Source organism: Eucalyptus grandis, chromosome 9 (assembly GCF_016545825.1).
Source record: "Eucalyptus grandis isolate ANBG69807.140 chromosome 9, ASM1654582v1, whole genome shotgun sequence".
NCBI lineage: Eukaryota > Viridiplantae > Streptophyta > Magnoliopsida > Myrtales > Myrtaceae > Eucalyptus > Eucalyptus grandis.
Genome location: NC_052620.1, coordinates 18,075,013 through 18,129,896, shown reverse-complemented (window position 1 = coordinate 18,129,896; position 54,884 = coordinate 18,075,013). Strand labels below are relative to the sequence as shown.

The 54,884-nt window shown below is 37.5% G+C and overlaps 3 protein-coding genes across 7 annotated transcripts; 1 reads left to right on the top strand and 2 right to left on the bottom strand.

Moving 5' to 3' along the window:
* Positions 1-8,304: 8,304 nt before the first annotated feature.
* On the top strand, positions 8,305-17,406 carry LOC104418472 (U-box domain-containing protein 4). Of its 5 annotated transcripts, XR_005546451.1 has the most exons (8): positions 8,305-8,436; positions 10,548-10,700; positions 12,154-12,434; positions 13,700-13,816; positions 14,031-16,073; positions 16,202-16,292; positions 16,911-17,075; positions 17,252-17,406. XR_005546451.1 is itself a non-coding variant. In XM_039301622.1 (7 exons), the coding sequence occupies exons 3-6, from the start codon at positions 12,159-12,161 to the stop codon at positions 16,259-16,261; spliced, it is 2,496 nt and encodes an 831-aa protein (XP_039157556.1). In that variant the 5' UTR covers positions 8,305-8,436; positions 10,548-10,700; positions 12,154-12,158; the 3' UTR covers positions 16,262-16,292; positions 16,911-17,399. The 5 variants fall into 5 exon arrangements, 4 of the variants coding, with proteins under 4 accessions (XP_039157556.1, XP_018718554.2, XP_010028138.2 ...); XM_039301622.1 differs by having other exon boundaries at positions 16,911-17,399; XM_018863009.2 differs by lacking the exons at positions 16,911-17,075; positions 17,252-17,406 and having other exon boundaries at positions 14,043-16,073; positions 16,202-16,536.
* A 3,492-nt stretch (positions 17,407-20,898) lies between these two features.
* LOC104418471 (peamaclein) lies at positions 20,899-21,946 on the bottom strand. The gene is made up of 2 exons (XM_010029834.3): positions 21,457-21,946; positions 20,899-21,219 (listed from the first exon to the last, which is right to left on the bottom strand). Exons 1-2 carry the CDS (start codon positions 21,551-21,553, stop codon positions 21,035-21,037), a joined length of 282 nt encoding a protein of 93 aa, XP_010028136.1. The 5' UTR covers positions 21,554-21,946; the 3' UTR covers positions 20,899-21,034.
* A 30,564-nt stretch (positions 21,947-52,510) lies between these two features.
* On the bottom strand, positions 52,511-54,509 carry LOC104418469 (lysine-rich arabinogalactan protein 18). The gene is made up of 2 exons (XM_010029833.3): positions 53,910-54,509; positions 52,511-52,789 (listed from the first exon to the last, which is right to left on the bottom strand). The coding sequence occupies exons 1-2, from the start codon at positions 54,465-54,467 to the stop codon at positions 52,706-52,708; spliced, it is 642 nt and encodes a 213-aa protein (XP_010028135.1). The 5' UTR covers positions 54,468-54,509; the 3' UTR covers positions 52,511-52,705.
* Between the last annotated feature and the right edge of the window lie 375 nt (positions 54,510-54,884).

The following is a 54,884-nucleotide window of genomic DNA, read 5'->3' as shown; positions in this document are numbered from 1 at the left end:
CAGAATCTCGATCCGAGCCAAAATGGTTGTGCAATTTGAATTTACTTTAATGTTGCATAGTATCCTATTCATGCACGTTGTTTTGTGCAGGGGAAAAAGCAAGATTTCATCAAATCAAAGATCGGATTTTCATCCTTGATCAATCAATTTGTGTGTTTGTTCCCTTTCAAAAGGGGCAATCCAAGGACATCCATTGCTGAGACAATCCCTTCATGGGACAATTCCTTGGATGAATGCTGAAAACCATGTTTTGAGTGCAATAAATTGTTTGTTTTGAAGTCACAAACACTTTTCATGTTTAAAGTTGCTGGACTCTTTTGAAAAGAGAATTTTCATATTGATTTAGCTCACTAATTTCATGTGGAGATTTGTCAAGATAGACAATTTAATGGAGTGACATCAATGGTTAAGAATGTTGAATGAGATGTGTCAGGATGATGAAAGGCAAGCTTTATCCTATACACAGTCCCATATTCATACACTTGTGAGATGAGTGTAGGAATGTTCATATTCATAAGGTAAAGAGTTCTCTCGCAAAAGGTACGGCAACCGAAATGATGAGAGGCAATTCATATCTCTATCCCAAACACTACAGGTGATCCGTTGCTTAACCCTTTTGAGCCCATACACTTATGGATATTCTTTTCAAATCACCCCTGTCAAGAATCACCCCACATCGGGGCGACTAAGAGATCAAATGGCATCATGAGGTGAGGAAAATGAATTGAAATCTTCTTGCTCTCACTTGCATCAATCTTCAAGTCATGCTATTACATTGAACTCATGTGTTAATTTAAGTGCCTTAGGATGATGAAGAGCATTTCTTTCTCTATCCCATACACTTATATCCTTTGCATAGCCCATTTGAGCCTGCAATTTTATTTCTTTAAACCCAGTTGGTGATCATCCCCCATACTGGGGCAAGGCAAAAGACAGATGAAGACTCTTGAAAAGTTCGAGTGTCATTCAAAGTGTAGTTTGCTTGACGCATGCATTATGTGCAAGAATTGAATTCAAAATAGAACTAAGGGGCATAAAAAAAGCAGTGTGCCTGGTGAAGAAAAGTGAATGAAAACTAGGGGGCGTGAAAAAGTGGTGTGCCTGGTAAAAGCAAGGCCAATGCCCATAGATGAAAAATGAGTCAAGATAAGTGACTGTCAATTACAAGAATTGAATCCCAATGGAGCAATAGTCAAAGAACTCAAATGCTGAGTTTTTACAATCAATGGGGCATTTCATGAAGACGATCCCCAATGGTGAAAAAGATAGCTGGTGGCAATGCCAAGATGATCATCAATTCACACCCTTTACACACATTTTGAGCCTGATGATCCTTTCATTTCTCAACCCATGAACCTAACCTATGTTACATCCCTTACAAAGTCTCTTCAGATTAGAGCACTTGAGTTAACATAGAGGTTCACATGTTTTAAGCATCGCTCGAGGAAGTGCGAGCAAGATTATTTCTTTTTCATTTTGCAGGGTTCTTGACTTGTAAACCTGGAGATGATTACAAGACAGTTCATTCAATAGCTTTGACTCAAAGAGTCATTTTGTTAAGCCGTTGACCAAGCCACATTACGATCCCTATTAAAGACCTCTCAGATTGGTAAGATCGTACCGCTTGCGAGAATACTTGGACCCATGTCGATATGATAAAATTGAGTGATTCTCATAACCATTCTAAATGAGAGTGAGTGAAAGTCCTTTCTAACGGAAAGTCTCTCATTTAGTATTCTTAAGAAATCCATGTCATGAGTAAAGATTGTCTTAAATGATAATTCTCTCCAGTGGAAATTTGGGTGATGCAAAGGTCATTATGCATAAACCCTGATTGAATTGATGAAAACCTCACTGAATTTTGAAATGTGCTTTCTAGAGTAGCTTAGATTGTCTATCTCTTTGATGAATGCATATCAGTTTTTGCTCTAAGTCATGTCTGACAGGTAATTCAAGTTCCTTTCAGAATGTTTCATGATATTAGAAGATGAGAAACCTCCATCAGGAGGTGAAAGACCTCCATAGGATATCTAAATATCCCCAAGAATTAGAGATATCACCAGGTAAGTATATCTCTACTTTATTCTAAAATACTTGTCATTGTGCAGGTATTATCTCTTAAGTGCATCGACACTTGACTTGGTCAAGCTGTCTAGTTTTATCGACCTGGCGTGCTTTTGTAGCCCAGAGTCCCTTTTAAGTCGACACTCGACTGAGTTGTCCCCCAAAGATTTTCCTCTAGAGTCAATCTGATTAAGGCGACCGAAGAACGGTTCGGGTCCTGGTCAGTTGATCTCTATTGCAAGGTTGGGCGACCGAAGAATGGTTCGGGTCCTAGCCAAGCAAAACCTCAGTCTAGGTGACCGTAGCATAGAACGGGTCCTAGACAACATCTATTTCCCTATTCGGCGGCATCAGTAGAATGGTACGGGTCCTGAAAGGTAAACCCCGTTTAGGTGACCGTAGAATAGAACGGGTCCTAAACAACATCTATTTCCTATTCGGGCGACCGTAGAATGGTACGGGTCCTGGAAGGTAAACCCCCGTTTAGGTGACCGTAGAATAGAACGGGTCCTAGACAAAAACCTATTTCCCTATTCGGGCGACCGTAGAATGGTACGGGTCCTGGAAGGTAAATCCCCGTTTAGGCGACCGTAGAATGGTACGGGTCCTAGACACAACCAAACACTTGTCATACTAGGCGACCGTAGAATGGTACGGGTCCTGGAAAAAAAGGAGTTCCTTACAAAACATTTATGCCGTCTTGGGCGACCGTAGAATGGTACGGGTCCCGGGAAAGCATTTCTTTACCAAACATTTCTCTTTGATCGGGCGACCGTAGAATGGTACGGGTCATGGGAAAGCGAGTTCCTTACAAAACATTTCGCCGTATTGGGCGACCGTAGAATGGTACGGGTCCTAAGAAAGCAGCTTCTTTCGCCATACCGGGCGACCGTAGAATGGTACGGGTCCCGGGAAAGCAAAGTATCTTCACAAAGTCATGTTACTATTCTAGGCGACCGTAGAATGGTACGGGTCCCTGGACAAGTAACACCCACTACCTCGAATTACTCTATCCTCCTCGAAGGTAAGTTATTTCGAGGTAGGTTCATCTATCATTTGCATTAGCATTTCCATGCATCATATAAGTTACATTAAAAATGGAATTCATGTTCCAACAAAAATATCATTCATTACATGTGCATGATCAAAATTTAGATTTCAATTTATCTTTGAAGGCAACCTCTACGAGCTCACCTTCAAAGAGGGGCAGTGTTGACACCTAAATTTTGGTGACCTTTTAATTATTAGTTGCATTAAAAAATTAGGGATTAATTTTAACCCCCAAAAAATATTAGTTAATTAATTAATTGCATAGCATATAGTTTTAGGTGCATTTTATTTTAATTTGCATTTTTTAGTTATTGGAGCATTGGTGGATGGGTTCGAATTAATGTTTCTGAGCTTAAATTGACAAGTCGGACTAAGCCCGTGAAATGAGCAAATTAGCCCAAGCCCATTGTTTTTTTTAAATCAATTATCTTGTGAAAAATTGAAATTTGATGCAATATTCTGATGATTTTTTGAAGATTGAGAAAACCGCATTGCAATCTCATCTTTATCAATAGGCAATAAAATCATTAGAGATATTCATGAGATTAGGAAAATAAGAAGATTTTGGGTGATCGGGAGGTTATAGATTATCTTCGTGTATATTGAAAAAACGAGATAAAATATTCTACGAAGATTACATATTTTCACCTATAAAAAGCAATCGGGTATGTGGAGATAGGGGGAGGCTTCGTTTGGAAAAAATTCAGAAAAAGAAGAGCAGAAAAAGAGAAAAGTCAGAACGTGAGAAAGAGAGAGGAGAAAAGTAAAAAAAGCAGAGGTGATTTGACTCCTACTGTTCATCATCTTCCCCACTTTAGCTGCCCCAATCGCCAGTTTCTCTTCACTCGCGCTGCGCTCACACCGCCGGTCTCCACCAGCCGCGACCCGCCTCCTCACGACGACCCGAAGCCCCACCGGAGACCACACCGCTGGTCTGCTGCCTCGCCAGACGCCGCGCCAATCCCTGCCGCCGCGACCTGCCTTCGCCCGACGCCCTCTCTGACCAACGCTACCGCGTCTCAACCACCGCGAAGCCTCTGCTGCTCCCGACGACCCGCTGCTTCTGCCTCGCCAACGCCTGTTGCAGCCACGCCTACTCGTCGCAGACGCCACCGCCGCACAACCCAAGCGCCTCTGCTCGTAGCTCTGCAGACGCCACCGCCACACGACCCAGCGCCCTTGCTCCTGCGCCGCTCACAACCTCCAGATCCCACGCCTCTGCTCCGCCCGTGACCTGCAATAGCTGAGCCCTTGCTTGCCGTCTCCGAGCACCACCGCTGGCTGTGACCCGACGCTAGAAATCGCCGCACCACCGTAACATCTCCGGCTGATCCCAAGCATCCCAACAGCACCACGAATTGCTGAGCCAAGCCCCAAAGATTACTACTCTCTGTTTTTGCAGGTTTACCGGTGCCTTTGTCTACGTCCAGCAACAAAACCGTGGCCTCTCACGTGTTTTGAAAAGAGGGATAAAGTTGCCGCAGGTGGAAAAAGATCACAATTTGGTCAAATAAGTGCAAGCGGTAAATTTGTCTTCTGTTGAGTTTTGTCTCGTATATACAACTGGTGGGTTTTACGGTTTCACTTCATGCAAGAAGGAGATTAATTTTAGGCCAAGAGCTCATGAAGAAATTTGACGTGTGGAGATATTCTTTAGTGGAAGAATAGAGAATAGACTTCGGGTCCCCTGACCGCTAGTACACCGCTGGCCAATCTTGGTCGTGGGTCGTGAAGCCGCGTTCATCATCGTCGAGCCACGCCGAGCCACCGTCACGAGCCTCCGTTGGTTAACCCTAGGAGTCCAAAATCCCAATTAGGTAGATTTCTTATTTATTTATTTAGTTATTTATTATTTATCTTGTTTATTTATTTGAAATAATCATCAATGTATATGATTGAGATTCCAACATGAAAAAGTCTCTCAAGCTAGGGATTGACAGTCCGATTTTCACGCCCGAAATCCGACTCGCAATCCCTTACAAAAATCGACAATCCAATCTCAAGCCCGAGATTCGATTCACGATTTAATTTTAAAATTGGTCAACCCGATCTCATGCGCGAGATATGGTTCGCCAATTTTTGGATATCAATCTTATCTTATTTGATTTGCTATCGTCAAGTTGGTTGAGTCAAATCTTATTTTCGTAAAATAAAAAAATAAAAAAATCTTAATTAGGATTAGGTTTGTTGTTATCTTGCATATTTAAGATTGCAATCTTATCATGAATTTTTAAATAAAAAATCAAAAAAAGAAAGTGCATTCATTTAGGTTGTTAGTTTTTTATTTGAATTGCATATTAATTATGTATTAGTTTTAATTTCGAAATTAATATAAAAACACAAAAAAACAAAAATCATCATGCATACGTCATGTAGAATTAAGGCATCCTTGGCACGTCATGACATATTAGGATAAAATTGCATATTAAGTTTAGATTGATTTTTGCATCTTAGGTTAGAGCTTGCTAGGTTAAGACAGTATCTTAGTTTAAATTAGGATTTAATATGACTTAATCCCTAGTTTAAATTAGATAGAATCTTAATCTAGCTAGATCATTTCAAATTTCATAAAATTTGTCTTAGGATAAATTAGTTGCAATTTCTAGGATAGATTGCATTTTTAAAAATAAAAAATGTCATTTGCATGTCATATAGAATTAGGTTCATGAAATGCATGTCATTTTAGTGATTATTGTTAGGTTCATTTCTAATTAGAAATTGTCCGTCATTAGATTAGGTCATTTAATAAATGTCGCGTGACATATAGCTCGTATATTAAATTGCAATGTCGCATGTCATTTTAGATGAAATAATTTTGTACGTCATTGCATTGCATTGCACGTCATTAGAATTAAGTCATTTTGGTTAATTTAGATTGCATATTTAACAATTGCATGTTCATTAAGAGATCATAAAATTTTTATTCATATGGTTTAGGACATGTTGCCATGCCATATCATTTCATATTAGATTAAAAGCATTGCATTGCATATGGATTATAATCTCATTTAATAAGTGAAAACAAAAATTGAGTAATTGCTTGTTAATTAGAAACCATATCTAGGGTTGTTGATATGGATTTTAATTTAACATTGCAGATGTTTTCGTTGCTTTGAGGTAAGTCCTGCAATTTATTTTATGCTTTTCTTGAGTGTTAAATTGGTGGTTTACGCACCCGCATGAACACCTCACATGTTAGGGAATTAGTTTTAAATCAATCCAAACTCCTTGCTAAACATTTTTTAAAATAAAAAGAATGGTACCGAAAGGGCATTAGAGAAATCTAATGTAATCAAGTCCCCGTACCCTTAGTCTCTGGTTCGTAGGAGTAAAGTAATTCTCCCATTATTTTACTTAGGTGTCTAATCGACCTACCATAAAGGCGATTAGTGGCGACTCCTAAATAAAATCAATTTGCATGTTAAGAACTTGAACCTAAGTCGCGAGGTGGGTATGGGCTTGGGAGAGCCCGAGTTAAGTTTAGGCTAACAGTCCATTAGCCAAATCCTAGGTGGTCCAAACCCCGAAAAATTGGTCGCGACATGGTGTTATAAGATTCTCATTAAATTGAAAAATGTTAATTTGATACCTAGTTGGAAGCTTTAAATCTTAAATTTTCTCAATTTCGTACATACTGAAATATGAGATTGATTCGACCAAAAAAAGAAAAAAAGAAATATAAGATTGGGCTACTCTTAAGAACTCTAGGATATTTACTGATTTAAGTATGATAGCCAAGCCAATCATATTCTTTCATACATTTTCACTTGCAGATTGATATTATGAAGAGTTATGGTTCAATAGAAGAACGTAATATTAAATCAAGTGAATAAATCTTTACTAATTAAGACTCTATTTATTTCAGGAAAAATGAATGATTTTAAAAAAACTTATCTAAAAATACTCACTCATATCACTTATAAAATAAATGAATAAAAAATAATATATTTAGATATTATATTTTTGACAATGAAAATATTTTTCATTAGCTAATTATTTACAAACGATTATTTTTAATATAATATTTTTCAAATTATCTATTTTTCATGAAATAAACATAGCCTAAAAACTAATAATATAACCTTTTCATTTTCCCAACATCTCTACTTCGCTAGAAGGATCTCTACCCACCATGTTCGGCATCCCCAAACGATACCAAATAATTAAATAAATGGTATGAACGCTGACAATTTAAGTTTGGGTTGCGGTTCAAAAGAAAAAAAAGAAAAAGAAATACGTCAAGATAATTCTAGAGAAAATAAAAGTTAGGTTAAAGAAAGAAGGGCAAGCAAAATGGAATACAAGGAACGAGAAAAAGGAAAATAAGAAAATTCAAAACCTAACCCACGATTGGGGACAATTGTCAACACGGTGCAACATGAAGACTCTTTCTTTTCTTTTTTCGAATAAAGCAAAGCAGGCGAATAAGAGCAAAATAAAATAAAATAACATAGAATAAGATAGAATAAACATCCAAATATATATATATATATATATATATATATATATTATTTTATTTAAAGCATGGAGTTGACTATTCTGGCAGCTGCAGGTAAAATGTGAACGGGACGACGCAAGCAAAAGGAAGACTTCAGTGCGATTGTTCTTTTGAATTCGCACCCATAGCTAAATTTGGTAAACCCGACCATTTTGGCGGCTACTTAATTAACGACCGCCCTAATATTAAATTTTCAACGTTATACCAAAGAATAGCATCAAAGATTAACATATCTTAACTAATGCTCCAATATGTATGGACGAAAATGCCCCACTTTTAAGACAAAGAAAAGAAACCATCCAAAAAGAAAAAAAAAAGTAAACTAAAAAGGATGCATCCCTTCCCATGCAAGCCCATGAAATATAATCCAAATTAAAAAAAAAATTCGAGAAACAATAAGAGACAAGGATAATATGTACATGATCACAAAATAGTTATCAAGTAAATTAAATGTGAAATAATTGGACTCTTCATAATCGGAGAAGAGTCATAAAATAAGAAAATTTAACTTTTAAATTAGTTATATTAAAAAATCTGCATGAAATTTAATTAACTAAATCAAATGTTACTAATAAATACTGTTAAATATGATTCGCATATTCAAATAATTCTCATTAGACATGAGCTCACCCACCTTGCCATAATAAAAATTTTGTCAAGATAAAATAAATAAATAAAGAATATGTCGGAAACTTTGGACTGGGAAAAGGGGGAACTGGGGAAGAGAAATATAGAGAGAGAGAGAGAGGTCAAAGAAGAGGTCGAATCCGCCATTTTCGAGCTCGGTCCATCGCGCGGTCTCCTCCTCTCCGCATCCCTTTCAGGTCCGTGCTTCCATCGATTTCTTGGTCCGCGACGAGTTTCGGCGTCCTTCTTCTTCGTCGAATTTTCCTGTTGATTTATTTTTTTTCCGAATTCGATTGGCTATGGCGGTGGTGGTGGTGAAGGAGGAGGTGGGTGCGCTTTTAGGGCTCTGTTTGAGGTCGCTCTCTTCGTTCGCGCTTGCTCCTTTTCGAGCTGCGCGGGGCTCGAATTGTATTTCCTTGGGAGCGATTCGGTCTCTTTCTGTGGAGAATTTGGCTCTTGTGGTGGTAGGCTGTGCTGGGAGGGTGGGGGGATTGGATTGGTCTGGTCCTTACTACGCGTGTGGAGTCGGGTTGCGCGGGGTTTCGGGTTCTCGAAAGAACGTCGAGAAACGATGCGCTGTCTTTTTAAAGCGGTTCGAATTCTTGCGGCAGATGGGTTAATCTCTGTTTGGAAGGAAATCTTGGGACTCTAGGCTGAGCTGAGGTAGTGATGTAGGCATTCGAGAGTTTATGCGGTCTAGCCATGTTTCGGTGTTGTTCTTAGCATGTGGGCTGGTCTTTGCTGGTGATGGGGGCAGTAGTAGTTAACCCCATATGATCTTAGAGATGTTGGGAAGACTTGCTATATTGGGTGGTGGATGAAATCAAAGGTTCTGTGATGTAGATATTTTAGTGCACGAGTTGTGAACAGGGTTCAGGACACTTTGAATTTACTCTGTGTGGGAGAGCTGTGAATTATCTACTTTCAACTCTCATAGATTGTCTTGGATAATATTTCTTGTGATTTTTTGTTTTGCTAAGTACTCTTTCTTTTGAAATTGTTGACTCTTTCTAAATTAGATGTTTAGAGAGAGTTGGCTATGTAGGTTGCATCATTTGTTGTTCACATGATGTATGGTGCGCAAATCCACTGCAATATTCGCCTTGCTCAAAATATGTATGTTTTGTTCTAGTACCTCAGGTTGCTTAAATTTTCTCTTCTGGTAAAACCGTATGTAGTTTGAAGAAGATATAAACAATATGCAAGTACTGCTATACATTTGTCAGCGCTGCCCTGGGGCTGAGGAAGGGATGTTGGACACTTCTGTGTGGATTTGATATTTTGAAGTTAAGCCATGTGGAAATTTTCCTTGAAATTAGACATAAATGAAAAGTTTAGGAGTGGGCTCTTTTGATCTTTTTTGATTTGGATTGGATGCGTCAAATAGACAAGTGGATCAGAGTCTCCAATGTACCAAAATTGTCAGTACATGATTGTATCATGACTTGAATACAATTTAGGGGTTAATTCATCTGAATGAGCGGAACCACTTGCACTATGTGTCAAAATCAGTTCTATTAAGATGAATATGCAGCAGTGGATTAATGGCAAACAACAATAGGTATGATTACTAATGAGCTTACTCGAGATAAAGTGGCTTTTGCACCATGCAAGAATATGACAAGACTAACCTATCTGAGGTGTTTTAGGTATGTGAAACATCAACATTCAATAATTTCTATAAGATAATGCAAGCTGATAACCTATAATGAATAGCATAAAGAACTCGGGTGTCAGATTTCAGTTTGGTGCATTGATGGTGCAAAATAGCAAGAAATTGCTAGTAGTTGGAATATTAAGAACTTTGGGTCAATTTATTCTTGTGAAGGAGAAATCTAGATGTTTCTTCTTCTACCAAGTTGATAGAGTGCTAAATTCTTATTAAGGCTTGTAGATTAATGGAATTTTTTTGAAACACACAGGTTGATTAGAAAATTGTCAGTCTGGAGCTAGAATGCAGCACTTAGAATATCTCATGAGTCCTTGACTGGGTAAAATTGTTAGCTTCGTAGCTTTTATCTGAGTGATAAATGGTTAATTTGATCCTCGGTCTAAATCTTATGTGCAGTACATTTTATCTGCCCCTGCCAACCTAACAAATAATCTCTAGTGTAATTGAAAGCTGATTTGCATCAGAGGTTGAAGGCTGGTTGGCCTAGTTAGGAACATGGATGAGTTTTTTGGTACTTAATTGTAAAACAAAAACTTATTATTTCTATAATGTAGTTGACTGTGGGGATTTAATTTTAGATTTACATTCTGAGTATACCAATTGGAAACTTGAGGCTAAAAATATGCTTTTACCCAGGTGGCAGCTGGAGAATTTGAAGTCAGAGTGAATATGGAAATGATTTTGTGGGCGGTTGATACCAGAGTTCTCTTTTAATCATGCGTCTGATCTTTTAAGTGCTGTGTGACTAAGTTTACTTCATTATTTGAATCCATTGGAGTCTGGAGAAAGGTACATATCATTTTTGGTGTGCTGGAATCAATTTCTCTCTATTTGCTTAACATACTTGCAATTATGTCTAATGTCAATAATCAGAAAGAAGTCATCATGTGGGACAAGCACTTACTAGTTAGGATTTAGCTGATGCTGAAGCTCAAATCAAGCTGAATAATGCAAAAGCTATTCATAGCCGAGCTTAGGTTTTCTTTTAAGGTCTGAAATTAACTGCATGGTCTTTTTCACGATATGGTATGAACTTCAAGTATTCCAGTCAAAGGCTTCTTGGAATATTATATCTCATATTGTACTTTTCTTTATATTTTACTAGAAGCCTTTATCAGGAGATATCTTAGGTAATTTTTATCTCTAAACTCAGTCTTTTGAGATTCATGATTAAGTAACATAAAACTATTCTTTTATGAAATTTGTCGAACTAAGCATCTAATCTTAGAACAATGTACTTTGAAAAATAAATTGTTGTTGATAGCATTATGAGAAGGAGGTAAGTAAGAGATCACTTGTGATATATAATATAATGTACATTCCAATAGTTTTTGGCTATTTGCACAATAAATATTCATACAACAGGTACATTCAGATAACAATGTAACAATCAACACTCATTTTTTATTACTTTGTTGATTAATATATAAACTCACACGTGTACAATTATATAAAAAATTTATCCATGTTTTATTGCTTTACCACACCGGCAACCCTCCCAACACACACACACACACACACACAAAATATCAAATTGGAATAAGTAAATCTTCGGTTCGGATCCTTACGACTTATGGGTCTTCAGCAATTTCTAGCAAAGAAAAAGCTCATGTTTTCAGCTTCAGCTCTGAGGTTTCGAATCAGTTTCTTCCATCTCTTCCTTCGCACCTCTTCTTCTCTTTCTTTCAACAACAGACATCTGGAGATCCTCGATACAGAACATGCATTTGAGATAGCAAACCGCAGGTCAACAATCAGTTTTAGTAACCCTGCTGAGCAGATTGTCTTTGTTTAATCTGCAGTCAATTTTCATGGTGCTATCTGTAATTTCTTTCTTCTTTCATTCTTTGTGCCATTTCCAGGCTTGAGTCGATTCAATTGTTCTACTTCTTTCATTGTCTCAATATCTCAGTGTCAACATGGTGAATGGACCTGGTTGTGCCTAGAAATTGGTCAGGCATGGTTCATAAAATAGCATATTTGTGGCAGATTTGCTTAGCCTGTGACCAAAAGGAGTCAAAAGTTGTGATCATTCAATGTCCTTCGCTTATTTAACATGAGATTAATTGAGAATCTGTTTGGATATTAAGACATAAGATAGGGTTAGCTTCTGAACTAATTGGTTGAAAGATTTTGTGATTGGTAAAATACTTTATTTATACCGTTTGCTGCTAAATTGCTCTTCTTTTTCTTTTTCCCTCCCTAATGTAATTGGTCCTTGTGTGACTGTTTTCTGTCTCAGGTGTTATGGAGATATCCCTGTTGAAGGCACTACTAAGTAATATCTCCTTATATTTTCATCTATCATCTTCTGATAGCATAAACTTGGAACCAGCTCAGAAATATTATAAAAAGGCGGAGGAAATATTGAAGCTGGTGAAGCCAATTCTTGATGTCATCGTCGGCTCTGAAGTAGCTTCTAACGAGTCACTTAATAAGGCTTTTGGAGAGATTCATCAATCTGTGGAGGCATTGAGGGAGCTCTTTGACAGCTGGCAGCCTTTGTTGAGTAAAGTTGATTTTGTAAGCACCAATTTTCTTGCTTGTATTTTGATGATGCTAGAATGATGAGTTCATTTGGCTAATGTTTGTTCTCTGGCATTAGTCTGTGCCTCTTGTTGCTTCCCAAGCAATTTCTTTCCATTTTCTTTATAGGCACACCACTTTGGGCAAATCAAGCCACCACTTTTTTTTGGGTTGGTAACTTGAGCTTTATTTTTGGTTTCCTGATGATAATCATGCATTTCTCTTGCTTTGTTTGAGCCCAACATTTGCGATATTAAATTTGGTTCACTTCAGTAAAAGCGTCTGATGGAAATGATGGTAAAATTAGTGCTGATAAGAAGACCTATTATGGGCATAATGTTAAAGAGACAGAACAGAGTAATGTTTATTATGTAAAGAGGCTTGATGTTTTAAGAAACATGCAGGATCTGTTGTTGGAAGAAAAAATATATTTGTCATGTGAAGTGTGATGTGAGGCATGCTATCTAGTGCATTGTGTATATCCATGAGAGAGATTGAGAGAGTTCAATACTTTGGTATGTGTCGCTGCAAGATCTTATTTAAAATTTAAAGAATGACTGGATCTAAGCGGACTTGTGTGAGTTGATCTAAAGGGACTTAGCATGACCAGCACACTCGTTGCCTGCAAATCCTTTTTATTCTTCCAAAGCTCATTGGAGCTGCACCTAGCTCGTTGTGCTGGCTCCACTCCATCATCATTATTTTACTTTAGTTTAGACATCTCTGTCTAAGATGCCATCTGTTTGAATAATTGGGGCATAAGAAGCTTGGTGGTGGGGCAGACTGAACCTCTGTTTTGTTCGCCTGTTCAAAACAGCTCAAATTCTCTCTAATTCATGTGTTTGAACACTAGTTCCTGTAGGGGTTACACTTCAGGGCAGAGATAATTTTTGATTGTTGATTTTGTTGATTTCCTGATTCAGCTGGAAGTGCTTTTGGTCCTTTTTAATGGCAACACCTTCGTTTTTTCATTGATATCTCTGAACGGTCATGCAGTGTTAGCCTATGAAGGCTTCTGTGCTTTCTCTTCCTTGGTGAATCCTCCAGTTTGAACTAGTTATGCAAAAAAATTAGCTTTTGCTGCTGTGATGATCAAATCGTACCTCCTGGTTGCTTGATATTCCCACTTTTTATGGAATGGAGATGGAAAGCTGTCGGGGTTTCTTTCCTTTATTGGAAATTCTGAAAGTCCTGACCTGTAAAGTATTGATATAGGAAGTGGGTTCTCTTCTTTCTCATGCATCTCCATATTATATTTGTAGATTCTTCGAGTAGAAGTCTTGATATCAAAAATTCGAAGTGCTGGCTTTGATACTTTCCAGCTGCTGAAATCTGCTGATCGAAACCTTCCTGATGAGTTGAGTTCAGTGTCACTGGAGGTAATATTCTGTAGAGTTGCTGTGGTTAAGTTTTCATGTTTTCTACACGAATTTCAAGATAGAAATTGTATTTACTAAATCAATTACACACGAGTTCCAGTGCCAATCTTCTGGATGTAGCATTGTATATACCAGATTTATCAGACCTGCTAATTAATAGCTAGTGTTTATTGATCTTGGCTAATCAATTCTTTTCCTTTCTGGATGGTTGTAGCACTGCGTGCAGAAGATCAAGCATATAGAATTCGATCAAGCATGTTCAGTCATTAGAAAAGCCATAGAGGATCAAGCAGAGGGTGTTGGTCCCAGCTCTACAGACCTTCTGAAAATTGCAGAAATTTTTAGTTTAAAGTCAAACCAGGAGATCTTAATTGAGGCTGTTGCCCTTGAAAAATTGAAGGAGAATGCCGAGCAATCTGAGAACACCAGTGATGTGGATTATTTAGACCAATTGATTACTATTATCACACGTATGCATGATCGTCTTGTTTTGATAAAGCAGTCTGAGATCCCCAGTCCTATCCCAATACCAGCAGATTTTTGCTGTCCTCTCTCTCTTGAGCTGATGACAGATCCAGTTATTGTGGCATCAGGGCAAACATATGAAAGGGCATTCATCAGGAAATGGCTGGACCTTGGGCTCACGGTTTGTCCAAAGACACGGCAAACGTTGGGTCACACAAATCTAATACCGAATTATACTGTAAAGGCACTAATTGCTAATTGGTGTGAATCCAACAATGTAAAGTTACCTGATCCTATGAAATCCGTGAGCTCAAACCAACCTTTGCCACTGCTTAGCCATGCAGAGTCTGGTGCAATCAGGGAGCCACATATCAGGGGAAACCCCCCAGTGTCACCTGAGTCTGTCCGGCACATTGGTTCTCCAGTTAAGAACTTTGTTGCATCTAGTGGAGTTCCCCAGGATCTGAATTCTCCATCACATCCCCAGTCTAGGTCAGATGCTTTGTTGTCAACTGTTGCTGGAGGTGGACGGGGCTTGGATATTGGAAGAATTTCTCTAGGGGCCTCTGAAGAAAGTTCGGTTAACTTTGAAGAAGGTGCTAGTGACTCATCTCTCCAAGTGTCTACGTCCCCAAACAGGAGTGAATTCTCCAATGGCATTGGTGCTGATGAGAGGATGTTGAACCATAAGAGAACTGTTTCAGCATCCAGTGCACATTCTGGTGCAAGTAGGCCTCGAGGATCATCTGGAGATGCAAATGGATCAACTAATATGACAGGCTACAGTAGTGACGCTTCTGGGGAGATGAAACCTGAACTACAGTCTCCTGCTAACGTTACGACTACACCGCGAGAACCTGAGTTTCCTCCTCGAATTGTAGAGACAAGGTCGAGAAGCCAGACAATATGGCGTCGGCAGCCAGATAGGTTTGGTCCAAGGATCGTTTCTTCTCCTGCTGTTGAAGCAAGAGCTGATCTCTCTGAAATTGAAACTAAAGTTCGAAAGCTTGTTGATGCCTTGAAAAGTGATTCAGCTGAAACTCAAGGAGAAGCGACTGCTGAACTTCGACTTTTGGCTAAGCACAACATGGACAACCGCATTGTAATCGCAAACTGTGGTGCCATCAACTTGTTGGTGGGTTTGCTCAGATCACCAGACACCAAGATTCAGGAAGATGCTGTCACAGCACTTCTTAATCTGTCAATCAATGATAACAACAAGATTGCAATTGCTAATGCTGATGCAATTGATCCTTTGATCCACGTTCTCCAGACGGGGACTCCTGAGGCCAAGGAGAACTCAGCTGCCACTCTTTTTAGTCTCTCTGTGATCGAAGATAATAAAGTCAAAATTGGAAGGTCGGGGGCAATTGAACCTCTGGTTGATTTGCTTGGCAATGGTACTCCAAGAGGAAAAAAAGATGCAGCCACAGCTTTGTTCAATTTATCCATCTTTCATGAGAACAAGGGACGTATTGTGCAGGCTGGTGCTGTAAAGTACCTCGTGGAGTTGATGGACCCGGCTGCAGGGATGGTTGATAAGGCAGTAGCTGTGTTGGCAAATCTTGCCACAATTCAGGAGGGAAGGAATGCAATTGGACAGGAAGGTGGAATTCCAGTTCTAGTTGAAGTTGTCGAGTTAGGTTCTGCAAGAGGAAAGGAAAATGCCGCTGCTGCTCTTCTGCAGCTTTGTACCAACAGCAACAGACACTGTAGTAAGGTGCTTCAAGAGGGAGCTGTCCCACCATTGGTGGCATTGTCTCAGTCCGGCACCCCAAGGGCTAAAGAGAAGGTAAGTCTGTACTGCATCTTATACTTACCGCTGCTCGTCTTATTAACGAGAGTGATTATATACTGATTCCCTAAACTTGGCTCCAACTTTAGTTTTACCACCTCTGAAGGCGTTTTGGCCCATTGCAGGCGCAGGGACTTCTCACCTATTTCAGAAATCAACGACATGGCAATGCCGGGAGGGGGTAATGCTAAGTGCACCTTTGCCATAGATTTTGAGGCAAGTTTATGAGTGTAGAATGTATATTTGATTATGCAAATAATGCACGTGAGAATTGGTGTTTGGATTAAAGCATGATTTGTAAAGAGATTGTTTGTGGAGGATATTAGTTTGTCCTCTAATACGTCCTTTGTGAATGTGGATTGAAAATTTGTAATATGATCCTCATCTTTGCAATGACGTGGGCTAGTAAATGACTCATAAGTGACCAATTTTCTTGTTGATGGAAGTATTTATCTTGTGATCTCGTCTCCTCAAGGTGCCTTGCATCTTTTCGAACTTGGTGAATAACAGAGAGAATCGAGTCTTTCCTCATTCACATTATGCCGGGTTTTAGTCTCTTGTAACTTTTCTTCTTCATCCATGATCTTCCTTATGCTCTCAGTGGTGTCCAACATGGAATTATGTTCGTTATACTAATACTTAGGATACTATTATGGCATCGGTTTCCTCTGAGCTCTGCTGTATAGTGGTTGTTTAGTAGACTAGTAATGGTATTCAGTGGGTTCACTGTTGACATCATGAAGGGGATCGTTTGACCCTATATTCTGCTTCCTAGTATGATGATATGAAAGCAAATGTATTTCAGTGTAATAGTTAGTAGACTTCTGATTATAGGGCGTAACAGAGGATTGTTGCTGGCGAGTGCTTGATGCCAGAACCATTTGACTAATTTTTGAAAAGCTGGGTGGTCTCAGAAAGTGGCTGACGTCACACCAGACAATGGATGCCGCAGATAAATCCTGAAAAGAATGGGCCGTCCTATTGGTACTCCACTTCCAGGTACCCTTTGCGTGGAGCCTAGCAAGTCTTTGTTCTTAAATCGTCAAATTTCTTTCAAAAGATGCATCGTGCTGCATTAACTTTGGAATAAAAAAAACCTGCATAATTTGATGTCGATGTACAAGATCATAGGTAAGTTGGTGCCCAAAATCTTATGTCAACTCATTTATCTGCAGTTCATATACCACCAATTCCCAGATTCGATATGAACCTCTCTCTCGGCGTTGTGCAGTTCTTTGTGCTCTCTAAGCATTTTCTCACATGCTTATGATGTTGTGAACATTCTTCTCAGATGACTAAATTACTGTATATCGGTCTCATCTATATAACCAGCATCTTCTACGCCATTTTTTAATCCATAGTGATTTATTTCAACTTTAAAAGAAGGTGGTTGTGGTAGTAGTGGTAGATGATACAAGCCATTTAAGGTTGTTTCGGATGCGAGATTGACTGCTCATTGCGTTGCGTAGGGAGAAATTGCATTGGTAACATAAAAAGCACAGAGACAGAGAAACGTTGAACTTGTGGCTTGGCTAAGTTTTACGTGACTTTGTAAAGCCGTAGCCAAAACTCCAGTTAGTGCTAGATGACATATTTTGGAGAGGAAGCCAATTGATGATATTTAACAGCGTTGAACTGCATGAGTTTAGGATTGAAGCGGAAGTGATGCTCAGCGCATATTAATAACAGATCTCTTCAGCCAATTTGTTATTGAACCGAGTCCTAGAGTCCGCACGCCCATGTAAAAAGTAAATCTACGCCTGCAAGTACATGATAATAACTCACATATGCAAAAAAGGAAAGGAAAAAAAAAGCCCTTGACCACCCTACCTCTTCTCAAGGGTGAATAACTGAGCCTATGAAACCCAGAAATCGGACCAAACGGGCTTTACCCAGTCGATCTCAGGTTGTTCCAGGAAGAACTGATCCGTTTCTGAGTTCTGGACCTTGGAATCAAACTCTATCCTGTTCGGTTTTTTATGCTTATTTCGAAACCGTCGGTTTGACCTGGGAAAAAAAACCAAGCAAGTCGATTCCAAGGTCAAACCAATTTTATACCTTACTTAAAAATAGTGAGATGCGACTAGGGATAACGTAATCCACGATCTCCAACTTAAAAAGTAAGCACACACAACCACTTAACTAATAAACCTTTACTAGTCATAGACCAAAATAATATCATATAACATCAATTATGTGCTTTTTGCAAAAGAAAACTGGTTCTCAAGTAACTACCGGGAATCGGCCTGTTCAAGCTGGTTTTAAGTATAACCCTCTTTCTCTAAAACAGCCTTCTGTAAAAGCAGATGCCACCGAGCCACAGCCACCGAGACAACTGTTTTGATAGTCATTGTCCACCAAGAGGTTGTTTAGTGACCATCTCAATAGTGCCACATTCTATTTTTTGGTTTCCGGGAGTAATTTTGCAACAGAATCATGTTTGGTGAAATTTTTGTTTTCGGGAATAAATTTCTATTTTTTTGTTCCAAAAAGTAGATTTGGAATAAAATAAAATAAAAGTTGATTCTTGTTTCTCAGAAACAATTCTAGAATCAAGCCTATATTTTCTTCTTCTTCTTCTTCTTCTTCATCCACCACTGCGGTTGCCGTCTGCCGCCATCTGCTACCCACTGCCATCGTCTACCTCCCATCGCCGCTGGTTGCCAACAACCGATATGGCCAGGTCGCTAGGCCAGGGTGAGGTTCGGCGAGCTCGCTAGAGGCAAGCTCAGCCACCGGTGAGGCTTAGCCGACAAGGGCCGGCCTTGTCGAGGGCCGGCAACACTCTGGGCAACCGGCCACTTGAAGAAGAAGAGTATGAGAGAGAAAGAAAAAAAGAAGAAAAAAAAGAAAAAAAGTAATAAAATTATTTAAAAATTAAAAGAAAATGATTTAAAGTAAAAATTTTGAGCACAATACCAAACACAATTTTATTCCAGAATCAGAAATTTTGGACAGTTATCAAATGGCTTAAAATGCTTAGAAATTGTTCTTGGAAACAAAATAAAAAGAATTATTTCGATAAAAATTGTTCCTTTAAACGTAATCGTTAACAAACGCGCCCCAACTCTCGGTCTTTGTCATCTATCGTTGTTCAGCTAGTCATGGACTCATGGCTAACTCGAGCCCCCTCTTATTTCTCACAAGCTATCATTGTCCACCGAGTCATGGCAACGATGACCACCGCCTCCTTCAACCACCATCTTCTATCTATTGTCACGAAGTTCATCAACGATCACCAGAGGCCTTGGATTTGTGGTCGCTGGTTGCCTTCGAGCATGGTCAAGGATCACAACCCCAACTCCTCAGGCCACGGACCTCGCACTCCCCTGCGGCTCAAGGAAAGAGGGAGATCCAGAGGCAGTTGCAAGTGACAGTGATTGAACTCTAGATAGTGACAACCAACCGATGATGATCACGTGCGACGGAGGCGGCGAGCTTGGTGGAGGCCTTCTGAACTTCTCAAATTAACAAAAATAGGGAGAGTGTTAAATTGAAATAAGGATCTTTCTATGTCTTTGGTGGGAATATTACACGACGTGGCTGGATTCACCTCTTCTCAATACACACAACCTATCAATGGTTACCACCTAGCGGACATTATCCAATGGCTGCTCGATTCAAGCCATTTTCTTATAAACCGACAGTAAATTCAGGGATGTGGACTGTACACTAGGCAACCTTGGTCATGGGTTCTGGTAAAGGAGTTGATTTCCTATTTCAAATTATTAAGATCTTAACCATGTGATTCACCTTCCAGTTTTCATTCAAGAGCCAGATCGGATTGAATCGAGAACCGGAGAACCAAACCTAAACACTCTAGGACTTAGGGGGAGTGCATCTTTATACATGCCACTTTCAAAGATAATTTTCTAGAACTGTAATAGTAGAAGCATGCATATCATGCAAATTCTGGTTCTGCATTACATTGATTGTGCAAAAGTGAAATCACGTGCATGTACATGCCACCTGCAAGTTTAGAGAGTTTTGAAAAATGTCTTCATAAGAAAAAAAAAAGGAGTTGGGCGGTACCACGAAGATTCTCCATTTTTGCTTCATCTTTTTAATCTCTTCACATGGTCGGTTCTTCGGCTTTAATTAAAGCGATCGAATCCGAGGCGTACAGCAAAAGTCTCACCGCTGCCGTGCAGAACTTTCCCTGCTCTCCTTTTATTATTATATTTTTATTTTTTAACTTTCCCATTTTCCTTTGACCTAAGTAAACGACCAAAACGGAAAAAAAAAAAAAATATTCCCTTCGTGCTGGATCTCTCACAGCTAGCGACCTTTCTACACCAGCCTCCACACCAATCCCAATACGACACCGCCCTACCAGCGCACGCTTCAAATCTAAAGATTCCTCGAGTTTTCAATGCAAAGGTATTCATCAAACCCTGCTTCAATTTTTTTTGTGATTCATCATATGTAATTTGACTTCCATTATATATTTTGAAAGAATGATATAAATAATTTTTAAATTTTGACTTAATGTGCAATGTGATCCATAAAATTTTAATTTGTTCAATATGATTTCTGAACTTTATCATAATGAATAATGTAGTTCATAAACTTTTAATTTATTTAATGTGATTTTTAAACTTTTAGTAAGTGTTTAATTTGGTTCTTAGACTATTGAACAATTCGATATAATTTAATGATCAAATTGAACATTTATCAAAAGTTTGTAAACTACATTGAACAATTTAAAAGTTGTACATTGGGCTAAATTTCAAGAACCACATTGCACATTAGATCAAAGTCCATAGACCATTTGTGTTACTTTTATATAATTTGAAACATGGTCATTAATAAATCCAACTTAGGAAACGAAAACCAACCAAATATTTATTATTATTCAGGGAGAAAATGGTCCAATAAGCTTCGACAACGCGATATTACATAATCAAAGGAATAAATATGAAATGAACTTTCATCAGATACAAAAGGAATGAAATGAATCAAGGGCATTTGGCGGTGCCCTTGGAGTTCTTCATGTCCCTGTAGCAAGGGCACTCCGATTTGTTCCCGTACGTCCCCGACGGCACGCACTGGCACTTCTGGCAGCAGAGTCCGCAGTACTTAAGGCACCGGTCCTTCACTCCCGCATTCTGGCACCTCACGCCGCACTTGGCGTCGCATGAATCTGTCAAACGAAACAAAATAAAATGCATGATTTAAAATCCACTCCGACGTACGCATTGAATCAATCAGTCTCTAGCACTAAAAGCATTCTCGCATTGTACATATAGAGCCAGTCACTGAGAGTGGCATTCGGAGTTGAAAGTTAAAAAAAGAAAAAAAAAAGAAAAAAAAGGACAGATATCTCAATTTCATGAATAACAATGTTATGGACACACAAACATGTGTGTTTATGTCTTACTCGGAGCGGGTTGTGGGCTTAGATCGTTGGCCATGGCGTGCAAGGAGGAGCCGAGAACAAGAGAAACAAGGAGGAGGGCTGCAAAAGCAAGCTTCATATTTCTTAGTTACGACAACAATTGCAAGAGCTAAACAGGAAAATGGGAAGAGAGAGAGAAGGCTAATGAAGAGATGATGGAGAGCAAAGGCTTTCTTAGTAAGCGATGCTATTGTGAAGAGCTCTACGAGGGTTCTTATAGTAGTTCTCACAAGGTCCCTTTTTTTTTTTTAATCTAAAAAATTTCTTTTAAATTGTTGATAGAGGGTGGACTGTCAAAAGAGGCTGACCCAGAAAGACCTGTGGAAAATGCTTTTCAAAATGGAGTGAGAAACCAAGGAAGAATCCAAGTGAAAGAAGAAACGCAATTGAACAAGAAGGATTAAATCTTTAATTGTTGGTACAGCTTTAAACAGACTGGAAGCAGGTTGTAAGTAGAGTGGAGGGAACATGCAAATGCAAAGGAAAATGCAATGCATGCTTGCACGGGTTTTATTGCTATATCATGGTCTCCTTGACTCTCATTCTTTATATTTCCTTGGCCATGTTTTTGCGAGTCGAGGAAGCTCCCCATGCAAGTTCCGCATGGAGGTCTGCCACAAGCAATTAGCATGCATGAATTTCCTTCTTCTTTTTTTGGGTCAAACATATATTAATGCAACTTGGTCATTGCTCAATATTCTACTTGGACACTCGAACTTGAACTGTCCTAGACTCAACTTGATCAATAAAAAATATTAAGAGGCTCGAGTTTTGAAAGTATGATAAACATTACAAGCTTTTTTAATTATATAAATTTAACTACACATTGTTAAAAATTTTATCAACTTTGAACACATGTCAACCAATTTTTTATTTATAAAAAAATTGCCTTTTTAGGCTCTTAAGCTACTCAAACTTCAGAAGAACTGAGCTCAATTTTTTTTTTTTTAATTTGTTGGATAACGTAAAGCGAGGACGAGAGAAGATACATGGTCGTGATTTAATCATTTAGCGTGAACCTTTTTTTGGTTTAGTACAAATTATTTCTTGCCTTTTTCTTATAAAAAGTTATGGGACAAATTAGCTGGTCGTACTTACTCACAAAATGGTCCACACGGCTTCCTCTGTTCTACCTAAGTTTGTCCTCGACGCGAAGACATGTTGTCTGCCAGCTGTCGAAAGTCATTATTAAGAGTTGAGGTGGATTCCTGCGAAGGTCCGAGCTGGATATCCACTCAAATTTCCAAACAACTCCACTTGTCCTTTCTTCTCGTGATACTTACGCACATTGTCAACGCCAAAAAAAAGAAAGCTCTTCATTATCGACGAATAACAAGCTTGGTCGATAAGAGTAAAGTTTGATCAAAAGAGAACTCGCCAGTTAACAAGACAACCGGCAAACTAAAAAATTGTCGGTAGTACAGGATCGACAACCCATAGCGTGAAAAGTTGATGATAGCAGCCTTAATTGGAATTAAAGAGAAATTGATGGAAGCAATCTTGGATTTTTTTTTAAGTGTTTAGGCAGTATATTAATGAACAGAATGGATACTTGCCGACGTTGAAGATAGAGATGGTGGCACAATACAAGCACAAATTTATTGAGTGGTCGCGCTCATATTTTTGGGAATTGTAATTTCTCGTGGATAATTATTACTGAATAATAGGAGATCGTGTCAAGAGCTTGTGACTTCTTCTTAACTATGGCCGATTGGATTAGGAGGATATTTATGGATTCAACACTCGGACCATTTGTAATACATACTGTTAGTAGGATATAAAAAGCCCAGCTGTAATCTTGGTGAAAGAACACACTCGCTCAATGACAGCACAATTTATGCATTTTTTTGTCTTCAGTGTCCTTTTAAATTCACATTTCCAGCAACCTTCCAATTTCCAGTACCATTTACATTCTTGCAACCTTTTTTGTTTCTAATACCTAGGGGATGAGTGGTTCTAGGGTTGGTCTAGGTTCTACATGAAACTTGAAACCTACCTGTCAAAACTTTTTCTCAATATTATGGAACCTACTTTGCATATTTTGGAATTTGGAATCTACCCCTATCACATGTTCAAGGATCTACCCAAGTTTTACTTATATTCTTAACGTAGTGAATCACTTCTAATAGCCATTACTTGCTGTTATAATTTATTGATCATAACTCATATTTAGACACATAAATAATACAAACAATTAACAAAGTAGAAGTTTTAATCATGAATATTGCTGGAAATGGAAGCTTAAACTAGTGGTTCCATATTCTATACTCATCATTAAACACCATGGAATACTACAGGATTGTGCGAAGAAATAGAACAAGAAAAATACAAAAAATTGTTTCAGCTTTCGTCAAGAACCTATAACTTATCCATTGGATCAGTTTCCTAATTTTTGAAACCCAGAACTTACCTTACATATATTAGAACCTAGAATTGGGTTGATTCCCACCAATCCGATTCCCATTCTACCATGGAATCATACTCACTCTACTAAAACCTACACTTTAAGTTCCTTTAGTTTCCAACCATTTACTTTCCCATCCAAAATTAACACAGTATCTTTTACTAACCCTTGTCAGTTCAGTTTGTTTCATCATATTTTAAGTGAGACTTCGGTTTCTTTAGTGAAACACACACCAACGTACATGCATTATAACTTATTTTATAAAATAAACAAAGTCTCCTATCTTTAAGGCACTACAATCTTTTTATTCTTACCGAAACAAATCCTCAATAAGTTATTTTATAAATATTCGATTAATCTACAAAAGCGTGAAATATCAATTTTCTTTCATTTCTCATGTATTTCAATTTTTCAAATTTGAATCTTTTTTTAACTCATGAGTTATAGAAAAATTTCAAATCTTATAATAACTTTCTCTTTCCCCGTACATATTAAAATTTCTCTATATCCTATCAACAACCTATATCTATAACCAAAGATTCAAATATTTTGAAACAATAGGGCCAAAGTCCCTGTGGATGGACTCAATCCAAACTCCACTCCATTAATGGATCGGACTCACAGGTACATGCATCTATATGAGGTTGTGGCTTATGGACTTTAAAGGAGGTGAAATCTTACCCGAGGCCATATCATAATCAAAATATATAAAAATATATCTGACCAATAGAAAATGGAGTATTCTTAGATCAATCACCATGTATTAAAAAGCTTACAAGTTCACCATTGAATGAGTGACATGTGTGTTTGTAGATATTTCATGACTGTATTATTTCCACTCCTTAATTGACTAAATTCACCCCTATCCTACTAAAAGACAAATATACCTTTAATCTTTCAATTGAAATTTAAAGCGAAGGAGCACACCTTCTTTTATCTATGTTTTCTTTTTCTATTTATGAGAGTTACAATAATTAAGTATTTCACATGTTTTGTTTTCTTATTGTATTAAAGAAAAATGCATTCTCAAATATTCTTATAATATTTTCATACTCTTTGTAAAATTATCTTGCAAATTGTAAGAAAAAAAAGACATTATTATTATTATTATTTTGGTAAGATAAGATGTATATAACTTAACCAACAGAACTTTACAAGAAGTAAGTCTCGGCACCAAGAACTTACACTCTCAATGTCAACAAGTCACCATGAGTGGAAGGGCGCCAAGAGTAAAAAGAAAGAGGGAAGACCAAAAGAATGGCGATCCTCACACAAGAACGAACTAAAAACTGACACCTATAAAGAAAAAAAGAGAAGGATCTAGTCCCCAACTTCTTTGTAATCTTCTATTCCTTGGTGTGTCCGCAATATGCTTGAAGGTGAGAGCCTTGTCCTTGACAACTTTTGTAAGATGATGCTTCAATGCTGGCACAGACAAAGTTTGCCCACAGAACAATATATTGTTCCTAGCCTTCCAAATAATATGACAAAGAGCAACAAAGGAGAACCGAGCAATAGCATGGTAGATATCATCGCCTGAAAGGAAATCAATGGCCCAACGTATATTCTCCACCCACGACGTATTATGCCACGGGAGGTTGTAGTTTGATATAGTATAAAACTAAGAAGTCTGTTACTAATGATTGATCTTATAACGGTTTTGTTTATTCTTTGTCCTTCTTATCTCAAAAGATCACTTCCTTGGTAAAATTTTGATTAATTTATTAGTCTAAGATATATATCAAGTCTATTTACTATATTAAAGAATTTATGCATAATGAGACATCTTGGTATTTTTTCGTAAATGGTTCATGGATGATACTAATTTTTGCCAATCCAAATTAATGTTATTTAATTGGGATTTTCAAAAAAAAAAAAAGAGAGAGCTTACTTATGCAATATTTTGATGTAATTAATTTTCATCTACTTAAAAAATTATCCATAAAGTTGATCGACATGTAGAAATGAACTAGGTTTATTGGAGATTTCTCTTTTCGACAAAACAAATATCTATGAAGTAATATCTAATGATAAAAAAAAGTACCTTTATGGAAAATCCATAATGAATAAAAACTAAACATATGAAATTATTAATTATGTTAAGTAAATCTCGCATAAATATGATAAGCTAAAGGAAAGGAAAGTAAATAAATTTGGAACCATCAATTTTAATTACATCTGACTGATAGAAGGCAATTTTGTGTTTTTGGTGAAAATAGGATGGATTTAGTCATATAGGAGTGGCAATGGCACCACCCTTATTTTATAACCAAATCACTTCACATGTCCACAATTCAATGGGAATGTGTTTATCACATTCACAGTGGGCCTAACAAAAATCCATAAATAAAAGCACCATATATGTTTTGAAGATTTAATCATACTCTGGTCCCTTTTGTTTCTTATATGCCGGATTTGCCAATTCTATCTAAGATGCAAAGTGAGTGGTTAAGTACTTGGTTTGGATCTAGCAAATTCTATATTCCAATGAACGAGTCATTTTACGGCGTGTTTGGTAACGTTTCTGTTTAAAAATTGTTCCAGGGAACGAAATAAATAAAAAACTATTTCTACTCCAGGGAACAATTTTTGAAGTAAGAAGGCGTTTGGTAAACTTGTTCCGGAAATAAAAAATGAATATAAATATGTTTGGTAAATTTGTGTTCTTTTTTTGTTTATTTTAATTTTTAATATTTTTCTTTTTTCTTTTTTTCTTCTTTTGGTGGTGAGGTCAAGCCTTGACAGGGGCTGGCGACGCTCGGCCTCACCGAGGGCCGACGACGCTCCGGCAAGGTCGCCGGACCTTGACAGTGTCGACAACCCTTGACGGCCGGTCGCCGGCCATGGCCGAGGCCGGCGACCGGCCAAAGAAAAAAGAAAATGAAAAGAAGAAAAAAAAGAGAAGAAAAAGAGAGGAAAGAGAAAATTTGTTCTTAAAAATTGTTCCAGAAACAAGAAACATGTTTTTCTTGTTTCTCATTTCTGTTCTAAATGTGTTCCTGGGAACAAAAAAATAGATTTGGAACAAAAACGCAAACAAACGCGTTTCTATTCTTTTTTTGTTCTCTAAAACAAAAAACAAAAAAAACAAGATTTTTGTTCATAAACATAAAAAAAGAACATTAACAAACAGGACCTTAGTCATATTAACCTTTAGGACCACACCTGCCACCCTGCAGATGAAACCTTATCCGATGCACATGGGTGTTGCGATTTGCATGCATACATATGGAGATTAGTTGAGCTACAAGGTACGAATACCCTAGTAATAAGGGGGTGCACAATTTAGTAGACAACTTAACTTGGATGCGACAAATCTCATATTTAGATAATGTCTAACACTTAAAGTACTTTGGGCGGCCATGGTCTTTGTCCTATGAGTAGGACTTTATCCGATACACATAAGAGAGTGTGCTTACATGTATTCATACAAATTGGGCAATTTTAAAAATAAATTGATAACCTGTGTAGTTATGTGACATGTTAGTAACGTGGGGAGACATGTTAATGAGAGTTGAGTCATTTTCAAATTCAAAAGCGAACATACATGTCATTTGAGTGTTAGAATCGGTTACATCACGTCAATCATTTAATAGTGACCTAAAATACTTTCTTGAATAAAAGGGTGAGATGTCCCATATTATGAAAAAAAAAAAAAATCGAGTCGTCTATGTTATTAATATATGCTTTAATCATGTCATCTGTATTATTCCGGTTATATTCTAGTCATATTGCATCTCTTGTATTATATAGATGATGACCAAAAAGACACCCAAATTTAGCATAACGTGAAGTAGCGACCCTAAGAAGTTGTAACAAGACTTTTTTTCCGGTAAAGCAGGTTATATGATATGCGGATCAGTTTTTGGGTGCATCGATTGGTCTGCACCATGCAATATTGAAATTACATTCCTCCACATGGATCTAATGCGTTCGTGATTTTACTTTCAGAGTCCTTTTTGAGAAAGTAAACTCCCTTTATCATCTAGACCAACGCCCCCTCGGTGTTGCAAAAGGATTCGGCGACACAGGAAAAATTGTTCTGTCAATCACAGAATCCCATGCCTACTGTAGTCACTACTGTCCCGACCACTCAAACCTTATAAATCCAATTCGATACATTCCACCAATTTGAGCATTGTTTTCTGAATGAGCAATTACAACTCTCTGAAACTCCATCAACTTCCCGCTCGTCCCCTATTATCTGTACTTGAAGTCGGGTCACTTTCCTCTAATTACATTCTCATGGTCATCTTATGATGTTGTGGAAGGCCCAATCTATAGAATGAGTTTATTAGACGATGGGATTAACTCTAAACGGGACATTAGAAGCCATATCCCGACTCCCAACACATGGCAAGTTGAAACCACATTTCTTTCCGAATCGGTTCATAAGTTCATCTCAATCGAAAGAAATCAAGCAACTACTATATAGACAGAATAGTATGCTACGAGCAAGTGGTGTAAAATCAATGAGGTACTCATGTAACATATAATAATCAAGTAATGTAGAGGCCAAACTTTCATATCATACCCCAGCAACAACATCAGTTCAGTACATATAAATCAAATGTGAAATGGCAACGTCTCTAGAGAATCAATCCAAGCGCAGCCCATCCCAGCGCCAACCCCGACGCCAATGTGAAGACTCGGATGCGACCGCTTTTATTAAAGCTAAAGAACCGACCACGTGAAGAGATTAAAAAGGAATAAAATGAATCAAGGGCATTTGTCTTTGCCCTGGGGGCTCTTCATATCCCTGTAGCAGGGGCACTCCGATTTGTCCGCGTACGGCCCTGACGGCACGCAATGGCATTTCTGGCAGCAGATTCCGCAGTACTTAAGGCACTTGTCCTTCCGCCACGACTTTTGGCACCTCACGGCGCACTTGGCATCACATGAACCTGTCGGACGAAAAAAAAAGAAAATGCATGATTTGGAATCCGCTCCAATGTGCGCATCGAATCGATCATTGTATCTAGTACTCATTGCATGCTCCCATTGGGCAATTGCTAGCACTAGGAAGTTCATTTCTTTTTTCTTCCTTTTACATGAATTCGGCTTATCCCAGAGTCAGTCATTGAGAGAGGCACTCGGAATTGAAAGTTAAGAAAAAACAACAACAACAACAACAATCATGTCGATTTCATGAATAAGAATGTTACAGACACAGAGATATGTGTGTGTATGTCTTACTCGGAGAGGGTTGCGGGCTCAGATCGCCGGCCATGGCATGGATTGAGAAGCTGAGAACAAGAGAAACAAGGAGGAGGGTTGCAAAAGCAAGCTTCATATTTCTTCGTCACGACAACAATAGCGAGAACTAAACAGGAAAATGGGAAGAGAGAGAGAGAGAGAGAGAGAGAGAGAGAGAGAGAAGGCTAATGAAGAGATGATGGAGAGCAAAGGGGCTTTCTTAGGAGGCGATGCTATTGTAAAGCGCTCAAGGAGGGTTCTTATAGTAGTCCTTACAATTTTTTAATTTTTTTTTTAAATTTTTAGATAGAGAGTGGACTGTCAAAAGGGGCTGAACCAGAAAGACCTGTGGAAATTGCTTTTCAAAATGGAGTGAGATCCCAGTGATAGAAAAAAGAATTCAAAACAAAAGAGTAAATCTCGAATTCACGGTACAGCTTCAAACAGATTGGAAGCGGGGGTTGTAAGTAGAGTGGAAGGAACATGCAAATGCAAATGCAAATGCAAATGCATGTTTGCTTGGGTTTATTAAAATCTTGGGAAAATTTTTAAATAGAAGTTTGAAGTGTCCTCGTTCTCTTTAATAAGAATGTGCAGTGGACATTATTTTTTAATAAGGACATGAAGTATTATCATTTTTTTTTAAATAAGGGTTCAAAATGAATTTTGTTTCAAATAAGAGCTTAAAGTAACTATGTCAATTTTAAAAAAAAGAGCTAATTTTCCAGCTAGTCAAGGGCATTTTTATCCTTCACCTCTTTTTTTCCCCCTTTATCTTTCTTTATTTCCTTTTCTTTCTTCTTTGTTAGTGGTCGATGATAGGCCAGCCACCAGCAATGTTTGGAGAGGGTTGGGCGAGGGTTGCCCTCGCCTGATCTAGCGAGTGCCACCCTCGCTCTGGGTGAGGCCAGCCTTGTGGGTGATCCTTGCCAAAAAGGAAAAAAAAAAGAAAATAAAAGAATAGAATATAAAAAATAATTACGTATTGTATTTGAATGAAAATGCCATTGATTAGCCGAAATATTTTGTCAGTCATCAATCGGCGAGGTCAAGCCTTTATTTGAAATTATCATAATCACTTTAAATTCTTATTTGCGATTGACATTGTCACTTTGAGTCTTTATTTTACACAATATTCACTTTATGTCTTTATTTAAGAAAATGAGGGTTGGATTTAGAATTTTTCGTGGAATCTCATGGTCTTTCTTGACTCTCATTCTTTATATTTCTTGACTATGTTTTCGCGAGTGAGGAACCTCCCCGTGCAGCTTCCCATGGAGGTCTGCCACATGCAATTACTATGCACGAATTTCTTTTTTCTTTTTCCCTTTCTGGTCAAATATATATTAATGCAAATCATCAATTGCTCAATATTCTACTTGGAAACTTAGATTTGAAGTCTATTGGACACGACTTAGTCGACCAAAAAAAGAAGAGAGAGAGAGAGCAAGGCTCGAGCTGGGGTTTTGAAAGTAAAAAGTAAACATTCCAATCCTTTTTATGTTACAAATTTAGGGGGTAATAGCACAAATGGTCTTCGAATTTTGGTTTAATATGCAATGTGATTCTTGAGCTTTTTAATTTGTTCAAGAGGATTAATAAATTTTAGCTTAATGTGTAATGACGTCATTGAACTTTTAATTTGTTTAATTTAGTTCTTAGAATTTTGATACATATTCAATTTAGTTCTTAAACTATATGAAAATATTCAATGTTGTCCGTCTAAGAATTAAATTGAAAAATGTACCAAAAGTTCAGAGATTACATTGAACAAATTGAAGTTTTACCAATGGTGTTGCACATTTAGGGATCACATTAAAAAAAATTAATATTTAAGGACCACATTGCATATTAAGCTAAAATTTAGGGATTGATTGTGTCATTTTCTTTTAATCTAGCTACATGTTCATAAATTTTTTTGACTTCGAACATATATTAACAAATTTTATTTATTTATAAACATAATCGCATGTTTAGGCTTTTGAGCTGCTCAAACTTCCAAATATTCGAGCTCTTTTTTTTTTTTTTTTTTTGGTTGAATCGCGGAAAGTGAAGACGAGAGAAGACAGATTTAAATACGTTCATTGGCCGAGCTTAATCAGTAATTCACAATTAGCGGCAATCTTTAATCGTTGAGTACGAATCATTTCTTTCCTTTTTCGTATAAAAAATCATGGGACAAATTAGCTGGTTGTACTTGCTCAAATAAATAGTGAACATGGCTTCCTCTGTTCTACCTAAGTTTGCCCTCGACGCGAGCACATGTTGTCTGCCAGTTGTTCAAAGTCATTATTAAGAGTCGAGGTCGGTTCCTGCGAAGATTCGTGCTAGATCTCCACTCAAATTTCAAAAACACTCCACTTGTCCAGAAGCAAACGTGAATCTTTCATCTCGAGATACAGACGCACGTTATTAATACCGAAAAATGACCAGCTCTTTATTATCATCGATGGATAGTGAGCTCGGTCGGCTAAAGTTTGGTCAAATTAGAAATCATCAATGAACAAGAACAATCAACAAATTACAAACTTGTCGACCACGAAGGAAATCGACAACCCATAACATGGAAATTTGATGATAAGAGTCCTACTAAGAACTTAAAAGAAATTGATTGAAGCAATCTCGGATTTTAATTAATTGTTTAGGTAGCACAATTAATGAAGAGAATGGAGACCTACCAATACTCGAAGACAAAGATAATGAATCGATAAGAGCACATAACTACTGAGTGGTCATGCTCGTATTCTTGGGAACTGTAATTTCTTGTAAATAATCATCACTAAATAATAGGAGATTGTGTCAAGAGCTTGTGACTTCTTATAAAAAAAAATGCAAATAGGATTAAGAGGTTGTATATGAATTCGCAATCCGAAACCATTTGTAACGCATAATGTTAGTAGGATATAAAAATGCCTAACACTGTAATATTTGGTGGGAAAAAAAGAAAAAAAAAACGCACACGCACAATCAATGATGACACAATTTATGCATTTGGTCTTCAATGTCCTCTTAAATTTACATTTCCACCAACCTTCCAGTTTCCAATACCATTCACATTCTTGTATCCTTTCGTTTTTTCTTTTTTTTTGGTCGAGCATCCTTTCTTTTACAGTGCATGTATTTTAAATTCCTTTAATTTCCAACCATTAACTTTTCGACCATTTTACAACATGTGTCAATTCAATTCAAATTATCATATTTTAAAAGACATTTCACCTTTTGCAGTGAAACATACACACGCATATATTCCATTTTATAAAATAAATAGAGTCTCCTATTTTTAAGGTAATACACTTAATCATTTATTTTTATAAATAGTCTTCTAATAAACAAAAGCATAAATGAAAAATCTTCTTTCATTTCCCATTTTTTTCAATGTTTCAAATTCCAATCTTTGTTAACTCATAAGTAATTTTCTAGAATAAAGTTCAAAACTTAAAATAATTTTCTCTTTCTACATATATGTATAATTTCGTTATAATGTATCAACGATTTATATCTACAACTCAAAATTTGAATATTTCTTAACATCGTGATTTTGTAAGATCTTTTAGATGTTCGGCCCAATGTTCAAGCCTGCCCAAGGATCATCTCTAATGGAGGTGCCTCCAATTCCAATTACCTGGATCTTCGGCTGCCGGGCATTTCCTCTCAGACACGGGCCAAATTCCCTGTTGATGGACCTCAGTCCACTCCATTAGTGGACTGGACGCACAGGTACATGGATCTATATGAGGTCATGGCTTATGGGCTTTAATGGACATGAAATTTACCAAAATTTTTTTTATTAACTTTACCAAAAAAAAAAAAAAAATTTACCCCGAGGCCCCATTTTTGCTATACCAAGATAGTCCATACCGTAACTAAAATATATAAAAATATATCTTGTAAAAATCCCAATAAGAATTACCAATAAAAAAATGGAGTATTGTTGGATCTATCATTGACATAATAAAGAGCTTATGAGTTCACCATTGGATGAGTGACATGTGCGTTTGGAGTTAGTTTATGACTGAATCACTTCAAGTGTCAACAATTCAACGGGAACGTTGTAAGTTATTTATCGCATCGACTCTAGCCCCCTAATAAAAATCCATAAATAAAACACCACATATATTTTGTCTAGAAGATTCAATAATATACTCTAGTCCCTTATGTTTCTTATATATTAGAGTTGCAGGTTCTGTCTGTGTGTGAGGCATTGAGTGAGTAGTTAAGTACTTGGTTTAGATCCAATAGACTCCGTATCCAAATCACAAATATCTACTCATATTAACCTTGAGGATCATACCCACTACCTGCGAATGAAACTTTATCTGATTAATGTGGACGTTGTAGTTTGCGTGTGCATCCATGAAAATTAGTTGAGCTATGAGGTTGGATACTTTGGTTATAGGAAAAAGAAAAAGTCTAAGGGGTAGGTGATTAATTAGGTGACTTAATTTGGATTCAACAAATCTCATATTCGAGTGACATCTCTCACTCAAAGTATTTTGGGTGGCCATAGTCTTCACCTTGTGAGTAGAGCCTACACATAAATGAGGTTGCTTGAATGTATTCATACCAATTGGTCAATTTGAAAAAAAGATGATACCTTGTGTTGTTGTTATGTGACATGTTAGTGAGGTAGAGAGACAAGCCAATAAGAGTTGAGTCATCTTCAAATTCAAAAGAGAAGGTGGTTACAGTCATGTGAGTGTGCGTTAGAATCATTTGGTCATGTCACATCAATCATTCAATAGTCATCTAGGATTCTTTCTTAAGTAGAAGAATAGGATGTCTCATGTTATAAAGAAAAAAAAACATCGAGTCTTCTATGTTATTAATAGATGATTTCATTGTGTTATTGTTGACACCTAAATTTTGGCAACCCATTTAGTCATTTACCACGTTAAAAATTAGGGATTAATTTTTAACCAAAAAAAAAAAATACTAGAATTAAATTGCGTAGCATATAGTTTTCGGAGCTTTTTTATTTATTTATTGCATTTGCATCAGACTTGTGACAGGTGAGTTTGAATTGATAGTTTTGAATTTTAATTTGGCGAGTTGAACTAAGCCCAAGAAGAGAGCAAATTAGCTTGAGCCCGTTATTTTTTATGACCAAAAATTATTTTGTAAGAAATAGAGATTTGATATTTTCGATGATATGACGGTGGATTTTTCAATATTCTCGGATAGGGCAAGTGTGACAAAAAGATATTGCGAGCTCATCTTTGCAAGATTTGAAATTTGAGAAAAATCTCATTGCAATCTTGAATCTTTGGCAATATGTGATAAAATTGATGGAGAATATTTGTTTTATAAAAAGGAATATTGCATTTGGAAGAAGATCTTCATGTAGGTTGATATGAAAAAGGAGATAAAATTTTCCACGAAGATCAAATTCTTGGCCTATAAAAGGGGCCACATACGGAGAGTTTAGGGGGTCTTTTCTTCGTCTTCTCTTGGGGACTTTTCCTTCGTTTTTTAGAATTCAAAAGAAAAGTCTTTTTAGTTTGGGAGAAGTCAAGGTCAACTAGCTGGTCCTTTTTGCTGAAGAAAGTACCAAGAACAAAGAGAGGGAGACGTGAGGGAGGAGAAAATATTGGCTATAGCTCTGACTCCAGCGTGGCTTCCTCTGAGTCCATTCATCGGGCGACATGTGTCGCCCAGTAGCCATGCTGGAGTCCAAGCTCGTGTCCCTTTTATTTTCGAAAGGGAGTGCAGCAAAATTGATGAAAAATCGAGTTCTCTCTCCTCCTGCACGTCTTGTCCTGTCCTACTGTTCTGCAAGAAACCAAACTCCTCTGCAAGGAAATATTTGGTGGAGCCCACCAAATATTTCCTTCACATCTTCACATCTCATTCCCATGAAAATTTTGCATGCCATTAGGAACTCTCTATCTCCCTCTCCACATTGAACTGAACTCCTTTGTTCTTTGCTTTTCCTTCGACAAACGAGGGAGGCCGTTGTTCGATGAACCACACCACCTTGAATCTCTAGCTTTTGTGCTTGGCAGGTGTGGGTGGTGAGGGTGGTCTTAGCTACTTCGAGCTCGATGGTGAGCCCGTCGAGATCCTCGATGCACTCCATTACTGCTTTGCTCTTTGCCCTTCCTCCAATGGACAAGGGAGGCTATTGTTTGACGAACCATGCCGCCTTGAATCTTTGGCTTTTGTGCTCGGCAGGTGTGGGTGATGAGGGTGGTCTTGGCTATTTTGAGCTCAATGGCGAGCCCGTTGAGATCCTCGGTGGAGAGCATTAATGAAGTGGTGTTGAACACTCCATTGCTGCTTTGTTATTTACTTTTCCTCCAATGGACGAGGGAGGCCGCGGTCCGACGAACCACGCTGCCTTGAATCTCTGGCTTTTGTGCTTGGCGGGTGCAAGTGGTGAGCGGGGTCTCGACTATTTCGAGCTTGGTGGTGAGCCTGTCCAGATCCTTTTCTTTTGAACGTAAGTGTTGAGTTTCTTTCTTCCTTTATTATTGCCATAAAAGGGTGTTGCACGTATTTGCTAGTAATGATGCTGCATGTATTTGCCTGTTTAGATACTGAGGGTCGCGCATGAATCCGCTCGCGCGTGGCAGAGCATGGTCTACATTCCGATCGTGGAGCGGGTGAGCAGGTGAGCAGTGACCAGCAGCTCGATCTCGTCTGTTGCTTCCCTCTTCATTAGCTGGGTTGCATCGCCCTTTTTCATCTGGACCTTCCTCTACGTGCCCCCGCTTGACTCCAACTATTACTCCTACATCTCTGATGACTCCTCCGACTCCGACGACGATGGCAGTAGCAATGAAACTCCCGTCTTTTACGACGACTATAGCTATGACTCGCATTCCAATTGATTGATCTGGGTGGGTTTCCTATACAGTAACTTCCTCACCACCCAACCCTTGTTTTTGGGTTGGTCTGTGTTTTGTGTCTCTAGTCTAGTATACAGATAGTTTCTGTGTTTTCTCTATTTCGTTCTTTTTGTCAATTTTTTTTTTCTTGGGGGAGGCTCTGGTGGAGATTTATTGTATTTATAGTGTTTTATTAATATATATGGCATATGGGTTTTCATTCTTGTTTCTCTGTGATTTCGTTTATCTTGGTAAGCAATTGGATTGGATGGGGTTCAGTTAATTTGGGATTTGAGGTGAATATATTGAGTTTGGTTTTTCAGTATTGGTCTTGCTGATAATTGCCTGTCTAGATTGGTGAAATTGGCTAACCTTATCTCCTGCATTACCTTATAGGGCATAGAACGCTCCATTGCCACTTTGCTCTTTGCTCTTCCTCCAACAAACGAGGGAGGCTGCCGTCCGACGAATCGTTTGACGAACCACACCGCCTTGAATCTTTGGCTTTTGTACTTGGCGGGTGAGGGTGGTGAGCGAGGTCTCCACTATTTTGAGCTCGATGACAAGCCCGTCCAGATCCTCAGTGGATAGGATGTACAAAGTGGGGTTAAACAGTTGACTTTGGTGGCCGAAGGCTCTGCATGTGAAGAAGTCGGAGTAGCAGTGACTTGTTGAATGAGGCCTACGAGAGGTGCGGCTTCGGCTGGTCTTCCTCATAACAAAAAAGTTGCTGAGATTTGCCGCTAGGCCAATCTTGTAAAGCGATTGGAGAAGGCTGACGATACTAGAAAGGTATACGTAGCATTCCTGCTTTATACCAATACCGATGTTATATAACCCTGCTCTAAAAGGACGAAGAATATCATCATCAACAATAAATAAAATCCGATGAAACTACACCTTTATCTCCTCCATTGTCTATATTTGCCTAGGCTTCCTCTGGCCATTGCCTGAAACAAGAATATTGCTGAGTTTAATTTTATTTCATCTTGCATAGAATTTTTTTGTTGTGAATTTTTGCATTTGAAAATTGGGTTTGAGGTCGATTTGGTGGTTTGCTGCCTGTCTCAATTTGCTTAATCTGGAATACAGGAATTTGACAATCTCAAATACTTTTTCACCGTCAATCTGTGTGAAATTTACTTATCAATACCCTATATTGATTTTTGCACAAAAGATATGTGAAGTGAATTATCGGACACGTTGTTTAAGTCGTTTTGGGTAGAGTAGCTAAGTGGGCTGCTTTCCTCACAAATTTTAGGTACTTTACTTGGGTACACTTCGCTCTCTCCTTGTGCATGTGTGGTCCTTCTTTTTCCTACTAAGAATTGGGTATGATGAAGCTGCACCTTTTCTAGGTGACCTTATCTCCTGCATTGTCTATTAAGCTATTCCAATTTATAGTCCCATGAAGTGATCTTTATAGTCTAAGTGACTTATAGTGTTGTGTGAGGCTCACATAGATGAAGCACAATATGAATGATTTCATATTAACAATTGGACAAGAAATAAAATGGTTATATTACAGGTATATCATGTCATCATCTAGTGTGAATAAGGGTAAGGGTACTTCGAGCTGACTCACCTTTCAAAATAAAAGGTGTGATTGTGGCAAGCGTGCTACCGTGAGAATTTCGGAGTCTACAAGCAACAAAGAGAAACTCTACTATAATTGTGAGGATAAAAAATGTGAATTCTTTGCCTGGTGTCACCCTATCATGAAGGCTTCGCCCGCAAAACTTGAAGATGACATGAAAGACATTAAGCATTTGCTAGAGAAGCTAAATGCCTCGCTACTTTTTGTTTGTTTATTATTTGTTATTATATTAGCACTACTTATCCGGAGAAAGTAGGTGGTTGAAATTGTAATGTTGCTAGCTTAGGTAATTTTATTTGCCTTTAGACATGTGAATACACGCCTGTTTTCTAGCCTAACTGATTTGGGCTAGGAACTTTTTATGTAGTTTTTTGGTGGCCCTCTAATTTTGTTCCTTTTGGAGAACGAAGATGACTGCGCTTGGAGGGGGATGGGGGAGAGCACGGCAACTTGTATCGTGGTTTAATGACCTTTAGATGGGGGCTTTTATATTGTGTGCAGCTATTATAAGGGCAAAAGAACGCTTCAAGTGCCTTAACTTTTCAGATGGACATGACTTAAGTGCCATAACTTACGAAAGGTACACTTAAGTGCCAAAATCGGAGTAAAATGGATCACTTGAGTGCCAATCCGGCCAAAATCCGGCCAAAATGCTGACGTGTCAATTTTCCGTGCAAGTGCGAAACGGCGTCGTTTTAATTGATGTGGCCAAAAAATTAATAAAAATTAATTTAAAACTAAATTTATTTAAATATTTATAAAATATTAAAATAAAATTTATAAAATATTAAAAAATTTAAAATTTTTAAATTTTTAAAAATTTAAAAAATTTCAAAAAACTAAAAATTTAAAAAATTTAAAAAATTAAAAAAATTTAAAAATTTAAAAAAAATTTAAAAATTTTGTAAAAATTTTATAAAAATTTAAAAAAATTTAGAAAATTTTGTAAAAATTTTATAAAAATTTATAAAATTCTATCAAAATTTATAAAATTCTATCAAAATTTATAAAATTCTATCAAAATTTATAAAATATTTAAAAATTAAAAAGAAATTAAAAGTTAAAAAAAAAAAAAAAAAATTCAAAAAATTTTAGAAAATTTTAAAAATTTTAGAAAATTTTAAAAATTTTTAAAAATTTTAGAAAATTAATTAATTTTAATTTAAAAATAAATTTATTTAAAAATTTTAAAAATAAAATTTTAAAAATTAAAAAAAATTTGCAAAATTAAAAAAGTTACAAAAAAATATTTAAAAAAAAAAAGAGAAAAGGGTGCCGGTTGAGGGCTGAAATTTTTGTAAATTTTTTAAATTTTTGTAAATTTCGTAAGTTTTTTAAATTTTTTTGTAACTTTCTAAAATTGTTTGTAAATTTTTTGAATTTTTTGTAAATTTTTTTTTTGAATTTTTTTTGTAAATTTTGTAAATTTTTTAATAAATTTTGTAAATTTTTTGTAACTTTCTAAAAATTTTTGCAAATTTTTAAAATTTTTAAAATTTTAATTATTTTTTTAAATTTTTTAAATTTTGTCTAAATTTTTTAAATTTTATGTAAATTTTGTAAATTTTATGTAATTTTTTTGTAACTTTCTAAATTTTTTTGTAAATTTTTTAAATTTTTTAGTAATTTTTTAATTTTTTTTGTAAATTTGTAAATTTTTTGTAATTTTGTAATTCTTTTTTTTTAATGTTTAAAGTTTCTAAATTTTTTAAAAATGTTTTAAATAAATTTATTTTTTTATAAATTTATTTTAAATTTAATTTAAATAATTTTTATATTATTATAAAATTCAAATGATGTCAAACGACGTCGTTTTGGCCGAAGTCGAGCCGACTCGGCTCTCCATGGCGAGACACATCACGAGAAATATTAATATTTTAATGCCACGTATGATTTCCGGCCAACTTCGCCGGAGATGGCATTTAGGTGTCCCACTTTTCTTAAAATGTGGCACTTAAGTGTACCTTCGTAAGTTATGGCAAGACTTAAGTGTCCCTTTGGCCAAAGTTATGGCACTCCAGGGGTCCGCACGTCCTATTATAGGTAAACTCAATTTGTGACGATGTCCAGCTTTTACTTTTCTTGTTGATGCTAGTGGTTTAATGACCTCGAAATGGCTTGGTGGATTAAATGTGGTATTGATGTGTGATGGGGTGAGTGATTCGAGAATGGAGAATTTTTTTAGGGGATTTTTGTGGTTAAGTGTATGGAGTAGTGTATACGGTAAAGAAACAAAGAGGAACAAGAAAAGATAGAACGATCTCCTCCCAAGGTATAAAGGCCACGCCACCAACCGAGGATGAGGATCGAGATCTACGAAGCTCACCACCAAGGTCTAAAGCTTCCACCAGCCAAGGATAAAGCACTTCGGGATAGGAGAAGCTCACCACCAAGGCCTAAAGATTCCACCAGCCAAGGATTAAGGGCTTCTTGGCTCACCACCAAGGAGTGATCTACGCTCCAAGGATAAAGAAACCGAAAGGAGTTATCCACTCTCCAAAGGAGTTCACTCAAGTTGAGGAAATCTCATCATTCTCATTCATCAAATTCGTATCTCCCCTACATTGGATAGTTTCCCCTACTTATAGGAGGATTTTAGCCTTAGGAAATATTAAAAACAAACTTTAATGACCTAGGAATTATACGTTCGACTCTTGAGCTACATAAAAATAAAAACAGCTAGGAACTTAATAAAAAAACCATTATTAACACGGGAACTAAATGCCTTTAATCGTCGGCCTTCCACATTCTCGAACCGTTAGCTTTCCGTGTTCTTGAACCTTTGGCTTTCCATATTCTTGAACCGCATTCGTGAACCTTTAGCCTTCCTAGAATTCGAGCTCCTCCCTTGACCAGAAAATAATCCTCCTGAAACTTCATCACTTGGTTATACAAGACATCTAAAATGGCCTTCCATTGATACCTATCGATATACCACAAAGTACCGATAAGTAATTAACATTATTCACTCAAAAATGATCCATCGAAGAACATAATGCCCAACTTCTTTACTGGCTTGGATAAGCATCGATGGTTCTGAGTTGGTTGATGGAGCTACGTTGGATGCACCCGCATCAGGTATCTAATGTTATATTTATTGATGCTAGTTCATTGTGAAGAAGTAAGGCATATAAAAATATGTGATTCTCCCTAATTGCAATTTATGTCTAACCTAAGGAACAATGCTTTCTTTTTAAGAATAAAGCTAATATGATAGCAACATATCTAATAGCTACCCACCTTAAGGTGGTGGTTTTGAGAAACTTGGGAGTTGCTATAGCCCTTTGCAAAGATAATGTCCCTGTTTTTGGAAATTTTTGGCTCCTCCCCTTGACATCTTTGACGTTTTGGAATCGGTTTTGTAGTGCAACTACTTATGACATTTCACAATGACAAAAAATTGAAGCACGGGTTGTCGCAAATCAACCAACATAGATAATGGCATCATAATATAGAAAAAAGAAACACCTTATTAGATTAGAAAACTTGAAGCTTTATTTATTATAAAGCCATTTCTTTCAACGAAGAGGCATTACGTGAGAGAGAAATATAGTACATCCCATGTAGCTTCTCACTTTTGTTTGGATATGTTTACAAGTGTTGTATTTTGAAGGCAAAAGCTCTCTTATAGCATATTGAGCAGAGTTTTGCAATATCACAATAGACTAAGAAATGAAAGAAATGAAATGAAAGATACATGACCAGATTAATTCTCTTGAACTATGGGACTTCTACATAAAGGCCAAGACCTTTGCTTGGGTATCCAATTATCGATGCAACGCAAATGAAATAAGCAGCGACAGTGAGGCCAAAGTCTGCTATAATCTCGAAAGGATGAGACTATGAAAGAATTGTTGAACTAATTCTCCAGCATCAAGTTTTGTCATCGAAATGGTTGTTGCATCTTTGGGTTGATCTTCATCATTTGCGTTGAATTGTTGCAACATGAAGGCCTAGTATTGGTGCATTGCTACCATTTGGACTTGAAGATGTGCATATACAACTGTCTAGTGTAACCTCGTCAAGTCCTCTCGCCTTTGTTACCACCAAAACCGGTGAACAATTAGTAAATATAGAAAAAATAATTAAATGTGATGTTGCCATATTTCTACATTGTTTGAAAAATGTGAGACAACCAGTGGGATTCTCAAGTAATACTACTTAGGGGGTAAAAGACATTAAACTAGCAAATTCAAGAAATATGTCGCACCTAAGCATACAAAAAAGAAGCTCTTGTAGAACTGGCAAGTGCTCAAGAAACACCTCTTTGGTTTTCTGCATGAAATGACTACTTCGACGAATTGATACACGCTTATTCATAATTGTTCAATTCATTCACCCCAAGATGTTGAAAAGTGTTTGATGACTCCTATACAAATGAATAACCAATTTATTTTTATCTTATGAGACAAAACGCAAGGCAAGTCGTACCTGATTCAAAATAGGTTCATGAGATATATTATGGTACTCCAACATCTATTTAGAAGAAACCATTGACAATATTACAATACTAACAAAAAGATGAAATAACACTAAGATTAAATATGGTTTCATATTAAACACCTAATTAGTAAATTGTGAAAATATATTCATAATCCCCGGCGGCATGATGTATGGTGATTGCATCTATATATAATAAATGACTCCATTAGCATAATATAATTAGATTATTGTGATGGTTGTAACTTTTGCAAAGGATGACTTTTTTTTTTTATATAGTTGTAGAAAGGCACAATCTATCATAACTAAATTAATACACTAAATTATTAAGTACCTAATTAGGGAATTAACAAAATCCACTCATAGTTCCTGGTGGCATAATGTATGGTGGCCATTGCATCTATGTAAAAATTGACCAAAATAGTTACATGTAAATACAAATGGAGGACTAAGAGCAATATACATACTTATGAAAATTTAAATTTACTGTTGGACCACCAATGTCGCTAGGATAAAAAGCATGTAGAAACTGATTTGAATTGCTAGAAATATTTGGAAAATGAGTATCATCAGGTGTTGCTTGGACAGTCAACTCTACATTACAAAGTAATAAATATATTAATCAACATCATGTAACATAAGCGAAAAATTTCACTGAAATAATGTCATTCACATTGACTTTCTATTCGCATTGGGGTGTTCCTTTCTTATATTTTTTTCTTCTTACTTGAACTTTTAAGCTATCCATAAGCTATTCTCTTTCCTTTTCTTTGAAGGGATCCAATACCGATACATTGCACAAAGAGGCCTCATTATGATCATTACTAGCATCATCAGTCATAATCACACTTGATTGGTATGATAATAGTTTAGCCTTCGCATTTTCCATGTTCTTCGACACTATTCCCATAGTGTTTACGCTTTGGACTCCCAAACTCATAAATTCAAAAGATTATTGCATTAGTGTGGAAAATTGATTAAATTTAGATGAACCCGGTGACATCGGATGAGATTCATCACCTATAATCCCTTGTTTGACCCATTTAGTCCATATTTTCAAAATATAAGCAGATGGAATGCTCATAATCAACATATTCTCAATCAACACTTTCAAGGCATGATGCAACCATCCTTTCGCTTCAAATAATTTGCATTTACAAGAGACTGAAAAGTTTGTAGGGTCAAATCTGACAATATTTTCACGTCAATTTTCCATACACTTCAGAGTATATAAATAAATCGATCCATCAAATGTAACACTTGAAATATGCTCAGAGAGAATTTCCAAAAATTTTGCATTGAACTTGTTAAAAATGGTGCGTGTATACACTGAAGCGACATGGTCCAAGATCCCATTACTCGAAACCTATAATTTGGGTTTCCCACGCGAGGCATAATCATCTTGACTTTCCACTTTTCTTATGTGCTTTAGTTGTTCTTCCTAGTAGTGGACAAATTCTATAAGATGTGATGTCTTCTAAGCCATACGTTGAAAGACATTATTGGTGCTCTCACTCTTTTGGCTTGATGTTATACCACAAGTAAATGTATCACGACCAAAAGTTAAACTCCATTTATGTCTAATGTCGTATAATCTCCGAAGCCAATTGTTATTCTCAGTATGCCACTCCTCTTCCATTTCATTCCAACTGGATTCAAATTCATCTTCTGATCTGCATCTATACATAAGCCTCAAGAAATATTTATCCTTAAAACCCTGATTATTGTAAAGATGCGGGATGTTTTTATTGGCATTTTTCCCGATGTGCCAAGTGCATAAATGGTGTTGTGTATTTGGAAACACTATTTTAATGGCTTTTGCCATGGCTACGTCTTGATCGGTAAACATTGTTTTTGGAGCCTTATTTCCCATAGACTTCAAAAACGCCTTAAATAACCAAATAAATGATTATGCAATCTCGTCCATAAAAAATGCACACCCGAATAGAGTATTCTTCAAATGGTGATTAATCCCAATAAAATGTGCACATATCATTTCATATTTGTTGGTCCGATATGTATTATTAAATACTAGGACATCACCAAAACAATCGTAATCAAATTTGTACAGCTATCTCTTCAAAACAAATTTGTCAATCTACCATCTTGATCAACCTGTACAACATAGGAAAACATTGGATTTTGTATTTGCATGCAATGAAAATGATTTAGAAGATTTTGACAATCTCCCCCACTTACAACCTCAGATCTTTTTGTCTGCAAATAATTCTGACAATCATGCAAATTAAAACCCAAGTTTTGGCTTCCTCCAGCTTCATTTGCTAAAAACTTATATGTTGTAGTCCCTCCAATACCAACTTTAGTCATATCAACTAAAACACTTTTGCAAGTATTGGATATCATTCTTCCACATATAATCAAATGATTTTGATCTTCTGGAATAAATGGATGGTTATGCTTAGAAACACTCTCTATGACTTCATAGATACCATTATCAACCTTAAATTTGATGAGTAAAACAGTCACATTTAACTTCATATCTCTGATATTTCTTTTCTTTACCATTTGAGCTGTCAGAATATCCCTCACAATTACATGCAAAGGTTCGTTAAGTTAGTTCTCCTTTATTATTTCTAAACATATTACCCTTCCTCACTCCAAATCCTTTGCCGATTGCATATGCCGCATATTTATAATATGCTTCAAGTTCATTTGAAAACACCATTCCTACTACAAAATTCAAATTCCTTTTTCATATCACGTACTACATGTGAAAGATGGGAATATTCATGCTACAATTAAAATAACAAAAAATAATTAACATTGTGCTTTTACAGGCAAAATAAAATCCCATTCGCTACTTAAGAAAGCAAAATATGTTTTACATAGTATTATTGATGAATTACCTGTGATTTTGCCATTCGATAAATTTGTACGTGGAAATTTGTACCCAAATTATACCTGCCAAGATGATATCGCCATATGAGTTGCATTAGATATAGCATTCAAGAGAACATGTATGGTGTATCCGAGTCTTACTTTAGTTGCCTCTAGACTTTTTTGATCCAATAAAAAAACTTAGATAGGTAAAAGTAGGTACATACAACCTATCTATGAGTTTTTCTCTAACAAAGAAAAGAACATCATTTACCAGAAGACTGTCCGAAAATCATTCATATTGCACTTCATCTATGTGAGCCTCACACGACACTATAAGTCACTTAAACTGCAAAGTTCGCTTCATGTGACTAAACATAAGTAAATCCCGAGTGATAAATTATTTTCCTTACTTCATTGATCAGATAAAGCGCAAATCAAAACTTGAGTCATGGATGAATAACTTGGACATACCATTGCTAGTTTCTCGATGACGTGGAGAATGGAGCATGTGTTCTATGAAATTTTTTATTATATTAATCATTCATTTATTTTATTATGTTACATTCTATTTTGAGTAGGGTTCTACTAAAATTACTATTCCTTGGAGAGAGGAAGGGGTGCTTCCAGGAGGTTCGTGACAATTTGAGCCTCATTCCCTCAAACCAGCCTAGATTGACCATTTTGACCACTAATTGTGGTTCTTATTATATGCCCTGTAAGGCAATGCATGAGATAAGATCAGCCAATTTCACCAATCTAGACAGGTAATTATCAGCAAGATCAATATTGAAAAACCAAACTCGATATATTCACCTCTAATCCCAAATTAACCGAACTCCATTCAATCCAGTCGCTCACCAAGATAAATGAAATCATAGAGAAACAAGAATGAAAACCCATATGCCATATATATTAATAAAACACTATAAATACAATAAATCTCCACCGAGCCTCCCCAAGAAAAAAAAAAAACTTGACAAGAAGAACGAAATAGAGAAAACGTAGAAACTATTTGTATAACAGAAAAGAGACACAAAACATAAACCAACCCAAAAACAAGGATTGGGTGGTGAGGAAGTTACTATACAGGAAACCCACTTGGATCAATCAATCGGAATGCGAGTCGTAGCTGTAGTCGTCGTAAAAGACGGCGGTTTCTCTGCTGCTGCTGCTATCGTCATCATCGAAGTCGGAGGAGTTGTCGAAAATGTAGGAGTAATAGTTGGAGTTGGGCGGAGGCATGCAGAGGAAGGTCCAGATGAAAAGGGCGACGCGACCCAGCTGGTGGAGAGGGAAGCAGCAGATGAGATCGAGCTGCTGGTTGCTGCTCACTTGCTCACCCACTCCACAATCGGAATGCAGACCGTGCTCTGCCATGCGTGGGCGGATTCGTGCACGACCCTCAGTATCTGAACATGCAAATACATGCAGCATCATTACTGGCAAATACATGCAACACCCTTTTATGGCAATAATAAAGGAAGAAAGAAACTTAACACTTACGTTCAAAAGAAAAGGATCTGGACGGGCTCGCCACTGAGCTCGAAATAGCCGAGACCCTGCTCACCACCTGCACCTGCCTAGCACAAAAGCCAGAGATTCAAGGCAGCATGGTTCGTCGGACCGCAGCCTCCCTCATCCGTCGGAGGAAGAGTAAAGAGTAAAGCGGCAATGGAGCGTTCAACACCACTTCATTCACACTCTCCAACGAGGATCTTGACAAGCTCACCACTGAGCTCGTAATAGCCGAGACCACCCTCACCACCTGCACCCACCAAGCACAAAAGCCAGAGATTCAAGGCAGCATGGTTCGTCGGAAGACGGCCTCCCTCATCCATTGGAGGAAGAGAAAAGAGTAAAGCGACAATGGAGCGCACCAAGAATCTCGACAGGCTCACCACCGAGCTTGAAATAGCCAAAGACCACCCTCACCACCCGCACCCGCCGAGCACAAAAGCTAGAGATTCAAGCGGATAGCGGCCACGGTGGCCTCCCTCATTCGTCGAAGGAAAAACAAAGAATAGAAGAGTTCAATTCAATGGAGAGAGGGAGAGAGAGTTCTTGATGGAATTCAAAATTTTCGTGGGAATGAGATATGAAGATGTGAAGGGCTCCACTAAATATTTCCTTGCAGAATAGTAGGACAAGACAAGACATGTAGGAGAAGAAAGAACTCGAGTTTTCATCAATTTTGCTGCGCTCCTTTTCGAAAATAAAAAGGACAAGCTTGGACTCCAGCGTGGCTGCCGGGTGACAAGCGTTGCCCGATGAATGGACTCGGAGGAAGCCACGCTAGAGTTAGAGCTGCAGCCAATATTTTCTCATGAGGGAGACATGAGGCCAACAAAGGTGAGAGAGAAAAAAAAAAAAGGAAAAAGAAAAAAGAAAAGCAAAGTTATTGTTCTTCTTCTTCGCTGAGCCCCTCGTCGCCTGATCCACTGCGCCTCCGCAACCACCGAACCCCTGCGCCGACTACCACACAAGCACCCTCGCTCGTCCCCTGTGCCAGTCACCGCCCAATAGCCGGAGCTTGGTCCCTGCTTGCCATGTTAACACTGCTTGGTAGCCAAAGCCCACCGCGCCCGACGCCTTTGCCCACTCGTCCCCCGTGAAGCCATCACTCCCTCATCGGTCACCACCGCTCCGCCCGCAACGACCCGACGTCTCCTCCCGCTTGCGCATCGCTACATCCGCCGTTTGCCTCACTTGCAGCCTGCGTCGGCCCGCAACCCACTTGCCACTCACGTCTGCTGTTCGCCTTGCTCGCAGCAGCTCTGCTCGGGCACCACCGCCCCTCTGCCCGGCGTCCGACACCCCCGCCTGCTTGCCACCACAGCAACTCCACTTGGCGTCCAACGATCACGCCTTCGCTTATCTTCGACACTCAGAAGCCTACTCCCCCCTCACTGGACCTCCGACTGACAGCAATCCACCACCCTCAGCTGCTCACCATCACAGTGACTCATCCCCGTGACATCACGCCGAGCCTCCCTTGTGGGTAACTAGTTGTTGATGTTCGCCAAGCTCAATTTGGAAGCCAAAATTCAAATTAGGTAGTTTTTTCTATTTTATTTTTAAATATTTTGTTTCTTTACTTGAAATATTTCTTGATGTATGATTGAAATCCCCGATGTACACCTAATTCGCAACTGCACAGGGATTTTTTTACTCCATCTATAAGGGCTTTAAATGGAATAATAAATCACATGGGAATAAAATTGATATCTTAATCTTTAAGACTTAAGATCAATTGATCAATTTTATTAGTGAAATAATCAAATTGATTAGATATTGTTTCCTAATTGGAACAATGGATAATGTCTTTGATGACCGTGAATGATTTGGTGCTTATCTTTTAATTACTCTATTTATCCCAAAAAAAAAAGAAAAAAGATACCACCCCATGTGGTGGCGGCGTTGGTTCAGGCTTTGTCCTCTTCACGACGGGGACAAGTTTGAATCCCAGCGTCGTCATTTGTGGACTTACCCGTGGCGTTGGGGTGGTGGTTTTCTTAGCATCACCCCAAGGTTTACTCGTTGGCTGCCAGCTGTACAGGATTCCCTGGGTCACAAAAAAAATACAAAAATACAAAAAAGATTGCATTTGCATATCATGTAGATTAGAATTAATTTCCTGGATAGAATTGCATGATAGAATAGTTAGATTCTTTTCTGATTATATTAGAATGCATGTTTAGATGGTATCTAGGTTAGATAATATCTTTGAATTAAATTGCATGTCAAGATAGATGTCTAAGTTAAGATAGGATTCAGATTAGTCTATTTCCTAAGAGATAATATCTCGCTTTAGTTAGATTTTTATTTTTTTAGCAATTTTTAATTACAATTTTTTATAAAAAAAAATACAAAAAAATCATGCGCATGTCATATAGAATTAGGTTCATGAAATGCATGTTATTTAGTGATTGTTGCTAGGTCCATTTAATTAGACATTACCCGTCATTAGAATTAGGTCATTTGGTTAAACTGCATTGCATGTAGATTAGATTTCATTAAACAAGAAAAAAATTCTAAAAAAAAATTGAGTGATTGTGAATCACATTTAGGGCTTTTGATGTGAATTTTGAGCTAACATTGCAGATGCTTTCGTTGTTACAAAATAAGTCCCATAATATATTCATTGCTTTCTTGGGTGTTAAATTGATGGTTTGTGCATCCGCAAGATCATCACCTCACATGTTAGGGAAGTAAATTAAAATCAATTTAAGTTGTTTGCAAAACTTTTTTTTCATAATAAAATAGAAAGGTACCGAAACGGCATTAGAGAAATCTAGCGTAACCAAGTTCCTGAACTTACATCTTTGGTTCGCAAAAGTAAAGTAAATCTCCCGTTACTTTGGATTTCTAATCGACCCATCAAAAATAGATTAGTGGGGACTCCTAATTGAAAAAGCATTTGCATGTTAAGAACTTGAACCTAAGTTGCAAATTGGTATGGGTTTGGGAAAGCCCGAGTTAAGTTTAGGTTTAGTAATCCATTAGTCAAACCCTAGGTAGTCCAACCTACTTCGGGGAGGTCGCGACAGTCATCAATATTATTTTGCTTAGGTTGTTGATAAGGATATTGGAAGAAAGACGTTGCATATTGCATATATGGATGGTGGCAAAAAAGACACCCAAATTTGGCATAATTTGAAGTGGTTACCTTAATATATGCTTTCACCATGTCATCCATATTATTTTGTTTAGATTGTTGATAAGAATATCGGAAGAAGGACGTTGCATATTGCATCTATTGTATTATATGGATGGTGGCAAAAAAGACACCCAGATTTGGCATAACGTGAAGACCTTAAGAAGTTGAAACGATTATTTTTTATTTTTTGGTAAAGTGGATTATATGACGTACACATCAGTTTTCATGCACATCGATTGGTCTACAACATGCCATCTTAAAAGTATAATCCTCCACATGGATATGATGCATTCATGATTTTACTTTCGAAGTGCTTTTAACACGACTTGAACAAAAAACCCACAAGGAGAGAAGTTAACTCCCTTTATTATTTAGACCGAGGCTCCATCGCGAAAGGATTGGGCAACATAGGAAATATTGTTGCAGTCAAGAGCTTGTGACTTCTTATTGACAATTGCATATAGGATTAAGATGTTGCATATGAATTCACAATCCGAAATCATTTGTAATACATGCTGTTAGTAGGATATAAAAAGCCTACGCTGTAATGTTTGTGGAAAAAACGCACACATATAATCAATGACAGCACAATTTATGCATGTTTGTCTTTCTGTCCTCTTAAATTTACATTTCCAGCAGCCTTCCAGTTTTAAATACCATTCACGTTCTTGCAACCTTCCGTTTAAGTACATGCACTTTAATTTCCAACCCTTAACTTTTCCGTCCAAAATCAATTGCACAACATTTGTCAATTCAATTTGATTTATCATATTTTAAATGACATTTCAACTTTTTAGTAAAACAACCCCCCCCCCCCCAACACAACACACATATCTTATTTTATAAAATAAATAGAGTCTCCTATTTTTAACGTATTAAGCCTCAATCAGTTATTTTATAAATATTCTATTAATAAATAAAAGCACCATTGAAAATTTTTATTTCATTTCTCGTGTATTTCAAATTTTCAAATTTGAATTTTTTTAATGCATAAGTAATCTTACTGAAAATGTTCAAATCTTAAAATATTTTTCTCTTTCCATGTATAGATGTATAACTTCTTTATATCGTATCAACAATTTAAATTTACAACTAATTATTAGAATTTATAAGATCTTTTAAATGTTAGGCCCAATTTTCAAGCCCGCCGAACGATCATCTCTAATGGAGGTACCTCCAATTTCAAAATCCTAAATCTTTGGCTGCCGAGCATTTCTTCTGAGATACGGGCTAAATTCCCTGTTGATGGACCTCAGTCCACTGTGGACGCACATGGATCTATATGAGGTGGTGGCTTATATGGGCTTCAATGGACGTGAAATCTCATCCTAAGCCCTCCCCCCCTTTTTGCTATATCAAGATGGTCCATATCATAACCAAAAAATATAAAAATTTATCTTGTACAAACACCAATAAGAATTACCAATAAAAAATGGAGTATTGTTAAATCTATTGCCGGCATAATAAAAAGTTTACAAGTGTCACAATTGGATAAGTGACATGTGTATTTGAAATTATTTTATAATCAAATCACTTCACATGTCAACAATTCAACGGGAACATGCAAGTTATTTATCACATTGGCAATGGATCTAATAAAAATCCATAAATAAAAAATCATATATATTTTGTCCAAAAGATTCAATAATACACTCTAGTCCCTTCTATTTCTTATATACTAGAGTTGCAAGTTTTGTCTGTGTCTAAGGCATTCAATGAATGGTTAAATACTTGGTTCAGGTTTGACAAATTCTACATCATATTAACCTTGAGAGCCATATCTACTATCTGTGAACGAAACCTTATTCGATGCATGCAGATGTTGCAGTTTGCATGTGTATCCATGGAGATTAGTTGAGTTATGAGGTCGAATACATTGGTTATAGAAAAAAGAAAAATTCTGAGGGGTAGATCATTTATTAGGTGATTTAATTTGGATGCGACAATATCATATTTGAATAATGTCTCTAACCGGGCGGCCATAGCCTTCACCTTGCATGTAGAACCTACACATAAATGAGGTTGCTTGCATGTATTCATATGAATTGGTCAATTTAAAAAAGAAAAAAAAAAGAAAGAAAGATGATACCTCATGTTGTTGTTATGTGACAAGTTAGTGATGTAGAGAGACAAGCCAATGAGAGTTGAGTCTTTTTTAAATTCAAAAGAGAAGGTGGTTATATGCCATGCGAGTATTTAAATCATATAGTTACGTCGCATCGCGTCATGTCACTTCACTAATTCAACAATCATCTAAGATACTTTCTTAAGTAGAAGGAAAGGATGTCCCATGTTATGAGAAAAAACATCTTAGTCTTCCATGCTATTAATATATGCTTTCATCGTGTCATCTATATTATTTTGGTGAGATTGTTAATAAGGATATTGAAAGACGTTGCATATTGCATTTATTGTATAATGTGGATGGTGGCCAAAAAGACATCCAAATTTACCATAACGTGAAGTAGTCGCCCTAAAAAGTTGCAACAATATTTTTTTTTTTTTTTTTTTTGGGTAAAGTGGGTTATATGATGTACGGATCACTTTTTGTGAGCATCTATTGGTCCATCTAATACGATCTTTAAAGTACAATCCTTTACATATATGCATTCATAATTTTATTTCCAGAGTGCATTTAACACAACTTGAACAAAAACCCACAAGGGGAGAAGTTAACTCCCTTTATCATCTAGACCGAGGCCCCATTGGTGTCGCAAAAGGATTGGGCAACATAAGAAAAATTGTTTTGTCAATCACATCATCCCATCACACTGTAGTCTCTCTCTCAAGCACTCAAACCTCATGAATCCAATACAACACATCCCACCAATTTGAGCATTGTTTTCCGAACAAGCAATTACAACCCTCTTAAAACACCGCCAGCAACTCCCCTTAGTTCCTATCGTCCATACTTGAATTCGGGTCACTTTCTCTAATTACACTCGTGTGGTCACCTTATGATGTTATGCAAAGCCCGATCTTCAATACGAGTTTATTTGGTGGTGCAACAAACTTTAAACGGGACATGGGAAGCCACATCCTAATACCCAACACGCGACATGACTAGGCCACAATTTTGCCCGAATCGATTCATAAATTCGTCTTAGTTGAAAGAAATTAAGCGATTACTGTACAGACGTGGATTAAGGAAGCACTCATATGACATATAATAAATAAATAATGTAGAATGTGAGGCCAATCTTCATATCATACACAGCAACAACATCAGATCACTAACATATAAATCGAATTGTAAAATGGCAACGTCTCTAGAGAATCAATCCAAGCGCAGCCCATCCCAGCGCCAACCCCGACACTAATGCCTTCACACTCCTCGCAGTTTCTGCTCCACTCTGCCATACCATACAGTCCGAATTTCGAAAAATTAGTGTCGGATAAAATTGGGTATATCGAAATACAGAGACAGAGAGAAACAAAATATGGGAGAAAATATATTTTTCAGGGATACAATTGCATTTTTTTTATTTTAAATAGGGTCGAATATTTAGTTTGGACAAGAGCTGACTGGCTAAGCAAAGTGTCATTATGCTTCTGGTGAGAAAAAGCCAAAGTTTCCGCGTCGGCACGAAGCACGGGAAGCCAGTTCACCTCTGTCCTTTAGATTCCAACCATAATTGGAAGCCAACACATCATATTAAATTTTATTGATATAGTTATTGTATTTGTGATATGTAGTACTAATATTTTGACAATTGAATAATATATAATTATAAAATATGCTTAATCATTTTTCGAAAATTCCATTAACCTAGATTTTTTTTATCTCGAATTTCATGATGGAGTGATTTGAATGTATTCATTAATAATTAAGAAAATTTGGTAATTTTAGTATTTATTCTTTTCATGTTATGTTGTGATAAATGTTTCGAAATTTAACTAGTTTATATTAAAACATGTCTAATAATTGAAGGTACTGTAGAACACGCCTGGCAACTGACACTTTGAAAAGACCTATAATTTTTCTAGAAAAATTCGATTTCCACTCCTGATGATGCCTATTTAACTTTACAGTTTGTAAAATAATATCCTCAAAAATGCTTCTTGTGAATTCGCAAGCTAATGTAATGCATAGATATGTTGGCCTTAGGTTTTCCATACATTCACTTGTATAGTTGTGCGCCAACTTCCAAATTATAATTGCTCCAGTGATTAACTAAATAAAATAGGATATATAGAACAGTTTTAATTATGAAATTCTTTGCAGAATGCGGATATGTAATCAATATCTTGAAACTTGAATATTTCTTATATAAATATGCCTAACAAGAAGCTCTCAATGTGATAAAATATTTATTTAATGGCAAAGATCTAATTAATTGCAACAAAACTTTTAATATAAGTAAGATCATTGAAGTATAAAGGAATAGGAAAATTTAGCAGGCAAAAAGACCTCAAAATAGAAACAAAGAAGTGAACAGTACGAGCGCTGCACGAGAACAGCAAGGTCGTTACCTCATCGGCCAATGATGGTGATGGGGAGGTCGCGTCTTCGCTCGGCCCTGGGGCTTCCGCCGGCGGCGCGGGCGGACTGTCCAATGCCGGCGCCGGAGCTGGCGACACGTGCTTCTTAGACTTCTTCTTGCTCGGAGCCGGTGCGGGAACCTCCACCGGAGCCGGAGGAGAGCTCTCCGGAGCAGTCGTCGGCGAAGACGCCGAAGGCGATGTGGCCGGAGAAGGCAATGGCGGGGAACTGACCGGCGCGGTAGCTGGAGGAGAGCTGGCCGGAGCTTCGACCGTCGGCGGGGAAGCCGGGGTGGCGACAGGAGCCGGCGCCGCCGCCTTCTTCGGAGGGGAAGGAGCCGCCGCCGTCGGGGTTGAAGCCGGCGGCGAAGCTACGGGAGCGGGCGACGTGGCCTTCGCGGGCGACTTAGCCGGCGGGGCGGAGACCGGCGCAGCTGCAGGCGCGGGTGTCGCCGGAGACCTCGTCGGCGCGGATGCCGGAGACTGGCCACCGACGCCGGCGAGAACGATGCAGAGTAAAGCGAGCGTGATTGCGCTTTTCTGATCCATCGCTTGAGAGCTAGAGAGAGAGAGAGAGAGATGGGAGTGAGAGTGTCGATCACAAAGCATAAATAGGCCCGATGCGGTGATTTGATGGGCTAATGAAATCTGGGCCGTTGGGAGGGCGGTGGGGCCCAAGCGCGTGTGTGGGGCCGGTCGTAGCCGTTAGATCGAAAAGGAGGAAAGAAGGTTCCAATAAATTAGGGGGGCCCACAACGGGACGGAATCAAACGAAATTCGCGAGAGCGAAACGGGGCGGGCAACACAGTCTGGCCGGGGGCCCACTTGGCGCAGGAGGTGCATGTGAATGTGATGCCGGGTGGCAAATTGGCGCAGAATTTATTTTCTTATAGGTGAATAATAGATCTTGTCATAAAATGTTGGATCGCGAAATTTTCATAGCTCGGTTAGTGCGACTACAACGGT

Bases quoted from the DNA above. Each gene is read 5' to 3' on its own strand.
- LOC104418472 (XM_039301622.1), top strand. From the start codon at position 12,159: ATGGAGATATCCCTGTTGAAGGCACTACTAAGTAATATCTCCTTATAT. The intron at 12,435-13,699 runs GTAAGCACCAAT...TTATATTTGTAG, and splicing joins TGTTGAGTAAAGTTGATTTT to ATTCTTCGAGTAGAAGTCTT. The intron at 13,817-14,030 runs GTAATATTCTGT...GGATGGTTGTAG, and splicing joins TGAGTTCAGTGTCACTGGAG to CACTGCGTGCAGAAGATCAA.
- LOC104418471 (XM_010029834.3), bottom strand. From the start codon at position 21,553: ATGAAGCTTGCTTTTGCAGCCCTCCTCCTTGTTTCTCTTGTTCTCGGC. The intron at 21,220-21,456 runs GTAAGACATAAA...TTCGTTTGACAG, and splicing joins AAGCCCACAACCCGCTCCGA to ATTCATGCGACGCCAAGTGC.
- LOC104418469 (XM_010029833.3), bottom strand. From the start codon at position 54,467: ATGGATCAGAAAAGCGCAATCACGCTCGCTTTACTCTGCATCGTTCTC. The intron at 52,790-53,909 runs GTAACGACCTTG...ATGGTATGGCAG, and splicing joins CACCATCATTGGCCGATGAG to AGTGGAGCAGAAACTGCGAG.